The sequence below is a fragment of the Primulina tabacum genome, unplaced genomic scaffold (assembly GCF_025594145.1).
Source record: "Primulina tabacum isolate GXHZ01 unplaced genomic scaffold, ASM2559414v2 Contig429, whole genome shotgun sequence".
Lineage (NCBI taxonomy): Eukaryota > Viridiplantae > Streptophyta > Magnoliopsida > Lamiales > Gesneriaceae > Primulina > Primulina tabacum.
In genome coordinates, this window is record NW_027459746.1 from 1 (window position 1) to 66,550 (window position 66,550).

The 66,550-nt window shown below is 35.8% G+C and overlaps 7 protein-coding genes and 2 pseudogenes across 8 annotated transcripts in view; 3 read left to right on the plus strand and 6 right to left on the minus strand.

The window, feature by feature from the left end:
• Positions 1 to 2,306: 2,306 nt before the first annotated feature.
• LOC142534217 (uncharacterized) lies at positions 2,307 to 4,911 on the minus strand. The gene is made up of 2 exons (XM_075641150.1): positions 4,133 to 4,911; positions 2,307 to 2,771 (listed from the first exon to the last, which is right to left on the minus strand). Exons 1-2 carry the CDS (start codon positions 4,886 to 4,888, stop codon positions 2,460 to 2,462), a joined length of 1,068 nt encoding a protein of 355 aa, XP_075497265.1. The 5' UTR covers positions 4,889 to 4,911; the 3' UTR covers positions 2,307 to 2,459.
• Positions 4,912 to 10,320: 5,409 nt separating this feature from the next.
• On the minus strand, positions 10,321 to 13,032 carry LOC142534212 (zinc finger CCCH domain-containing protein 29-like; annotated as a pseudogene).
• A 7,329-nt stretch (positions 13,033 to 20,361) lies between these two features.
• Positions 20,362 to 22,898, plus strand: LOC142534218 (putative serine/threonine-protein kinase-like protein CCR3). The gene has a single exon (XM_075641151.1). The coding sequence runs from the start codon at positions 20,470 to 20,472 to the stop codon at positions 22,834 to 22,836; it is 2,367 nt and encodes a 788-aa protein (XP_075497266.1). The 5' UTR covers positions 20,362 to 20,469; the 3' UTR covers positions 22,837 to 22,898.
• Positions 22,899 to 25,321: 2,423 nt separating this feature from the next.
• On the minus strand, positions 25,322 to 28,860 carry LOC142534215 (phosphoinositide phospholipase C 4-like). The gene is made up of 4 exons (XM_075641147.1): positions 28,806 to 28,860; positions 28,398 to 28,642; positions 28,139 to 28,255; positions 25,322 to 25,342 (listed from the first exon to the last, which is right to left on the minus strand). Exons 1-4 carry the CDS (start codon positions 28,858 to 28,860, stop codon positions 25,322 to 25,324), a joined length of 438 nt encoding a protein of 145 aa, XP_075497262.1.
• A 543-nt stretch (positions 28,861 to 29,403) lies between these two features.
• On the minus strand, positions 29,404 to 33,451 carry LOC142534211 (phosphoinositide phospholipase C 6-like; annotated as a pseudogene).
• Positions 33,452 to 36,043: 2,592 nt separating this feature from the next.
• LOC142534209 (uncharacterized) lies at positions 36,044 to 42,523 on the minus strand. The gene is made up of 4 exons (XM_075641143.1): positions 42,442 to 42,523; positions 41,814 to 41,841; positions 39,248 to 41,730; positions 36,044 to 39,144 (listed from the first exon to the last, which is right to left on the minus strand). The coding sequence occupies exons 2-4, from the start codon at positions 41,835 to 41,837 to the stop codon at positions 37,785 to 37,787; spliced, it is 3,867 nt and encodes a 1,288-aa protein (XP_075497258.1). The 5' UTR covers positions 41,838 to 41,841; positions 42,442 to 42,523; the 3' UTR covers positions 36,044 to 37,784.
• An 18,937-nt stretch (positions 42,524 to 61,460) lies between these two features.
• LOC142534216 (protein yippee-like) lies at positions 61,461 to 63,530 on the plus strand. Of its 2 annotated transcripts, XM_075641149.1 has the most exons (6): positions 61,461 to 61,604; positions 61,808 to 61,909; positions 62,488 to 62,531; positions 62,837 to 62,945; positions 63,034 to 63,089; positions 63,258 to 63,530. In XM_075641149.1, exons 2-6 carry the CDS (start codon positions 61,814 to 61,816, stop codon positions 63,340 to 63,342), a joined length of 390 nt encoding a protein of 129 aa, XP_075497264.1. In that variant the 5' UTR covers positions 61,461 to 61,604; positions 61,808 to 61,813; the 3' UTR covers positions 63,343 to 63,530. The 2 variants fall into 2 exon arrangements, with proteins under 2 accessions (XP_075497264.1, XP_075497263.1); XM_075641148.1 differs by lacking the exon at positions 61,461 to 61,604 and having other exon boundaries at positions 61,620 to 61,909.
• A 382-nt stretch (positions 63,531 to 63,912) lies between these two features.
• On the plus strand, positions 63,913 to 66,115 carry LOC142534214 (thioredoxin-like protein HCF164, chloroplastic). Its single transcript, XM_075641146.1, has 4 exons — positions 63,913 to 64,179; positions 64,401 to 64,640; positions 65,282 to 65,385; positions 65,633 to 66,115. Exons 1-4 carry the CDS (start codon positions 63,994 to 63,996, stop codon positions 65,913 to 65,915), a joined length of 813 nt encoding a protein of 270 aa, XP_075497261.1. The 5' UTR covers positions 63,913 to 63,993; the 3' UTR covers positions 65,916 to 66,115.
• A 265-nt stretch (positions 66,116 to 66,380) lies between these two features.
• The window catches only part of LOC142534213 (pentatricopeptide repeat-containing protein At5g13270, chloroplastic-like), a 2,661-nt gene continuing 2,491 nt past the window's right edge, over positions 66,381 to 66,550 (minus strand). Inside the window, exon 1 of the mRNA XM_075641144.1 lies at positions 66,381 to 66,550. This exon is cut by the window's right edge and continues 2,491 nt beyond it. The gene's annotated coding sequence lies outside the window, so the exon portion shown is untranslated.

Genomic DNA, 66,550 nt, shown 5'->3' on the forward strand with positions numbered 1-66,550 from the left:
ATAAATGACAATATTTTGGGTCGTATGAATTGTAGGGTGATTATAAAGTTTAGTTCATTGTTATGGTGTCCTAGAATGGTCTCATAGTGATGAATCTTGATGCCTTATGTGATAATTGGGAGAATAGAATGGTCGCAAAATTTTCATAAAATAATTCGTCGAACAGAGCGGACACGGACCCGGACACGGAGGTAGGCACGGTGTCCGTGCCTTCTTATTTCATCACAACAATTTTTAAGCGCACGGACACGGACCATGATACGAACCTAGGGACGGGGTCCGTGTACCTTCAGATTTTAGGTTATTCTTTTATTATTTAGGTAAGGTTGATTTGAGGTTTTATACCATGGTTTAATATGATGTTTTACAGGGTTATGTCATGGGAAATTATAGAATGTTCTAAGAATTTATTAGCTTGAGTATTGCATGACATTACGTTTAAGTTGTACAGTTAAGTTTAGTATTCATATTAGTATGTTGCAGACCCGATTGACATCCAACGTATCCCTCAATGCAAAGTAAGTATGTATGACGTGCAAAGAAATATTTGAAATTTTTGAGGTATGCTAAATGTCTTGTGACCAAACGTGAATGGGTTTGGAAGTCGCTGAATGTGGCCGAGGACCTCTCCACCCCGTTAAATTATGAACGGGTTTGAAGTTAAGATTGGAAAGCGTTAAATTATGAACGGGGACCAATCCGCCCGTTAAATTATGAACGGGTTAGATCGTGGTTGTGAAGCGTTAAATTATGAACGTGGATCAACTGGCCTGTTAAATTATGAACATGGATCTCATGTAGTGGCAGTGGATACGTCCATGTCAGCCCAGTACTGTGGTTTGTCTGATCAGACATTTATTATGTTATGGGTCACTTGCTTTGAAACATCCTCTACGCAAAATGATGAAGTTAAGTATGTTGAAGTATGAAAGCATGTTTAAAGAAAAGTTTATGTGATGGCACGTCATTATGTATGCATGTATGTTCAAAGTTTATGCAAAGCTCAAGTTTATGAAAGTTCAAGTTATGCAAGTTCAAGTTTCAAAGTATGTATGTTCAAGTTCAAAGAAGTTTATGAGAGTTCAAAGTTATTATGAAAGTTTAAGTTTCAAGTATATATGTTATATTTTGAAGTTGTATGTGGTTTTATTATGTAATACTCGTTATTCCCAGTTTATACGTGTTGAGTCTTTAGACTCACTAGACTTGAACGATGCAGGTGAGTACGTTGAGGAGGAGACAGGAGGTGGCGACCAAGGGACAGGCTTGGACTGAGCGGAAGGCTAAACCCGAGGACCACTATGTTTATGTTTTATGAAAACTTTAAAATATTATGTTTTTATGTTGGATGTGAGATGATTTGAAATAAGTACTTTGTTGGAAAATATTAGTTGGGAATGTTGATTTTAATTATTAAGTTAAATGACAAGTGACGACCGTATGAAATTTTATGTTTAAGAAAATTTTTAATTTTTCCGCAAATTTTGAAGTAGTAAAAGTACGGTACGTTACAATAATAGCACCTCACTCAAATGCACAAGTATGTGATACCTTAGTTTGGTAATCATTACTGTCAAAATCGCATAGATTTGTCAAAGCGAAAGGGATAGTTTGACGTGTCAGAAAAACAGAGTATGAGCAACCATCTTACCATAATTAGTTAGTGGGCATTGAAAACAAGGTCATCATTGACTTTCTTTTTATAAATATCAGGTTTGTTTTAGCATTAAGGGATTCATTCACTTACATGTTGCCTGCAACACTTATTACAAATTCTCTCTATAACTGTTGATTAACTTGAGCGTCAGAGTGGTCACGCCGGAAAAATCTTCCGGCACCTATTAACGTTCTTTCTCCCTCGAAAGTTCAGGTCCAGGTGCTCGAGCAACCATCTCCAGCTCATCAACTCGACCCAATGAAATCGCCCACTAAGCTTTGACCCGATTCACCGGTCTTCATCACATACTATTCTTCGCTCCGACCATCAATGATTCGTAGATTGTGGATGCAAAGAGATGCCCCAAAGCAGAGTCCACTAATTTTGTCTACTTTTGTTTTTTTAATAAAATTTTCAGATTTTATTTTTGTTACATTAATATGGATTTTTTTTTGTTTCAACCATGTTCGTCACAGTACTACCAAAAAATGTTGATATGTTATCGATATTTGTCTTATGTTACATTAATAATTTAACCAAAATAGCTAAAATAATAAAAGTTAATGAACCGAAATCAAATTTGAAAATTTAATGGACCAAAACTATACAAGAGAAGTTAATAGACCAAATAATTCATTTCCCTCTCTTTTAATCACACCGCGCTTGCGCTCCTGCATGTTTTCGCCGAAACAGAGAAATATGAACCAAAAATTGTACTGAAAAAATAATCCATCCAGCACCAAATTTTTTCAACAAGGCCACACCACACGACATGCACACCAACATCGATATTGGCACTCAGTCAAATTCTATATCTGAGGAGTGGGTCTTTCAGGAGAAGACGTTCGTGATAAACTCTCCAAGCGTAATCTTCAAAAGGAAAAGAATGGAACACTTCTGGTTCAGTCGTGTTCGAGTCTTTGACATCGTCGCCACTTTCTTCATCAACGTCGGTGTTAATGGCTACTTTGGGAGCTGGTTGAGGGAAGACCATGCTTTCGACGGGGAGGGTAATCAGGAGAGACATTGTTACGTATCGAGAATCCTCATGGCCGTCATCCGAACAAGGCATTGGTCTTCCTCTCACTTTCTTCAATCTCCCATTGCTCCAAACCTGTCATGCTACAAAACCATTATTCTTTTGGAGAGAATATATATATGGAGGTTTCAATTATTATTTTGCTGGAATTTACAGACCAATACATATATAATACGCTGCTTAAAAACTTAATTTCAAACGAAGAACCCAATCCTACCGTCTAGAGAAATTAATTTTGGAGAATAATTTTCGCCAAACTTTGTTTTTTGAAAAATAATACACTTGATATGATCATTTTCCAAAAAATAATTTGATCAAAATTATTTTACAAACTACAAATTTAAATGGGTATCCAAGTTTCTGTAGCACAACATTTGGAATTTTTTCATAATTAAATCTAAAGCACTTTCAGATCATCACGAATTTATACACGTGAGATGGATCGACCTGATATGGTCGGAGATCCGTCTCACAAAATTAACATATGAGGCGGTCTCACGATAGTTTTTGTGATCTATCTAGCTCATTATTTGACGACGACAGAAAAAAAATACGAACAAAAAACTTCGATTTTTCAAAGTATAAAAAATTCAAACTCATATACAGCTGTGAAATTGGAAACCCAAAAAAAAAAAGTTAAAACAATTACACAATTAAATTTGATTAATAGATTACACAAATTGTGTCTACCAATGCTGACAAATCACTAATCCAAAACCATTATTAATTTGATAACATTAGTCAGAATTTCGAGTGTTTGACATACAAAATGCATGAGCCGCCGCATTCCCATTTAATTTCCGACTAGTCAATTAATGAAATGCAAATTCATTCTAATTTCGTGTTAAACTAAAATATCAATCAAGATGTCAATATCCCATTAATTAAATAAATTTTTTTTCCTCAAATGGCGTTTGAAATTTTAAATTTGTGATAGACAATTAATCTAATGTGAAAGAAGTATCCTTAATTTTGCAAATAAGTGAACATTCAATAATGGCGGGCTGTATATTCATATGATATGAATATAGGAGCAGATCTTTTGTGAGACGGTCTCAAATCTTTATCTGTGAGACGGTCAACCCTACCGATATTCACAATAAAAACTAATACTTTTAGCATCATAGTAAAACTTTTTTATAGATTACCCAAATAAAAGATCCATCTCACAAAATACGACACATGAGACCGTCTCATACAAGTTTTTGCGTTAATATAATATATAATCTAAACAATATGATTACTTAAATTGCATTAATCATCATTAAGATAAATAAAAATATTGTTTTTTTAAAAAAAAAATATAACGATATATTGTATTATGTCAGCACCCATTGTTAATTCCTGGGTTTTCAAAATTTTTCCTAATTAAATTACGTAATAATATTAAATAAATAGTGAATAAATATTTATTTGAAAGTTGGTAAAATTATCACCTGAGCGATGTCTCCAAGCGTGATCAGCGCATAATCCTCCTGACCCGACACATTGACCCAACCCGAATCCGAGCACAAAGAAGATTTCTGACAGCTGGGTACATAATGCAACCCGATTACATATGGGTAAACCCGACCCGGTTTACTAGTCCCGTTGTCAGCTATCCACAACAGAGAGCACAGCTCCTTTGGGGTTGGATTCTCAAACCCGATAACAGAAGCCAATTCTCGAATCAACTTCAAGCCTAGAGTCTCCATTTCACGTGTAAATTCACGCAAAGAATCCAAATCCAAATCATCTATTTTGTTTGTAAAACTCGAGAAGTCGAGGCAGAATGATTCGCCGTGATCATCATCGTCCTCGTCGTAGCCGAGAGGCCAGTTGTTCGGGAATAGGAGTTGCTTCTTATGGTTGGGGAGTTTGAAAAGGGAGTCGGTCGCGGGATAGGTGGCTTGGTGTTTGAGGTGGAAGAAGCCGAGTTTTGTGGATGCTGACAGGAGGTTTGTGTGGAGAATAGGGTTAGGATCGGAGAGAGATAGTAGAGGAGGGTGGTGTGGTGGAGGAGGTCGGGAAGGTAGGGAGAGGGATAGCGTGGGCGGGAGGCGATGGAGTAGAACTGAAAGAGCTTCGGAGGTGGAGATGGACGAATCGACGTTGGTGTGGATGGACGGGGTTGGCGGTGGCGCCGCGGTCGTGGCGTATGGATTGGATTCATGGCGGTGGTTGTGGGGTTCCTCGGCGGAGGATGATGCCATGATGATTTTTGTGTGCAAGCGCTTGCGTGGGTTTGTCATATTGATATCTTTACGGTGATTATATCGCGAGTTTTTTACGCTATATCACAGAATTTTGTATTCGATATACCGTGAGATTTTTACGAATTGAATTTTTGCGTTGAATTTTGTGTGTACATGTTGACAATGTAACATCACTTTATATAAATATATATACATACATACACGTGAGAATCGATTAAAATGTGTCTTGTAAATCCAACAAGTTAACTTTAACGGGAATTGTTCAAGATTTTGCAAGAGAATTTTTTGGATCTATTTGGACAAAAATTCTTTAAAGGAAATTTTCTTGTGTTAATGTATTACCAACTAAATTTAACATTGTAATAATTTTTGGTAATCATTTAGATAGATTTGGACTATTTATATTTCGATTTTTATATATTGTTTTAAAATTTAGTCATAAAATAGTAACTGAAATCATATGTTTTAATTTATGGCATACATTGCATGTAGTAGGCTAAGAAATTATTTGATTAAGATATTATAGGAATAAAAATTAGCAAGTTTCTATTATACATTTATTTTTATATTATTATATATATTTAAGCCAGATTACACAATCAGTAATATTATTTCCATAACAAGTTCTTTTGTTCCTATGCACTTCCTAGTTTAGCAAATAAATTCAATGAATTATATATAATAAATTATTGATTTATGGAGTTTATAACTAGAATTGAAGAAATAGGTTTTTTATTTGGGTGAAACTTGAAAAGATTATTTTCAACAAAGTAAAATGTTTTTTAAAAAAAGGAGGAAGGAAAACTTTCAATCAACGAAAGTCGAACAAAAGAGAAAATAATTTGTCAACTCCAACTGTCTATTATTGTATTTTTGCTCCAAAAAACAAAGACAAAAAACTTAAGTTCAATAATTGCTGTGTTTCATGGATGGCCAAAGTTTAATTATTGAAAATTGTGCTTATTCTCTCACTCAGGATATATAAAAAAAAAAAAATATGTGAAACAGTTTCATGAATCAATTTTACGAGACAGATCTCTTATTCGGTAACTCAAAAAAATAATTTTTATGTAAAAAATATTAATTATTATCGCAAATATTAGCATGATTGACCCGTTTTACGGTTAAAATTTGTGTGATCTATATATAAATTAATTAACTTTTTTAGGGGGGAAATTTTGATTTAATTTTTGCTTATATAATTAATGGCAGGCTGTTCCCATGCTTGCGGGAAATTGTGCTCTCAGTGCTAGTGGGTATCTTGTTTTCGGGGTTGTACATTACACACAGTTCTAGATGAAAAGGCCTTATCATCGTTTAAACTCTTAATCAAATCATAAAAATATGTATCCACAATAAATATAGTTATAGGTAAGTTCGAACTATAAGTTAATCTAATAATATTTGAGGGAGAGTTGTTTTTTTACAAAATTACTATGAAATTATTAAATATTGATGATGTATTGAAGTTAATCAAAGATAAATATTTGAGTTCTTAAAAAATGTAAGCCTTTTCTTAGGTAGACTCGCGGAGTTTTATTCGTGAGAAGAACTACTCGGTCCACAATTATTATGAAAAGTAATATTTTTAACATAAAAGTTAAGTTTTTTTATGAATTAGATCGAGTTGGAGATTTATATCAGAAAATAGCATGTGAGAGGATCACAAGAGTTTTTACGAAGAAAAAATAAATATCTCTGAGAATATATAGATCATTATTTCTATCGTACACTAAATCAGGGAGTAGAGTAGGTTTTCGGTGAAATAATATCACATATATGTATTTGAGAAATGAACTACAATGAAAAGTAATAAGTTTAACATAAAAAAATAATTTTTTTATATAAAAATTAATATTTTTACTCAAATCAACATATATTACACGATATCTTTTGACATAAAAATTAATATTTTACGCTCAGATCAACACATGTTCATAATATTTTTCGTCACATAACTACAAAAAATAATATTTTTGCATTGTAAATAATATTTTGGACAAAAAAATAATTTTTTTCATTAATCGAATCAAATCGAAAATACATCTCACAAAATTAAATTTTAACCGTATCTCACAAAGTAGTCCTCTTATTCGATTTTCTGCAAGGTGTGATTGTGAGTGATGAATAAACATTGAAAGTAAAAAAAAAAAAAAAAAAAAAAACAGCTATTGGGCTTTCAGGTAAAGTCCAAACATATGTTGTATAATTAGGCCCGGATATATTAAAAAATCAAAGAGTATGAAATTCCAGCCCGATCGATGCTAACTTCATTTGTACAAACGGGTTGGCCCAACACGATATATTTCGGTTATTATTGTAATTGCAACGTGGATTTGAAACGTACTTGAATTTTGTAATTTAAAAAATTTAAAATAAAATGATTTGAAATATATCATCTCAAATTTATCAATCACAATATTTTAGAATAATGTGGGAAATTTTCTTATGGCAAAGTTGTGTGAGATGGTCTCACATGTTGTATTTTGTGATACAGATATCTTATTTGGGTCATCCATGAAAAATATTATTTTTATGCTAATAATATTACTTTTTATTGTGAATTTTGGTATGGTTGATCCGTCTCACAAATAAAGTTTCATGAGACATTCTCACAATACACCAACTTTTTCTTATATAAATGACAAAATAAAATAAATCCACATAGATTTAGATAAAAGGCTTGTGGATAATAACGATGAAATTTTGAAAAAAAATATGAGCACGTTCTACTTTAAAAACATAACATGTTAAACTTTAAAACGTTGAGGAGGTTTCTTCTGAGACAGTTTCACGAATCTTTATTTGTGAGACGTGTCAACCATACTGATATTCACAATAAAAAATAATATTCTTAGCATAAAAAGTAATTTTCATGGATGACCCAAACAAGAGATGTCCCACAAAATACGACTCATGATACCGTATTACACAAGTTTTTGCCTAAAACTTTTGTACTTGGACTAATGATCCCTCAATTATGTTCATGACTTTTCATTCTTCTTTTTTTTGCCTTCCATGATAAAATTACTAAAGAAATTTATATCTGAATAGACAACCTTGTGTTGGATTCGGGTGCCAAATTTGATTCGAGAAACCATCTCAGATATGAAATATATCACAATTATTATTAAAAACTCTCAACTTAAATGATTCTGACTTGAAATTCGCACGAATCTTGTTCATTGGTACAAGTTTAAACGATCCATTAATCCACACACAATCTTCGTTTCCATTTAGTTATATCTATTATTTCAATATATTATAGATCTGCAAACAAGGTGGCTCATAGTCTAGCACAGTATGCCATTAATCATCCATCTATTAATTACTGGTATGAGGGTTTGTACCCATCATGGTTGATGGATGTAGCTAACTTTGATTTATGTGAATGATTACGTGTTTTCCTATAAAAAAAAATATTATAACTTATCCTAAAGTTGGTTTCTCCAATTTCGATTCTGATTCCGATTCCGATAAAAGGTTAATATTTTTAACAAGTTGGGATTTTTCAAAGTATTTATTGTTATGTTCATTTGTAAATATAAAATATTGATGTAAAGCATGGATCCTCCACTATATGTAGTGAGTAAATTGATTATTTGATTGTTGGGTAAGCAGATAATGGAGAATCCATAAATATTAATTTTGTGGAGGAGAGGAAAGAATGAAATTCTTAGGTCGGCTATCCCCAATAAAGTAAGCAATAAATAAAATGAATTATTGAATTATGAAAATGGGCCTCACAAGTTTGAAAGTTGAAACCAATAATATGTTGAATTAGCGATCACGCATTTTCGGACTCTCCAAGTCAAAAATACACGCCTATCAAACTGTCCTTTTAGGGGATTTATTTAATTTAGAAATCCAAATAAGTAAGGAGAGCTAAGTATTATTAATTATTTTTACATCAAAATCTTTGTGGAATTATTTAATTTTATCTTTTACATATGAAATTTGCACGATATTCTCAAATTTTGTTATTGGATAATGGGTTTGAGAGGATGTAATTCAAATCAATTGGTTTTACTCTTTTGATCTGCTTTGATTGATATGTTCAAGTGAGTTCAACTTCATTTCATATCAACTTATACGATTTCAATAATAATTGAAATTGTATTAGAATGTTAATTGAAAACATTTCTCAAATCAAATGGTTCCATCAAAATCAAATCAATAAATTCAAGGGAAACCATAAAGAAATTCCATTTGATTATATGAGTTGGATCAGATTACTACATGTCTATTTCTTCGGGGTAAAAACTAGTGTGAGACGGTTTTACGGGTCGTATTTTGTGAGACAAATCTTTTATATGGGTCATCTATGAATAAGTATTACTTTTTTATGCTAAGAGTATTATTCTTTATTGTGAATATCGGTAAGGTTTTGACCAGTCTAACAGATAAGATTCGTGAGACCGTATCACAAAAGACCTCATCTTCCTTCGGCCAAATTCGACATCTTCCTTTTTTAGACAGGTTCAACTACAAGCACATGACCTAATGTAATTGGTTTTTTTTAAATAACAAAAAATCGAGAGAGTGATAATTATAATCGAGTTTAAAATTTGAGACACTTTGATAAATTTGAAACATTCGTGTCAGATGGATATCGACTAACATAATGAATTTATATACATGCATAACGTAATAAAAAATATATTTACATTACTTAATTCAAACAACACGACCACCGCAATTAAATATGCATTTGAATCGAATACCTTGGATTCGTTCTAAAAATATCCAGCACAAATGCTTTTATAAGGTTTCTTTCAATTCCATACCACAAAATTTAAGTAGGATAGTGAACAAACAGCGATTTTACAGATAAGAAAACGACTACCACAAATACAAAGTCTGCTTTCGGCAGGCATGTTTTCCAAATCATAAAGTTGATGAAATTCTTGATGCCATTTACCCCAAGTGGCCAACTCACAAAATCTAAAGTTGAATGTGTCTTTCACCATTGAGAGCCACTAAATTAATTATTATCTTCTATAAAGATCATGGAGTAGGTAGCTATATGAAACAGTATCACAAAATACGACCCAGGAAACCGTTAACACAAGTTTTTGACAAGTTTATAACATGCCAGAGAGATACAGATTCAAACGATAATAATTAAAAAAAACCCCAAATTCCCAATAATATGAAAATAACAATAATTTCAATTTATTATGCTCATTGCAACAAGTTCCTAAGAATTATTCCTTGTTTCCTCGGAAAGCAAGGATCTTTACATATACCATCATCTCCACAGAGGAAAATGCTAAAATTTTTAGGAAAAAAATTAAAAAATTCCGACTGAACTCTAATCTTTTAACTCGTGAAGCAACATATGTGCCACCAGTCATTCTGTTCCAAAATGCTGCTAAAAAATAAAAACGTATCAATAAAAATCATAAAAGAATAATCTCAACTAAGTTGTGACGATAATCTGATCAATCCACCACCTGCTCCTGCTCTATGTACATTTGATCGACCCAGTCGGTATGGCATCGTGAAATCTGCCGTTGAGCTGAGGTGAAGGTGTAGCCCAAACAGTACCAGAAGGAACGTCTTTAACCAATGAACCGACCCAAGAAACATCCGGTCATCTGCATAAGATGGAGTCAGAGCTGCTGATGCTTGACGTTGTTGTTATGGAAACCAAAGGAGGCAGACCTCCTAAATTTGTTCGCCTCGTCGACATTGAATCCCCAGTCTAACTTCCCATCTGGCGAGCTCCAATCCAAATGTTTAGATGGCGTATGGCCTACGAAATTGGCAGAACCTGAATGGCTGGATTGATAGCTGCGGTCAATAAAGCTTTGACTGCGTTTTGTGAAGGCAGCTGATCGTGAATTCATCATTGCAGCAGCCACTGCAGCAGAAGAGTCGAACCCAAAAGAAGAGGGCTTTCTTGCTGGTGATGATGAGAAGTTCAACGGGTAGCTGGCTCGGAGTTGGCTAGTGTTTTGGCGAATTTGGTGACTGCTAGGCGATTGCAGCAGTTGGGAGCCGCTGCTGGTGTTGTTGATATTAGGTGGGAGAGCCTGCAGCTGAGATAATAACATAGACTCGTGTGATCCAAAAACGTCGTCAAGGTTAGTAGGCTTTAGATCACCCATTCTTGGATATGCGGACGACAAGCTAGCCATCTCCTCGACTAACTGCTGCCGCTGCTGCTTCTGAGTACGGATTTGCTCCAAGCTAGCCATCTCCTCGACTAACTGCTGCCGCTGCTGCTTCTGAGTACGGATTTGCTCCAATCCTAGAATTCCATTTCCAAGTCCACGTCTCGTGCACTGAAAGTTGTCTTGAGCCGGCTTCCGGGAAGCTGCAGAACAGGAGGTGTTAAAAGATTCATCTTGTTCTGCCACGCGCCCCCACCCATAGGAGATGAACAAGTCAGGGAAGGCGACAAGGAGCTCAAGGTTGTCACATCCATTGGATTAACAGAACCAGACTTGGGAGAAGGCATTGCTGAACCAGTAGAAGGATACACAGGCGCAACTCTTCAGGTCTGTGGGCAAAGAAGCACACTTTCCTCGCGCAAGCCACCTCTTCCTTGCAAAGGCGAGTCTTATATTGAGCAGGATGCAGCCAAGATTCAAAACTCCATGAAGCATATTCACATGCATCGCCATTCAAGCAGCTTCCTTTCTTGAACTCAGGGCATGGGACACAACTGTAGTTAAACTTCGTCAGATCACGCCGCCTCGCATTCTCACCCGGGTGGACAAAAGGGCACTCCGTCCAGTCATGAGAATACGCCCTTGAGCATGGTTTACCTTGAAACTATACATCCTAAACTCATCACTCCCATAAATCCCGTTGTTTATATCTGGTAATGGCACATCGATTGGATACTCCTTCTTTTCAACACTTTCTTTAGCCCCTAGAGCCATTTTGCTCCCTTCTTGCGGCTCATCGTCGCTCGCCTCAACTCTGAATCCTTTCAACAACATCTCCAACGTCTTCCTTTTCGAATTGCTGGAAGACCTTAACACAAGGAGCAATCAAATCATATGGCTTCTTCTCTCCGACATCCACAACATTAATATCTCCTGAGGCGTCTATCAAAATCTCGACAACCTCGACCGAGGCCCATGAACCCCCAGCAGCGGCACAATGAAGAGCCGTGGCGCCATCAAGTCCACATGCTCTATTGACATCAACTTTTCCAGTCGCGATAATATACTTCAAAACCTCTATGCTTCCATACAAAGAAGCAATCATAATCGGTGTTCTCTCCTCGAACCCATCTTCTTTGAACCAAAGCTTCTACCATACCAAAAGCTAGCCTCATCAATATCACAACCCATCTCTTCTACCACATGAATAAAACCAGCCAAATCATCTGTAGCAGCTAGTTCAAGCAACTTTGAGCAATTTTTAAGACCGACCCCTCCGTTATTTTCTTGAAACTTGGGCTCCATTTTCAGATCAAAAGGGCAAAGCTTATTCTTTGAACCACTGCACATAATACCCTAAAACATAAGCAAAGAACAGAGAAAATTAAGACCCGGGAATCGATGATATGCCCCAAACATCAATAGATACATGTAAAACATCAATCAAGTATTCAGAATAATTTATTTCTATTCCACCGATAGTACACTAGTCTTTGCCGGAATCTCCAAAACAAAAATCTTATAATCAGAAATCGATGAAACATTCCACCATATAGATAGGGTATCATCAAAAATTACAATTTTAACAAAGTCAAGAAGCAACATTAAAACAAGAAATCTAAATGACCAATCAAAAGTAGTTAAAAATCCCCGCGTTATAAAAGCTCTTTGACATCTGAAACATCCAGACAACCAGTTAAGCTTGTCAAACCACCTCAAATACCGACAGATATAGCCAAAAGAAGTCGATAGCACATCCAAAAAATTGTGTTTAATACAAGATATCGTAGAAAACGGCTCATTCCTCACAAATCACGAGCCACTCTTAAAAAAAATGAATCTTCGAGATGTGAAACATAAAAAAAAAAACCAACAAAAGCATAAAACCTCTCAAACACCACCTAGAGAGCTACAGACAAAAGTGGAGAAAACCCTCTCAAATTATCCTTTCATTGACAAAAGAAGGCTCACAAATCCGCCCACAATATAAAATCAAATCTTCGACACACAAAACATCTCATCCCCACAAATCTTTGCCAAAAGAAAACCATCCACGATAAAGCCTCTAGCCATCAAACAAGAAAATAAGCATACCTGCAATTAAAAAGATAAGCGCTTTTTGAATTCGCGAAGACCTAAATTAATAGAAATGATTTATAACGATTTGTTATGTTGATATATTTCTTGGAAAGGCCGAGTCTATTGAGGTGTATATATATAGTTTGATTGAGTACCAAAGGTATGAGTGTGATGAGGAAGGGAGGAGGAAAGTGTGACTTTTCTTCTTGATCCTTTCTTTATTTCTCTTCAACTTTTCATTTTCTTTCTATATTTTTTTGTATGAGCATTATCTTTCTTTTTTCCCCCCCAATAATTATTAATTTTTCAACCAAGTCAAAGTCGATATCCATGGCTGGGGACCAGCTACACTAACACGCCCCTTTTGTTTCTTTACTGGTTCCATTCTCAAATGCAAATGCAAATGCAAATGCAAATGCAGATTTTTCATGAACTGTGGGGTTAAGTGGGGCGGCGCGTGGCCTTATCTCTCTTTCTCTCCCTTTTCTGTCTCTTTTCCAACGTGTATGTTATATTGAGGTTGTTTGGTCTTTTTTATTTATTTATTTAAATCAATCACTTTTGTTAAATTTAAACAAAGTTCAAATACACATATTTGTTAATAAACAAGGACAGAAATTATTATATAAGATGTTTTCACCTTTCACTAAATAATTCAAAGCTAAGATATGAGTTACTCCTTTTAAGTTAGGCAAAAATTTGTGTGAGACGGTATCACGGGTCGTATTTTTGTGATAGATATATTTTATTTGAGTCATCCATGAAAAATATTATTTTTTACGCTAAAAGTATTACTTTTTATTATGAATATCGATATGATTGAACCGTCTCACAGATAAATATTCTCTCAAGAGACATACTCCTTCCGCGGTGAGTCGACACTGTTAAACTTGGAAACTCGAGAGTGTTGAACCAATATATTGAGACTGTTTGTTATGATACTGAATGTCAGTTATTTGTTCAAAATTAACTCATTGATTCATTTATATATATATATATATATATATATATTCATTCGTTAATTAATTGGTGAAAATTAAAAAAAAAAAACATAATCAATCAAACAAAAGATACTATTATTTATTAAATATTATTCAATCACATCAACTCAATTAAGCAAAGACAAAATGTATAGAAGACATATGTATTTGTATAAATGAAATTTAATTTACTATATGTTATTAGAACTAGATATTTTTTTAATTCAAAATGAAAATATATCATAGATCGATATTTAACAGAGTAAAAAAAAAAGGGGGTAATGTTTTCATATAATTGCTGGAGAGGCTTTTTGTGTAAAAACATCGGTTCACTACTATAATGTAAAGAGATATATTTTTTTAAAGAACCCGTAAGACGGTCTCACGAATCTTTATCTGTGAGACGGGTCAATCCTATCGATATTAACAATAAAAAGTAATACTATTAGCATAAAAAGTAATATTTTTCATGGACGACCCAAATAAAATATTCGACCCACGAAATTGATATGTGAGACCGTTTCACAGGAGTTTTTGTGCTTTTTTAAAAATAAAAAGGAATCACGCCAAAAATATAATTACATCTAGTCATTCTTAATTAATTTTTACAATATTAAATATCTAGATATACTCCCATCAATATAATATTACAATGATATATTCCGACCGCCAAGAAAAATAGAATTCTGTTATTGAAAAGAAATAAATAATGAATTTAGAATTCTAAATTTAAATTTGTTATTTACTGAATATTGATGACATTTAAAAAAATAAAACGTCATTCACGTTTAGAATTCGATAAAAAAAAAAAAAAAAGAAAAGGATTTGTCGTGGTAGCCAGCCGCCTAGCCAAGATATATTTCAATGGTGAGAAATATTTCATTGGCACTACATATATAAACATAATATGTAAATATATTCAAGGTAAGTATATAATAAAAATAAATTAGCATATCTCTTGTGAGACAATCTCACGGATCTTATCTGTGAGACGGGTCAATCCTACCGATATTTACAATAAAAAGTAATACTCTTAGCGTAAAAAATAATACTTTTTCATGCACGACAGAAATAAGATATTCGTCTCATAAAATACGACCCGTAAGACAGTCTCACACAAATTTTTATCAAAATAAAATATAATTTTGATGATTAGTAAATTTTCATTCTTCGAAATATCAAATTTGTCGATTAACAAATCTTTGTATCAATATCAAGAGTAACCTATATTTTAATATAAATAATTATGATATCGATTAGATAACTTATATAATAGAGGATGGTGAAATATTAAACACTAGTGTAATTAATGATTGTGGGCTGTAGTGATAAAAGTAATGACGAATATTTTTTTAACCACAAGTCAATTATAGTTCAATCAAGTGAACACATATATTTTCAAACTCCATATCTCCCAAATTTACAATATCAGAAGTCAAATTCTGATTTATTAAACGTAGACTCGGACAGCCTTGCTCGTCTTTAAAGGCTGTTGGATTTATTATATATATATTTTGAGTTATATGTTAATGATCTTTCCATTTGTTTGAACGAAAATTAAGGAATCTTGAGTTTGTCTATCAGGACAAAAACTTGTGTGAAACTGTCTCACATGTCGTATTTTGTGAAACAGATCTCTTATTTGGGTCATCATGAAAAAGTATTACTGTTTATGCTAAGAGTATTATTTTTTATCGTGAATATCTGTAGGGTTGACTCGTCTCACAGATAAAGATTCGTGAGACCGTATCACAAAAGACCTACTCTTGTCTCACATAAGAAAATAAAGGTGATAAACATGAGTGTAAACGTGTACGAGCGTGACCTGAGTGCGTCGAATGTCGGACCGATCAAAATCGTCAAGCTATGCCACCTTTTCCATTTTTTCTTTTTTTTTCATGGAAGAGACTTCTACATGCCTGACTGTTGGTGCTCCATATGGTTGGATGTTGGTGCTTCGTATGGCTGCTTATTGATGGCGATCTTTAGCCTTCGGAGAGGATGTGCCAAGCTCGAAAACACAACAGAAACATAAATCCACTTTCTCCCTTGTTCTTGTTTACTCTCAGCGCAAGCTGTTGTGGTTCTGTGTTTTTATGTTGATAAAGTTTATGTACTATTTCGTTCGTCATTGCGATGGTTTGTACAATATCGTTGCAAGTTTGTCCGTTGTATCATAGGAAATTGTTGTCTGGTTAAATCCTCGAAGCACATATCAGATGGGACAAATATATTTTAAGTAGATTATACTTTTTACAGACCTCAATTTGATTTTGTTATTATTTAAATGATATTCATACTTTCAGTATTATATATATTTCGTTTGGTGTTTTTTCCTAATGAGATTGTTCATGTTCATATTTTCACTTTTAGCAATTTGGCTAACAAAGGAACCCTCGAATTGTTATGATGTCTCGTGAAAAATAACGAAGGATGTTTTTTTTCATTGAATACTCGAGGAAACTAAATTGGACTTGTATGAAATTGGTAATGTGAGATTATTAATTTTTATTTTTTTAAAAAATAGTATTGGAATGATATTTGGAGAATCTTGGGAAAATGAGTTTGTCGAACTTGAAATATCATCTAAAATTTAAATAGAAAATTTGAGATATTGATATCAAATGTCGCTAGCTCTAGACTATATCCTTTAATTGTGAGAATAGTAAGTGCCAAAATAGAGATGGGAACTCGTGTAGTTGGTTTGGGTCATTTCTCAATGATATTGGACCCAAACAATTGCAGGTCACAAGGCCCAAATATTTTATGGTTCGGAAATGAAGCCCAACCGGCTATTTCAGGAGCCCGACATATTACACGCACATATATGAGGATGGTGATAATAGCATCTAGGCAAAAAATTTGTGCGAGACAATTTCACATGTCGTATTTTGTGAAACAGATCTCTTATTTGGGTCATCCATGATAAAATATTACTTTTTATTGTGAATATCGGTAGGTTTGACCCGTCTCACAGATAAAGATTCGTGAGACCGTCTCACAAGAGACATTCTCGATAAAATATAATAGAATAGAGTTTTATGATAAACTAAACACGTGCTTCAAATGCCACGATAGACGAACATGTCCGGATTTAAAATTTTAATCGAATTATATTTTAGGTTGTTAAGTTTATATTTCGTAAGAAATTGTAATTAAAAATTTGCAGATCAATTAATCAAATTGTATAGTTGATCTCGAGACGACAATTGAAATCACACGCACACTGCGTTAACAATTTCTTCCCTTAAAAACTTTCCCAAATCTATCATTTCACACATTTAAATCTGATAAATATTTAATTTTGTAAAGTAAACTTAAATTTTTTAGTATTTTATAATTATATAAAAAAACAAGTTTGTTAAATCTCATCTCATATTTAATTTTATTGAATATCGTTATATCAGAACTTTCAAAACAAAATGTGTTCGTTACCCAGACAACATGTGTGTTCGATTATTTGTATAAATTATTTGTCATCTACGCTTTATTTTTTCCCCATGTTTTAATCCATATTTTGTAGTTAAATTAAGGGAAAATGATTAGTATTTTTTCATTACCATTGATTATCGGAAGATTGGTGTCTAAATCAAAAAAATTAATAAAAAAGTAGACGTCAAAATATGATCTAATCTAGAAAAACTTGTTGGCTGTTGCTACAAATTAGTTGTCATTTGAATAAAGAAAAGGGAGCCATTTCTCCCGGTCAAAAAGCAAATCATGACTGGAATAGGAAATAAAGTTTATGTATATATATTAACTAAAAAAATCAAATATATTATATTTTAAACATAAAAACTTGTGTGAGACAGTCTCCTATTTTGTGAGACAGATCTCTTATTTGGGTCATCCATGAAAAAATATTACTTTTTATACTAAGAGTATTACTTTTTATTGTGAATATCGATGGGTTGATCCGTCTCACAGATAAAGATTTGTGAGACTGTTTCACAAAACCTATTCTATTTTAAAACATAAAAATATGGTGAGGAAAAATCAAAATTGTCAAAAGTCCAAATAATCATGCGGCTACTTCAATTGAATTTGTCAAACGCTTCTTTACGAAAACTTCTTTCCAATTCACTACTTCACATATCTCCATGAAATCGTTTCACGAGTTAATTTTATGAGATGAATCTTTGATACAACTTATTACATAAAAAAAGTATTAATTTTATACTAAAAAATAGTAATTTCACTTTACAATGGATCAAAACGATCCGGCTCACATAAATAAATACCACCGTCTCACAAAATATCAAACTATATATTTTTTTTGAAAAGAAGATAATTTTATTAATTGGAAGAGTTATTACCATCCTCATGCATAGCATCAACAATAAAGTGTGGTATTGAGGTCCAGACTATGGGACGAGCATGAAAACAAGATTCCCTAGCTAGATTGTGGGCAACTTTGTTTGCTTGTCTACGGATGAAGTTGACCTTATAAGATGGTCTTTGACTGAGAATTCGTGGCAAGCAAATATAATGTTACCAAATTCCGAGTCGTCTTCTCTATGAGAATCAATTGCGTCAGACTACTAAAATATCTAACTATTTAAACAACAGATAACATAACACATGACTTTGGAATGGTTTCATGTGTTCGATAAATGTATCACTTTTTCTTGACCATTTGGTACTCTACAGTCTACATAATGTCTCTCCCCTTTGTCCTTTTTTCTCTCTCATACAATAATTTTTTATTTTTTTATTTTTTTAATTCTCTTTTTATGAAAACTCCTTAAAATTTTTGGAGACTCTTTTTTGCTTTTTTTTATACTAACAAAATAATATGTTATTCTTGCTTGTAAATTCTATAACAAATTTTGGATTAGATAACATGCAAAATAAATATTTATAGCCAGTATAACTTTAAGGTAAAAAATTGTGTGAGACGATCTCATGGGTCGTATTTGTAAGACGGATCTCTTATTTGGGTCATCCATGAAAAATATTACTTTTTATGCTAAGAATATTACTTTTTATTGTGAATATCGCTAGCGTTGACCCATCTCACAGATAATAATCCCATAATTTTAATATTTAATAATAATAATAATAATAATAATAATAATAATAATAAAGCTTAATCCGTGATATTCAACGGTGGCGACCTTCGATATTCATGGCTATGGATACGTAGCTCTCTATAATTATTATTAATTCACGTGTTTTTTGTGTAGATTTGTGCCCATTCTATTTCCAAATTAATTAATATTAATAAATACTCTGATTTATCCTTACAATTTCGCATACATACCGGTATATTAGGCACATATGATATAGATAGATTATGATATTTTAAAATATTTCAACATTAAATTTGATTTTGTTGTCGATCAATTAAAATAAAAGACAAAAGCGTGGAACGAATTCATTAAAAATATGTTAGGTATTTATCAAAATCCTCAAATATACTATCACATATATCAGAATTTAGAACTAACGACCAAAATAGTATCCACTCTCCACTTAACGAATTTTATAAGGCAAAAACTTGTGTGAGACGGTCTTACGGTCGTATTTTGTGAGACAGATCTCTTATTTGGTCATCCATGAAAAAATATTACTTTTTATGCTAAAAGTATTACTTTTTATTGTGAATATCGGTAGTATTAACACATCTCATTTATAAAGATTCGTGAGACTGTCTCATAAGAGATCTACTCATTTTGTAACGAGGATTTAGATGCATCCGAGCTCGATTATATCTAATCTCATGAGTCAATCTCGAGCTTTATTGTCTCAAAACTTGAGTAATGTAAACATTACTACATATATAATACTTATTAAACACACCATACTTATTTATATACATTAGTTTTGATATGGTGAAAACTTGTTATAAGTATTATGTGAGCATCGGTTGAACTGACGTTTACTTTTTGAATGTATAGGACGACATAATCTCAACGAATGTTTATATAGGTGTTAATTATAGTTGCTCTCCTAATCGAAAATATTAATTGCTAGTAAAAGACGCACACGCGTTGCATATGTTATTATTATTTTTAATTTGATCAAATAATATTAAACAATTAAAATGAAATTATTTTCGATTTACAATATTTGTTCGATTTTAAAAAGAAGTTTTGTTTAGATTTTTTTATGTAAATATGAATTGATTTGAGGAGATTTTAGTAAAATAAAAAAAATAATTATGAAATTAAATATTTTGATGTTTTTGAGAGAATTATTTTAAAAATTTTAAATTTAATAATACAGTATAAATATGTTGTCAATTATTACAAAATAAAATTGAAAAGAAAACTTTAGGTGATGTTGGAAGCGTACACTGTCCGCTTATCTACAAATCACATAGTCTCTCTGTACGACATTTTCCTCTCTCTCAACAAATGAGGGGGCAACCGCACCCTCAGATAACAACGCCCCTTTCATGACGACACCCTTTGCAGCCGTCACCGCCGCCGCTGCCATAATTATCCTTCTCGCCGCCGTGTCCCCATCTCTGCGATCAGCTCATGCACTCGGGGGCTCTGGCTCCACACTCGCTGTGGTATACGGCTCCGCCACCACTATCTGCAGCATAGTGGCGTCGCAACCCATCCAGAGAGTCCAATGCTGGCGGGATGGCCAGATTCTTCCGCCGATCCTACCCACCACCTCATTCGACGCCGTCGCCGGTGGCAGAGACACCCTTTGTGGCGTTCGCTCCGGCGGCTTTAGTCTTCTATGCTGGAACACCACCTTCAGTCCCAAGAGAATTTATAACAGCACCACGGCTTTATTGACTTCTCTCACCATTGGTGACACTCAAATTTGCGCGTTAACAAATGTTACTGCATCAAAAAACGCAGTTTGCTGGCGAGGAGATATCGTTTCTTCATCTGAGAATTTACAATTTGGTGTAATTTCGTCTGGGCTTGGATTTTCATGTGGAGTTTTGAAGAGTAACAATCGGGTTCTTTGCTGGGGGATTAATGATATTTCTTCTTCAATACAATCCCAATTTGCAAATTTCTCAATGGTGAACATTCAGGTTGGTGGAAGGCATGCTTGTGGAATAGATGTTTCAGGATTCGTTATCTGTAAAGGGGATAATAATAATGGTCAATTGAATGTGCCCTCGAATTCGGCATACCAGTACAGAGGCCTGGCTTTGGGGGCAAATCACAGCTGTGCAATCAGAAGATTGAATAGAACAGTTATTTGTTGGGGTGGGAATGGTGAATATTCAAGCAATATCACTGATGGGGTTTCATTTGAATTCATAGTTGCAGGGTTGAATTTTACATGTGGGCTAACAACTAGCAATTTTTCAGTGATTTGTTGGGGTGCCGGTTGGCCTAACCAGTTTCAATCTTCAGGGGTTGAACTACCTTTGCTAAAGACACTTCCAGGGCCATGTGTGGATACTTCTTGTACATGTAATGTATATCCCGAATCTCAAACACTTTGTTCCGAAAATGGTAATATTTGTAGGCCGTGTGATATTCCTCTTTTGATTCCGCCAGTTTCATCACCAGAACCACCAGTGACTATTATTAGATATTCTCGTTCTAGAGGGCTTACAAAGGGCTTACTGGTTCTGGTTATTGTTGGATCCGTGGGGGGTCTTGGGGCCATTTGCTCCGTGATTTATTGTTTGTGGACTGGAGTCTGTTTCGGCAAGAAAAAGATTCATAATTCTGTGCAGCCAACCATTGGTGTAGCTAATGGCGCTCAACAATCTAGTAGCAGTCCACCTTCGAGATCATCCACTCTTAGGCGCCAGGCCTCGATCCTTATGAAGCGCCAGAGGAGTGGACCTTCTTCGAAACACACGGATAGGGGGGAGGTGTTCTTATTTTCCGACCTTGTCTCTGCTACTAACAACTTTGCGTTGGAGAACAAGATTGGTGAAGGGAGTTTTGGGGTTGTTTACAAAGGGAAATTGCATGATGGCCGTGAAGTTGCTATAAAAAGAAGCGAAACAGGGCCAAAAACAAAGAAATTTCAAGAAAAAGAGAGCGCGTTTGAGTCGGAAATAGCATTCTTATCAAGGCTACACCACAAGCATTTGGTTAGGTTGGTTGGTTATTGTAATGAAAGGGATGAAAGGTTGTTGGTTTATGAGTATATGAAGAACGGGGCGCTTCACGATCATTTGCATGGAAAGAACAACTCTGAAAAGAGTAGTAGCATCGTGAATTCTTGGAAAATGAGGATCAAGATCGCACTAGATGCCTCTCGTGGGATTGAGTACCTCCACAACTACGCCGTGCCACCCATTATTCATCGAGACATCAAGTCTTCAAACATATTACTTGACTTAAATTGGACAGCAAGAGTTTCTGATTTCGGATTATCTTTAATGGGGCCGGAAAATGACCGTGATTATAGGCCGATGAAGGCTGCAGGCACAGTTGGATACATTGACCCCGAATATTATGGATTAAATGTCTTGACAACAAAGAGTGATGTTTACGGTCTCGGGGTCGTGTTGTTGGAACTTTTGACAGGGAAGAGGGCTATATTCAAGAATGAAGAAGGTTCACCTATTAGCGTGGTGGATTATACTGTGCCGGCGATTATGGCCGGAGAATTGACTAAGATTTTGGATTCAAGAGTTGGTCCACCGGAGACGAAAGAATCCGAGGCTGTGGAGCTAATGGCTTACACGGCTATGCATTGTGTGCATCTGGAAGGAAAAGATAGGCCTACCATGACTGACATTGTTGTCAACTTGGAACGAGCATTGGTTCTGTGTGATGATAGCCACGGCAGCATTTCCAGTGGTCAGATCTCCATTGCTTCCGATTGAAATTAGACCCGACTAATTGTAGAATCTTATTCTTTTTTTCATTTGGTATTAATTTCCATTAATTTCATGACATTTTTCAGCTAAATTTAGACATATTTGTGGTGTAAAGGTCTGTTCAAGCTGTGTAGTACGATGATTACCTTGGAAGAATGTTCAACACGAAACACAAGGCAATGAAATGCATTGCCTCCTTCAAAATCAAAAAAATGTCTTGAAAATGGATCATATTTGCATTTGATCATACAAGCTTCAATCGGTCTCGGGTGGTCCATACCCGAGACATATCTAAAATGCTTTTATGTGAAACAAGCTAATCGAGCCAGTTCGATATTAAAATATAGAACTTGAGTCGAACGTTGAAATGTTTATTAGAGTAAGTTCAATATTAAAATATAAAATTTGAGTCGAAAGTTGAAATGTTTTGTATTTATTCCGAGCTTGTGTTGTTTTGAAATGTTTAGTATGGGACCAGCAAAAAGGATGTTCCAAAATCAAGTTTTGGTCCAATTTTAGACGTTGTCTCAATTGACTCTCATTACACGAATTCAATTGAGACAGCACTGGACAATGGTTTAACTTTCAACAAGTTTGAATTTTTCTTGTTAGTTAGGTGGCAAAACTATTTAAGAACAAAAAATTCATAATATTAAAAAAATTATTTAATAATTTTATTAAAATTTTAAGCGAAAGTATATACATATACAGGCTTTTTTAAATATGACTTGATTATTTCTTGAGAATTTAAATTTCTTCAAGATATTTTTTTTAACCTTAATCAACTATTTTTTTTTAAGAAAACGAAATAGTTCTTCCTAATCAAATAATTGAAAATTTTGATTTAAATATTTTGTTATGACGAGGATGTATTGGGCCCTGGTTATTGGGTAACAGTTTCTTGTCCTAAAATAGTTATATTAATCAATTTCTTAATATAAATACAGCACATAAATAAATTGTATTATTGAAATCTTAATAAAAATAAATAAATTATATTTAATGACATTTATCAAGTGGGAAATGGAAAACGTGTTTGGACAACCAACCTAACCTAATTTAAGGAATTTCTCACCCATCAAAACTTAAATTCCGAACTAAATGAAATATTGAAAGAAAAAAACATAGGAACGCATTTAATTTAATTTGTATAAGTCAATTATATTCTCAATAAAATTGAATTTCTTCCGTTGCAAAATTTATTGCACAAACATCAATATTAACAAATATAAGAATTTTGCTTCTTGAGGCTTACAATTCTTGATCTTTAAAAAAAATATATTGAAGAAAACGTCACTCAGAATTTAGAGTAGGTCTCTTGTGAGACGGTCTCACGAATTTGTATCTGTGAGACGGGTCAACCTTACCGATATTCACAATAAAAAGTAATACTCTTAGCATAAAAAATGATATTTTTTCATGGATGATCCAAATAAGAGATCCGTCTCACAAAATACGACTAATGAGACCGTCTTACACAAGTTTTTGTCCAGAATTTAATTGTGAAAAATATATTGATCGAGGAGAATCCGAATCTCCATTTGTAACTGATAGATTTAGATATTATTGATATGAATGAATGAAATAAGACATGGATGAAATAAATCTTGAAACTAAATTGAGATTAAAATAGAATGATAATTATATTTCATTCCAATTATTCATGCATAAAGAAATGGAAAAAAATGAATGAAATTATTTTTAATAATCAAATATTTTTTAACTAAAATTCAAAATAATAATTTACTCAAGATATGTTATTATTATTATTATTATTATTATTATAACAAAAATGCTAATTATTGATGTCTATTAATTATTTTAAATTTAATGTTATCATATAATTATATTATTATTATTTTATTTGATAAAATAACTATCATTCAATAAAATATTATAATAATTAATATCAACTAAATATTTATTTTATGTTTTTTATTTTTATTATATGTTTATATATTAATATTATTATCATGACTATTGAATTATTATTTTATTATTTTAATTATCAATATTAACATTATCATTTTATTATCATCATTTTATTTATTTATAATTAATGTAATATTATATTATTTTGTTATTTTTAGTCTGATATATAATGTTTTATTTATTATTATAATTATCATAAAAATAAAAATGCCTAAAATGATAATCATATTATATATTATTTATTATTATCAATTTATTATTATTATTATTATTATGAAAATATATATTTAGTTAGATTAAATAAAGTAAATTTTTTATAAAATATGTCAGAATTGAAAATGATCATCACATCCAGAATATATGGAATGATCCTTTCCATGAATATGAGAATTGTCATTCTTATTTGAATGAGCATTTCCATTGTAATGTCTTACCAAACATTAATATAGAGAGTTAGACAAGAATGCTAATTTAATTATCATTTTATTTTCTCCTGTCAGACATAGTTTGGAGTTCGATTAGGCTTCTTTTTGGTTTATCACTTAGCAATTATTCAACATTATTCACCATTTAGTTTTGCCTGTGAATATGAGAACAGTACAGAAAAAATGATCCATTCTTTATGTAAAATAATACCCTCATTTCCCCTGATTTCACTTAACTTGTGTCAGTTCCATCAAATGTCATGAATTCCCATTATTTTAGCACGATTTTCACTCAAGTTGATATTCATGCAGTTAAATCTTGTACACAAGGCTAAGCCTTGTAATTGAACATGGAGCTTGTGAGCTTTTTTCACAGTTTAATCCTATTTATATTTCTATAATTAAAAATCATGAATTGTTTAATGGGACTAGGAGTTTATGAGCTTTTTCACAGTTTGTTTAATCCCATCTAGGAAAAAATATAAACATTTACACAGAGAAAAATGGGGTAAAAGAATATGGAGAATATCAATGAAACTGAAACCTGATAAGAAGCCTCACATACTTAAGTTTCTGACCCTTTTTGTCATACAGTGTGATACTCACGGGAAATTTAGGGTCCGATCCACGCAAGCGTCACTAATCCAGACACGGGCTTCAAAATTACCCTGGGCCTGAAATCACAAATAAGACCGTTAGGAGGGGGCCAGGAGGGTGTCCCGGCGTAGCCCCTCCGATGCTCAAGTCAGAGACTGAGGATGTATGGGGTGAGCAGCTAAGGGCGCTGCTGAAAACAATATAGTGAATCCAATAATCATACGCTCCAACCTGGTATTTATAGGAGAATACCTGGGCTTGTCATGACCCATTCACCTGTGGGCCTTAATGATGGGCCGGGAATTTGGGCCGGATCTTGATGGGTTCATCCCTGAGTACAGTGCTAGATTGTCTTCACGGGATAGACGAGAAGGATCCTCATTAAGGAGTCGACAAAGGTCTCGCTCGCCCCCTAGGCGTGGTCAAGACCCTCCATGGATAAATCAGAGGATGGGTGAGCAGAGAGGGGAAGGTGGATGTCAAGATGTCCCTCAGGAGCTCGTGGAACCGAGGAGGTGTTGAATTTTATTTTCCTGCTAAGGCATCGCCTAGCAGAAGAGTTAGAGGGTGGAGGTGTTGAATTTTATTTTCCTGCTAAGGCCCGGTTTAGCAGTGGAGTTATGAGATGATGAGGTGAGAGTTTGATTTTTCCTGCTAAGGCCCGGCTTAGCAGAGGAGTTAGAGGGTAGGGGTGTTGATTTTATTTTCCTGCTAAGGCATCGCCTAGCAGAGGAGAAGAGTGGATGAGGAGAATTAAATTTATTTTTCCTGCTAAGGTGTCACCTAGCAGAGGAGTTAGAGGGTAAAGATGTTGAGTTTTTATTTTCCTGCTAAGGCATCGCCTAGCAGAGGAGCAGAGTTTGGGAAGAGAAAAATTTATTTGGTTAGTCGATAACAAAAGATGTTTACGGGGAGCAGAGTTTACGGGGATCGACCTGCCCGGTCAGGTCGCGGGGATCGACCTGCCCGTTCAGGTCGTGGGGGTGTAGGGGCAACGCCCCCATAATTTTTTCAGAAATCACACAATCATTCGCAAGGGAATATATCAAATTTCTCAACGTATCGGACGAGGCGAAGGCGTGGCCGAGGGCGAGCCTGTGGCGCGAGGGCAAGCGAGTGGCGGGCAGGCAGGCTCTCGGCGAGCTGGCGTGGTGAGGGCGAGCTGGCGTGGCGTGGCGGGGGCGAGCAGGCGCTCGGGCGAGCCGGAGTGGCGGGCGAGCTAGCGTGTGGAGCTCGGGCGCGCGGCGAGCAGACGCTCGGCGGGTGAGGGCGAGAGCGGCAGGCGAGGGGCTAGGGGCGAGCTGGAGTGGCGGGCGAGCTGCGGGGTGCGGGCGAGCTGGCGTGGCGTGGCGCTGGCGAGCAGGCGCTAGGGCGAAGGCATGGAAGAGGGCTTGAGGGCGAGCCTGTGGCACGCGGGCGAGCCGGCGCCCGGGCGAGCAGGCAAGCATGGTGCGCGAGGGGGCGAGTGCTTCGGCAGGGCACCGGACGAGCTCGGTGAGGGCGTGGCGCGCGGGAGCTGTGCGGCCGCGCGGGGCGAGCGCGCGAGGGGGCGAGGCGCGCAAGGGCGGACGCACGTTGTTGGGGCTGGCGTGCAGGCGGCGAGGTGATGATGAAGCGGTGCTAGGATTGACATTTGATTTGTTTCCAACTTTTTGGAGACTGACGGAGGGGTGGAAGAAAATGCACAACTCACATGTTGTAAACCGAGAACAACGCAATCAATCGAACTTTGAACCTACAGTTCAGTTCGACTCGGGATGGGGAGACTGGTGATACCCAGGGATGAACCCATCAAGATCCGGCCCAAATTCCCGGCCCATCATTAAGGCCCAGGGGTGAATGGCCCATGACAAGCCCAGGTATTCTCCTATAAATACCAGGTTGGAGCGTATGATTATTGGATTCACTATATTGTTTTCAGCAGCGCCCTTAGCTGCTCCCCCCATACATCCTCAGTCTCTGACTTGAGCGTCGGAGGGGCTACGCCGGGACACCCTCCTGGCCCCCTCCTAACGGTCTTATTTGTGATTTCAGGCCCAGGGTAATTTTGAAGCCCGTGTCTGGATTAGTGACGCTTGCGTGGATCGGACCCTAAATTTCCCGTGAGTATCATGGAGTATTCAGAAAATAGATTTTCACGTGACCTCCAAAGGTCATAAATTTTTTTATCCTTGATGTCATGTTGTCTGTTGTACATCTTCATTCCACGGCAACCAACCGACAAAAATTCCTCGTGCTCAAGGCGATTTTATGTACCACGGTCATGTTTTCCTTATTCTTGATCATCAGAATATAATTTCGATTTTTCTATACTAATCTAGTAAAATTCACCTCAAGCTCGATACAGAACTAACCTGCATATTAAAAGCAATCATCTGAGCTCCGTGCATCCATCCAATAGTCGGGTCAAAATTTGATGATGTTACTCGTGTTCTCTTCGGAAATACCCTCAAAATATTTTTTGAGAGAACCTGAAAAAGGTAAAAAATAATAAAAGAAAACTGACAGTTCGACCAAAGTTATTTTTTAAAATTTTCATAAAAAACTAACAGGTAACAAGTTTTACGAATTAACTCAAGCGTATCTATGAGCGAAAAAAATAGCGTACCTGACATCATCCATTGGATAAGATGCTGCAGCCCTTTCAAGTGTTTGTTCACTCAAACTAAGTCGATTAACTTTACCACTACCATTTCTAAGTGCATGCTTCAAGCCTTTTTTTACCTTCCCGGCATGAATGGCGATCAACCGCTTATATTCTGGTGCCGACATATTTCCTGATTTTTGTCGATGAAAACCGATATCTTCATCGTCTTGATCACTGTCGCTCTGATTTTCATAAGAAAGCATACGATCAACTAAAAAGTAGAATGTTATAAAACAAAAGATTTGGCATTTACGATCATTGGATAGTGTGTGTGTCATATAGGACCCTCTAGGTCAACTGTAAAAATGCTTCTGGTGTCTATCATCAGGTGTAATAGAGAAATAGAATGCCGGTGCAAACCAATACCCCTTAACCTAATATCTCAGCCAAGACTGGAAATCCTGGCCCATAAAGCTCGACCTGATTCATGTTTATTATCCACGCCAGGCATATAATCAAGAGTTTAATTCCGGGTAACATGAAAAATGATTAGGTAATTAAAAGATATCCAAATTTTTTCTATTTCAGATTTTGCATATTTAAGAAATGTTGCATAGTTAATTGTTTCTACCTTATCATAAGCTTCGGGCTCATTACTTCAACTTCAAATGTAATATCTTGATGATACTTGGTACTCTTGGGGATTAACTAGGTAACTATCATTGCTCCGTGCGTGCCTCAATCCTTTCTGCGACTTCCCAGTATGAATAGCAGTCAAACGCCTAAATTCCGGCACGACCATAATGCCTGACTTATGTTGCATGGAATCGATGTTGCCTTGATCACTCTCGCTCTGACATTTCAGAAAAGTATGAGTGTATTAGCACCTAAATAGATGAAAATTTGCCTTTACCTTGTTCTTACACAATAGAACAAGAATTTGAACTAGGTGGGGCATAGAATAAACCCCCGTCTTACATTGACATAGGCTTCAAGTTCAGCTGATGGATTTGACGTCTCTCTCATTGTTAATTAATCTTCGTATGATTCCTTTTTCATTGGCGATGAAAAATGTTGATCCTTGGTATTCTTTGTTTCAAGATACTCTTCTGGATCATCAAAACTAAAATCATTTCTCAACATATGTCTCAGGTCTTTTTTCGCCTTTTCAGTATTAGAAGCAGTTAAACGTTTAAATTCTGGTGCAGCCATGTTGCCTGGCTTCTGTTGAATTGAATCGACGTCATCTTGATTACTGTCACTCTGATATTTCAGAAAAAATACAAGCACATGAACACTTAAAAAGTAGAATGACATAGAGATGACTTTTATATTTTTTTAAATGACACATCAACATGCTGTGCCATGTAGGTTCCACATGTTAGTGGTTTAAATGCTCCTGTTGTCTTTCGTCAAGACTCAAGTGTAATATACAAGGAGCCTTCAGTTTACCTTGTTACTGGCTAAAAGTTCAGATGTAGGGGATAATGTCTCCCTGAGCGACAGTTCATCTTCCAAGGAATCTTTTCCCCTTGGTAATGAAATATCTTGATCCTGGGTATTTTTTGTATCCAAGTATTCTTTGGGATTAACAATATTGCAATCGGTACTTGGTGTGTGCCTCAAGCCTTTTTGAACATTCCCAGAATTAATAGCAATCAGACGCTTGAATTCTGGCGTGGACATATTGCATGATTTTTGTTGAATGTGATCCATATCATCTTGATAACTGTCACCCTGATTTTCAGATCGATGGTGTAAGCACATTAGCACCAATAGTAAAATATATATAGAAAACATTTTTTTCATTCCTTGTTTTGTTCCAAATAATGCACCAAGAACATTAATTAGATCATGTGGTGCCATGTAGGTCCCACATGTAAATGTTATAAATGTTCCTAGACTTTCATAGCATAGAAGAAGCCCTTTTACCTTGACCTCAGCTTCAAGATCAGCCGAAGGATCTAACATCTCCTTAAATGATAATTTATCTTCGGAGAAATCTTTGTCAATTGGAGATGGAATGTCATGATGATTGATACTATCTGATTCATTACCATGATCGCTGCCATTTCGTATTGCAGGCATCAGACCAAGTTTCGCTTTCTCGGTATCAATAGCTGTTAGGCGCTTAAATTCTGGTGTTGTAATATTGCCTGATTTTTTTCTCAATGAATTTGATATCTTCATCATCTTTACCGCTATCACTCTAATGGTCAAAAGAAGTACAATATTAGCACCTGGTGTTGAATATGATAGACATACCTCAATGTCATTCTCTATTCATTAATTCTCTATTCATTACAGGATGTCAGGATAAGACAGCATTAATTATAACTAGGTCATACGGATAACATATTATCAAGTGCAATAAAGGAGCCTTCACGTTACCTTGTCATCGGCTTCAGGTTCGGCTGTAGGTTCTGACATCCCCCGTCCCCTCGTCAACAATTCATCGTCAGATGAATCTTTCTCCCTTGGTGACAAGACATCTTGATCCTTGATAATCTTTGATTCTAGGTACTCTTTGGGTGGTTTGGTTGAAAGTATAATTTTATGCTTCAATACCTCGGGTGATGGAAATTCGTCCGAGCATGCTCACTCAGGGTAATAGAGCAAGTCTCCAAAAATTTGTAGAACCATCTAAGAATGAAATGTAACTCTGATCACAATCAGAACACAATCAAAAAATTCAAAAAAAACACAGACAGTCAATGTCGAAGAAATGTTACCTCTGCAACTTTAGCTTGAAGTTCCGGTGTTAGATGATCCTCTAAAGTGATTATTACTGGGTACGGAGATTTAACAAAAGCATGCTCTTTAATAGACTTCAAGCATTTCATGAGTGGTATAGGAGTTGTTAGGGTTCTGCGGATCAATTCAGAGTCGAAATTATTTGATAATAAGAAACAACAAAAATTAACAACGAGAAGATTCCGTAAGTTTCCACAGAGGGGAGAAGAAACCAAATGGCTTGAATAGTAATTAAATTTGAGTCGGAAAAATAGGAACTTGAATTGAACTTAAGCCTGTTCAAAAAACTTTTGAGCCAAAATTGAGCAAGGTTCGAAGACGAGACATTGGAATTATGAAAAACTATTTTCAAGTATTTGTGACAGAAACCTCTTGCCTATGCCAGGTGTACAACCAACTTCTAACGGGCTTTCAGGCACATCGCCTGTTTGAACACCCATTGTAGTAACGAATTTCACAGTAAAAGTATTGCATATAAAGATGCTTACAGAAGTACGTGTGACTTGATTTGGTTACTCAAATTTCTCTTTAATAACAATGTTCATGGGGTTGTGCCTCTTTCTTGTGAATGACAAGTGAAATTGAAATATCAGAATTACAAGAATATAGGATCTTACCATACCTTCCATGAAGAACATGAATTTTAGCTTTTGCAGAATTTGGCCATAAGTCGAGTTATATTCCCCTCGCACCATTTTCCAGAGATTTAATGATTGGGATTTCACTACAGTCACTGCTTAACTGGTTTCCAGTTAAATAGGAATTGTGACCTGTATATATGAAATAATGTTGCAATGGCGCAGTCATATCTTGGTATACCTGGAGTTGTATAAAATGTCAAGGTAATTGTGAGATGATTCCACTTCAAATGTCTGTAGTGTTAGTCATTGAATCGATGCTTATCAAGGCATCACATCTCAACATCTATTGGTTTGATTCGAATACTGTGTATGATTTTTCTCAGAAAACTGCCTGTTTGATGAACCAAATTTTCCATCTTCTCTATTTTTTTTCCAGAAAAATAATTACTGATAAATCCTTATGCCTGAACCCTTTACAAACCGTCTATTTCACAAACAGTAGCAGTTCTTTGATTTTCAAAGAAGATAGCATGCCATACAATATGCACAAGTTACTGATTTGAATCTTATTGCAGTTAAAAATATGATATTGAATAATTCACTTACCATCAGCTAGAATACTTCGTCAGAAAAACCGTTCACTCCAACAATCAAAAGATCTTAGGCAATGACCGGATCATTATTACTCTGAATCTCAATACCTCTTAATGCTAATTGAGTAAAAACACTTTTCCAAAAGTTCGACGCAGAAGTAAATGTGGCATTATAATCTTTTCTCACCACTTAACAAACCTCAACGAAAGAGCGTAAGTGTACTTCATACACATACTCACACAACGAAAACCATGAGTCGTAGTAACTTACAAAACTTAAGCATGTATTCTTAAAATCTAACACATTCTTACAACTCAAAAGCAACACTGAATATGAAGTCAACCACTAAACTTTTGTCCAAAATCATAAAAGCTTCTGCAATTTCAAACATTATCCATAATAAGATATGTATTATCCCGGATAAGATTCCAAATTCCGTTCAAAGCTCTTGTTTGAATGGATTTTTACTAGAATTGTCACGATTCACGACTAAGAATGTGTTTACAGTTCCATTCAGAGTGGATAAATACATACACTCAGTATACACTATACATTCAACAAAATAAGAGAAATGAAGAAGATTAACCTGATAGATAATCGGATTGTTAAGATCATCTTGGAATAGAAAATGGAAGAAGTCGTCAAGGGTAAGGCCTGGGCGCGGGCGCTTAGCCGAATGGTGGCGGTGGCGGAACACTCCCTGTATTATCGCCTCCGCATCCGCGGCCGTGCAGTCCACCTCCTGCTGATACTCAACCAAAAACTTCAAAAGCTGATCAGCCCTCATGTGGGCCCCGTCCCCCACGTACCGGACAAACGCTGCCCTCACGTCCGGCGGTGGCTCGGCCTCGCTGATCTTGAACTTCCGATTGAAACACCCAAACATTTTGTAATAATTGTAACTACCCATTATGATTCCCGCCAAATCTGGATGTATTGTATGCGAAAATCGATGCTCGCGGGCCATCAAGTGATCTGATCGTGATGGTTCGAAAAGCTGGTCGTTCGAAGCATCGTTAATGGCGTCGGTTGGACGAATCCATTAGCTGCGTGGATGAAAAATGGGGAAGAAAATGATCGAAAGCATCTGCATGCAACATGAAATTCAAAGGGGGGAAGAGAGAATTGGGAATTGAAGAGGGGAAGGAAGAAAGCTACGTTTAAGGAGTTTTTGAAGCTTGATCGTTGCTGACGCAGGCGCGAATCTATTTCTCGGGCTTTATTCCATTTCCTAATATATAATTAATATTTCAATAAGATTTTTTATTTACTATTTTTCAGAATTTTATATTTCTTTGGTAATTATTATCATTGTTATTTTATTTATTTATTATATTACTATCACTTAGTGATAGTTATTATTTTTAACTTATTAATATAAATTTTATTATAATTTTTTATATTTTAAAATTTTGAAATTATTAAATTTTTATTAATTTTATTTATTATAAAAAATAAATTATAAATATTTATTATCAAATAATTTTAAAAATTAAAAATGAGAAAAAATATATAAATAAATAAAAAGTTGAGAAAATCGGAATGATAAAATCCAACCAACTAAAATATTTTTTTCACTCTCACCTCATTTACCCTAAGCTTTTAAAATTTTATAAATTGTTTCAAAAACATTAGTAAAAAAATCTCAATTATAAATTAGAAATAATTTTAGACGTTTATATTTTTAATTAAAATATGAAAGCGTCAATTTTTTTGACATCTAATTTTGAAACAATTAAATTATTATATTGTAAATAATAAAAATAAATAAATTTAGTTTGCTCGATTAAAAAAAAATATATAGTTGCCGTTTGTTAGCATTCCAGTTTGTTTTCTTTCTTTTCAAAATGTATCATTGGGTAAATAATAGAAAACATAACACCGCTAGAGAAATTTATGACAAATAGAAAATAATTTTGTCTTTTTTTAAGTGAAAGTTTGTAAACAAAGTTACAAGAATAATTTAAAATTAAAAAAAAATTGAGTATCTACATAGTAACGAAAAACCCACAAAGATATAAATCATATAAAGATATTGAAAACCACCAATTTTATTGAGTTGGATTTAAGCGGATCACATGTATTTTGGTTTTATAAATAATATTACACAAAAACTTGTGTGAAACGATCCTAACGGTCGTATTTTGTGAGACAGATCTCGTAATTGGGTCCTCTATGAAAAATTATTATTTTTTATGCTAAGAATATTACTTTTACTTGTAAATATCGGTAGGAATGATCCGTTTCACAGATAAAAATTCGTGAGATCGTCTCACAAGAGACTTACTCATAATATTATTCTATGAAAGATGTTTTTTTAATTAAAAAAAAATCATATATTATTCGTGAAAACGATCAATCAGTTTGTACAACAGAGCGAATCCAGGAGGGTTGTGTGGTCCTCCCAAACAAAACTATGTTGTACATTTAGAACATGTTAGAAAGCAAGATGATTTGTTCATCTTGGTGAGAATTGGATGATATTGCCAGGAAGAACATTGCGCAATCTGGTAAAGGATGGTAGGGCCAAAAGATGAAAGTGCATCCACGATCCAATTCTGCATAGATAAACGAGAGGCGGCTACTTCGCACCTCTCAAGGACAACATAAAGCTTATGCTAAATGTTGTCAAACTGGCCTGACAGAAGCTTCCCAAAAGCAAAAACAACCATACCATCGCCATCTCTCCCAACAATTCCCACACCAAATAAAATATATTTATTTATTTTTGTGCTTAGATATTTTGGTTTTATAAATTTTAATACACGATCTTCCTCCTAGTTTTATTTTAATAAACGATCTCCCTCGTGATTTTCATATATCGAGTCAAGTAAGAAATTTGACTCACACAATTGACTCGTGAGACGGTAGAGCTTTTGTGATTTTACTAATATTGGGGGATTTTTACTCCATTCCATGTTGACTGTAAATCTAATGAATCTCACTCAAAACCCATGCATGCTTTGATACATCCTATGAACATGCACGAAATAAATCTTCCACTGTAATTTGGGCAAAATCATGTGAAACGTTTATGGACAAGCAAAAGATCGGATAAAAGTATACCAATTTCCACTATGCACCAATCTTGACTTGGCACACTTCAAAACTTTCACAAAACCCATGCATGTTCTAATTACCATCCGTTAAAATCCCTGTCGCTCTATATGATCAAAGACTGTTTTTTAAAAAATATTTAATGAAGGTTTTGATAAATATGGCTAGCAGTCCTGACAATAACAATAACTCAGAACCAGGTTGGTAAACGAGAGGATCTTGTCCCGTAACAGGGCCGGAAGGGGTACATAACTACAAATAAAACCGATCCGGCTATAAGTCGAGATAGGTTACACCCGGATAACATAGAGCCCAATTAATTAAATTGATTGTCAACATATTAGACTGATTTCCAGCCTTCCTAGTATTTTTTGTTTCCATCCTGCCGGTGGGTCAATCCTATCCTACCCATAAAGGTTCCTTTCCTTTACACAGAGCTAGCTTTCGCAGGAAAACAAGGTTGTCTTCTCCTTGAGACCACAATTATCTAAGCACAAAGGTGCAAAAGCACATTTACCGTCCAACTTTTGGTTTTTGGGACCATTTGGTAAGATGAGACCATTTTAATCTAAATGGGGCATCCCATTCTTTGTATCAAACTCCAACCAACCTGAACGACAAACTGCCCTATCGAATAATAGGGGAGGGGAGGGGAGGGTCCTATAAGATTATATATTCAGAAGAGATCATCCAATTTGTTTACTTCTGGAGAAAGAATTTGTAAGTTTTACACTCAGATTGCAAAACAGAGTCCAATCACTTCCTTCTCCAAGAGGATCACAATTGGTGCAGTAGAGCTGCAGCTCAAATTCCTTCACAGACAATTACCCTAAAAAATATCCCAACAGCGAAGGTAGGGAAGAAATCCTAGTTCTTTATCAAGGGACCTTTCCATTTCCGTTTCGATCTATTTCAAAAAAGGTCAACATCCGGAATACCTCTAAATATTTTTCGAACCGGGCCCATAACACAGGTGAATCAAAACATATCTGTTTAGTTGTGTGTACCAAATCAGGACCTGTCGGTTTAAACACAAGAGTTTGATTCAGGGGTAGCCAAAGCTACCAATCTCAAAGTTTAGCACCTAATTTAGACTCTTGTGCGCAAAATTTCTTGAGAATAAATAGAAATAACTTTCATCTTAATTCCAGGAATTCATATTTTCAACATTGTCAACTATCTTCTTGACTGAGAGGATTCACCTGTCATCGAAATCGGTCAAGTCCAGAAACAGCAGCAGTAGCTCAACCAATAAGTGGTCGCCGCCAGCAAAGTTGTTTTAACTTCTATATAAATACTTCCATGTCACAGTAAAAAGGTGAAAAGAATGGCAGTCTATAGGCCAAACACTATCATCCTTAATGTCAAAATTAAAAGAGACAAAAATAAATTGAATCCTTTACACTGCTGGCAATGGTATCTGAGATGAGAGTTGGAACTTAAATTCACCCCCCGAGGGTATCTGAGATGAGAGTTCGAACTTAAATTCACCCCTTGAGTTCAAGTCTATGATATCACATCATCTAAACTCCAAGCTGAACATGATGAGATCATCTACCATGAGGGCTGAAAATGGAACACAATGCACAAGTGATCAAATTAGCAGGTGTTTGATGGAGCAAACCACATTCCACATGTAATAATCACCTGAAAGGAATGGTTTGGTGATGAGGTTATGTTATGACGTGGTGTAGCTCACTAAACACCATTAGATAGTCTTCAGGCCAAAGCACTGGACAAGAGTACAATTCACAAATAAAAGACCACAGCAACTTTTTAAATAATGTTCCTTCAAAGAGACTATCCTCTGACTACGTAATTATTTCCAGAAAAGGGACGGCTGAATCATTGTAATAATTGCATGCATTCAACCAGGTGAAAAACTAAACAGCTGGCACCAATCATCGTAGCACTAGCATCTTTGCCAGAATCAAGTAAGGAGCAACTATGAAGATATCTTGGGTACTGAATAAGAACTCCATCTCACTTGTCACCGAAGATGAATATGTGAAACAAGTCATTTAAGTATTCCATCAGGTAATTACCACAAAGATATTCATAACGACCAATATTGGCAAATTAAATTTCTAATGCTGCATCCATGGCTGGTCTTTAGTCCAATGAGCTTGAACAATCCAAATTTTTCCCGGGAACAACCATCACAAGATGAAGAGCCAAGTTTTGATTAAAATACCACGCCCATGTTTAATCAGGAACAATTTTAGAAGTCCATACCTCAAATCTATCACGAGCATCCAGTAATCTCATACAAGAAATGTTAATACTCGTGGTATTACCAATTCACTTAATCTCAAAAAATAAGATATATAACTGGATCTTTGCTGAAAATTTGGTGCCATGCGACTGGAAGAAAGTAGCTGATTTCCAGCCAAGTTGTGGTCCACTGCATAGTTTTTTGGTAGCAAGTCAAAATCTTCTTCTTTTCACTCCAGATACATCAGAGAACCCATCATCATGCCAGCCCCGCCCACCAGGTCTGTGACTTCCATCTTGCTGCTCTTCTATATCCCTCATTCGCCTGGGTACACTAAGAGGTGGAGGATGCTTTATGCGCCCATCAAACTCCCTCTCTCTAATGTCACTTCTCTCAACAAACTCGGTATCTGTGTCCTGATAGAATCTGCAAGGCTTGGGACGATCATTCAAATGTAAATGGTAGTTTCCATTATCAGTGTCATAAGTAGATCGAAATGGACGAACAAAACCTCGTCTCTCACTTAAGTTTCTTCTCTCAGCCATACTTCCATCATTACAAAGCTCTTGAAACCTATCAGAATGCCCTGGTCTATTGGAATACTCATCACCATCAGTCCTCTCTCGAGAATCCAACACATCAGATCTGCCAGTTCCACAGGGATACAATCGCCGAGGGGGGCTTCTCCTATTTGAATTGATAGGCCTTCGATGAACTTGCTCCCGCCCGAAATCAAAATCTTTCAAGTCATTCGTATGCTGGGAAATGTATGGAGGAGATACCCGTCTTCTAGGGACCATCTCATCGCGACAAGCGTGTTCAGGAGATCTCATCCTTCCCATCCTAAATAGAGGTGGACATCTCTGCTGTGTTGAGTCAGGATGTCCATCGGGTGACCATTGACGAGGAGATGACCAAGGGCCTGGTGAGCGTGTACGGGATCTAACTGGAGATTTTGAAAAATTTTGAGGATAATCTTTCCTATGCACAGCAGAAAAATTCCTATTCCTTCGAAGCTGACCATCAAGTTCGTCATACCTAGTTTGCTGACGAGGGAAAACAGAATCTCTGATATCATCAGACAAATGCCGCATTAACTTTTCCTCGTGTCGATGCCCCATAAAGTCCGATCCATCTTCAACATTGTATCTACTTGGGCTGATGTTTCTAGGAAATCTACGAGGCATTTGAGTGTTCCTCGTTACCTGGCCATCTATATCTCCAGGAGATAGCCTTCTTAAGGATGGACGGCGTAATGAAGGTAACTCATCGATCATTGTCTTTTCCCTACCATTACAAGAGGTGCCATCAGGTGTGATATCATAGTCATTAAATTCAAATTCGCCAGCAACGGAAGAAGATTGTTTATGTCTGAAGACCCGGTAATCAGCTCGACCATTATAAGTTTCTGATTCACGATCACGATCAGAGTCCCACTCATTATGTAGGCGGCCAAACCTACCAAACACCCTCCCTTTTCCAAGCACGAAACTGTGTCTTGAATTCCTAAATGACTGACCATGCACTCTATCTTTCACACGTTTGTTGGGATCATCAATATAAAGTTGCTCTCTGAAAATTGAAAAACAGGTGCAGAATTATCATAATTTATTTTGATCAAAAAATAAGTACTATACAAGTAAGAAGAAAATCAATTAGTGTCACAAATGATCACCTATTCCAGCGTGGGCGTATATCCCCTTCGAGATTAGAATATTTTTCTTTTCCAGTTTGTGGTGTTAACACCCTGCCCGACAGTGATCTTGTTTTACATGGAGAGCTGGCAGTGGTAGCACAAGGTAAACTTATGATCCGGCTTTTATTGGCAACACTACTGGAATCTTTAACAATGTTGTTGCCATCTGCAGATACTTTCACCTCAGACAAAGCTGAATTATGATTTACTGGACAGATATCAACGACTTTATCAATAGCATCACCACCAAGGGTAGCACCCATTGAATGACTATCATTGGTCGCTGTGTACAACTCATTATCGTCACTTTTGTTAACATCTTCTGACAGTAGATCAAGCGGCTTATCCGGAGTGACAACACAGACCGATTTCTTTCCAAAAGAATCAACTTCTTTCAAAATGTCTGATACTGGTTTCTGCAAGATTTTATCCACACTTTTAAGCTCATCAAAACAAACGGCACCCTCTTCAGTTTTACTACAGATAGCTTCATCATTATTTTCTTTTACAGTGACTTTTTTATCAGAAACAGGTGTGTTAGCGTTTTGTTCATTAATGTTATAATCACATTTAACAAGTACTACATTTTCTGAGTTCGGTTCAACTACCCTCACATCTTCTTCAACTGAATCTTTTAGCTGTTCTCGAACCTCACCATCCTCATAATCATCATCTTCCTTGTCATGCATCTTCTCTTCTATATCCATGCAGGTAATATGGTTTCTTTCTTCGGGCATTTTAGTTGATACATTCATCTTTTCCTCATTGTCTACAGTAAGCTCATTGTTTCCACGCAAATCGTTAGATTTCTCAATAACCAAAGCCAACCGGCAGTTACCAGCATTGAGAACACTTGACTCCTCTGTCATGCACAACTTTAACTGTTTGCCATTCTGACTCGCAAATTTAGAAACCAGGCTGTCACTCTGTTCATCCGTTATATAGCTGTGGCCAAGTACTTCTTCAGACGGTAAAGAATGTTCAGACTGATTTAGCAGTAAAAAACTCGAAGGGCGTGAATTCTGAGGTGTCAAAGGAATTGATAAAGCGGAAGAAGATGCTGAGCTATCTTGATGCTGCATAACCGTTCCATTCTTTGCAACAGATGGTGATAGCATAGCACCTTTAGACTTGAAGCTTTCCTTATTACCCTCCTGAACCAGTTCAGATTTCACTGATTTCTGGGGAAAAACAGATCCAGTGCTGTGGTTTTCAAAACATTCTTTTTTCACAGAAGCAAGTTTAGATAAAACCATATTACTGCTATTACTAGTGCTACAATCAAGTTTTGAATTCTCATCGACAGGTTCTGATTTGACACTTTCAACATTAGTAAATGTCAAATTCGTATTTGGCAACTGCGGCCGTCCCAAGTTCACTCTCGAATCAACACTTTCAGAGCCCATATTATCTGATAACGAATAATGCTCACCACACAAATCCAACTCTCTACAAGGAATAGAAAGACTAAGACTAAGGATATCTTCAGGTTTGTACAGGCTACGCTGTACAGATGTATTAGAAGAGTTAAGGATATCTTCAGGTTTGTACAGGCTACGCTGTACAGATGTATTAGAAGAGTTAGAGCTATGTTCTTCCAAAATTTGATTCCCCTTGTTCAATGTGTTCAAAGAAGCTTTCGCGCCATGCTCAACATCGGACTTGGTAAATCCATCAATGCCAGAAGCCTTGTGCACATCTGCTTGATTAGCAACAGAACCCTCCCACACATCCATAGTCGTGTTCAGATCCCAGTTAGATCGTTTAACACATGCTAGACTGCTAACATCACTAATTGTACTATTATTGCTATCATGTGAAACTAGCATTTCCCGTTTTGAAAGCAAACTCAGGGATGAGAGATCTGACTTGCCAGGTATTTGGCTGATACCTTCACTGATTTTCTGCTCCAAAGCAGGAATAGATGGTTTATTTGCTCCTAAAAACAATCCAACATTATTCAGACAAGTAGATAATTCGAGCTGACTAGCTCCTTCAATTTTTCCACCAACTAGTTCCTGTTTGACATTCAAAATCTCGGCACCAACCCTGCTTCCCGAAACTTCTGGCTCTGCAGATTTTTCATTCAAAAGAAAACCCAAACCGATATCCGGATTTACTTCCTGCGGCTTCAAGGAAGAAGTATCCACTTTATCTTGTGCCAATTCAACACGAGTGTCAGTAACTTGTTCTTTTATAACTATCAGTTCCAAAAAAAATTTCTCTTCAACTTTACACGGATGACACATATCTTTAGACGTACCAATTGACGACCCTCCACCTGGGATATTATTAATATCATTCTTGTCCTTCGACTCATTTTCCTCCGAAAAACAGGTCTTTTCTTCGGGGGAAGGAGATGGAGACCGAACCACAGGAAATCTCCTTTTCTTGATAGGAATCGCCCCAGAGAAATTAATAAACTGCTGTTGCTGCTCCAGCTGCGGGGAAAGTACCCCAGGCTGCAGATAAATTTTGACTAAATAAAAATTTTCAAAAATAAACTAATTAAGCACTATCTATGCTTTAAAATCAGACGACAAACCTCTTCATTTCCTGGAATCGGCATGAACCTAGAAAAGAATTCCCAGAAATCAGGGCAGCCGTAGAATAAAAAGAAGTGCGCAATACAGAAAACAGCAGAATTAATTTAAACAAAGTTCAAAACAGTGAAAACATCTAAACGGCAAGCTATTTCATACTCCAAATCTTTCAATGGAAACTACAACCAAATTCATCCAACAGAGAAACAAACCACGTATGAGAAATACAAAAAATTCTAACCTAATCTAGCAAACATAGCAAAAAAAAAATCAACTAACAAAAAAAAACCACCAACAACGATCGCCCTGTTTCTGAAGGAGAAAAATTGAACAACAAGTTAATTTTTTTTTAAAAAAAACAAACAAACACAAACATACCCCTATAATCGATTATACACAGAAAGTTTTGCCGATTCTACAGCAAAGCAGCATAAATAGGGGAAAATGTTCAAGGAACTACTCTCCAAATAATCACCATGAAAGCAAGAACAAAAAAGAAAAATAAACACAGAACAATAAAATTCAGATCCGGTCCTAATAACACGCAGTCGGTGATTGTCGTCGGTAACAAATCAACAAAACAATCTGGTGATGTACAAGATCTTTCTGTTAAGCCTCGAGGAAATTTACCCACAGAAATTCAGCTGAATGAGAGAGAGAGAGAGAGATGAACGGAAGGAGATAACGACGACTTGACTAAAAGGCCAATGAATTTGTCTATTGCGCCCTCCACCTTATCGCGGGTCCCACCGTGATAATTATATGTGTCGTGTCAGCTTGCTATTTATTAAAATATTGGATATTGAATCGATTATATATATATATATATATATGATAATAAATAATATTTTTGTCGTAATAAATTTTTTTTTTCTTATTGAATTATTTTATAAAAGTTTTAATGATTAAAATATTTTAAATAAAATACATAATTTATTTATTTACACATTAATTAACAAAATATATTTTTTATTATTGGACGAATTAACAAATATAAAACTTTATATAAATATATAATTAGTGAATTTGAAGTTTAAAATCTTAATTCTCTAAAACTACGAAAATAAATTTGAATATGTTTGTAATATATATAACAAAAATACAAAAAATATATTAGAAAAATAATTTAAATATTTTTAAAATAAAATTTATACACATAGAGTAATAGTTTAAATGTTATAGTACCAGCATGTTTCAAATTTTTACAAGATAAAAACTTGTGTGAGATGGTCTCAGTTGATCCGTCTCACATATAAACAAATCATACATGTTAATGCCCGAGATTTTGATTATTGTAATCTGAAATGATTTGTTGATAATTGAAATGATTATAGACGGAACGGATCAGACCGAAAAAGCCGGAATGAAGATTGAAGTTATGTGCGAGGATGAGCCCTCGCGCATATGCGCGACCCCGCCGGGCGCATATTCGCGCATATGCGCGAGGTAGGATATGCGCGACTAGGCCTCGCGCATGTGCTCGAGTATGGCAGAGAGTTGCAAAGAACCTCGCGCATATGCGACGGGCGAGGGCGCGCATATGTGCGGGCTGCCAGGAGGTTACGCGCCGAGACATAGTGTCTCGCGCATATGCGCCGAGGGTCGCGCATATACGCGAGACGTGCAGACTAAAGATGAAGCCATGTTTCTTTACCATGCAATAAATTGGTAAATCTTCTTCATTTCCTTCGAAAGTTGGCAGAGAAAGAACGAAAATTGTTGGGAGAAAGCTTAAGTTCTTCAAACGAGAAATTTCAAGATTTCGCAAGATCCGACCGTCTGAATTTTAATTCGACTTCAGTACCGTGTTCCTAGCGATAAGAGCTTCAACTGGACGTAAGTTTCTTATGTTTTTGATATGATTTAAAATTATGATATCGCCAGAATCAGATATGATTGATATATGGTGTTCTTGACATAGTAAACATCGTATCATCGAAACCGGATTGAAGAACAGATACCGTATGAAATTGTTATTGTTAAAGATTGTTTTCTTTCTTATACACCGGAATCAACAAACCAATAACACCAATATCAAATCAAGTACTCAAACAACCAAGCCACTATCGAATTTAGATTACTCACGCTTCAAGCATGTACACCAGAAAATCAACTTCACACCACAAGAAACAACACAACAACGATTACGTGGTTCGGTCCTTTTAGAGACCTACATCCACGGAGAAACACTACCAATCTTTATTGAATTTCCAGAAGAGTTTGTAATACAACAAGTTTACCAATTCAACAAGAAAGAAGTATTACAAGATTCGATCAAGCTTACTTCCCTTGATTCTCCTTCTTTCTTATATTGGCTCAGTATTCTTCTACCTTCTGACTTGATAGTTCACCGGGTTTCCTCCTTTCTTGTTTTGTTCTCTGGAAGCTTGTTCTCTGTTTTTCCTTTTTTTTTCCTTCTCGACGAAGCCCCTCCTCCCTCTCTTTTATCAGTTTTGAACCGTAATACCTGTCCTCAACTGATATGGGCTTGTTTATCCTCCAAGCTAGTTGGGCTTCATCCTTGAGTAGCCCATTCCCTTCCAGCTCAAGCTTTTTGAGAAACCCGATTAACAATCTCCACCTTTTTTCTAAAGGTTGGCTGCTTCTTTTCCTTAGACGAACTTTACTTGTCTTCCACTACATTTACTAAGTTCAAGCAATGTTTGAACTTAGTATAAAGCAGTGTTTTTGTTAACATATCGGCGGGATTATCCTCTGATGCAATTTTCTTCAGGGACACTTCCTTTCTATTCAAAATGTCTCTGACAAAATGCATCTTTACATCAATATGTTTAGACCGTTCGTGATATACCTGATGCTTTGACAAATGTATTGCACTTTGGTTGTCACAATGTACAATTACTTCATCTTGTCTTATTCCAAGTTCACCAATGAAACCTTTTAGCCATAAAGCTTCCTTGATGGCTTCGGTGGCAGCTATAAACTCTGCCTCAGTTGAAACGTCTACTCGTTTTAAAAGTGAGGAAATATATATTTTTTTTGCTTGCAATTATAAAATTGCATTTAAAATAATCGTATTTATTTGCCAACAAGAATGACGCAATTTAAAAAAAATACTAACGTCATCCAAAATCAACATAAACGTAAACGTATAAAAATTCTTAAAATCATCAACGTATAAAAATGTTTATATCATCTCATATCTCATAAATCATAAAGCGGAAAACATGTGGTCCTCGAGTCGTGTCACTGCACCAGGTTTGCCTACTCAGAGTTCAGCACCTCCTGTCTCCTACCCAAAATGCTCACCTGCATCACACACGCCTAGTGAGTCTAATGACTCAACACACCTGTACCAGTAATAACAAGTACATATACGTAGCACACAGCAGTGAAAAATAGCATAATCAAAATACGTTTCATGAGCTTAAAAACATGACCATAAGCGTGTCGTGTAAAATCGTAACGTGTCAAAACATGTCTCATCATGTTATCATATCATATGCGTAACTGTGACCTGTCAAAACATGGTAATAGCATGTATCATCGTATCAGCATATACGTGTTAAAATCTTAATTTGAATTCCGTTCATTAGCTGTGACTTTCGTATCATCATGTCAGTCGATGGATCCATCTACGTGTAACCGCGGTACCCGGCGGCGGGGGACATCAGCGACACTCTCACCCGTCAACTGAGCCCGAGCCTATCATGTCATCATATCATGTCAATGGAAATACGATCGTCGGGCTCCCTCTGGGGCTTTCTCCCGTAAACGGGCTCCCTCTGGGGCCTTTTCTCTCACGATATCTCCAATCATATCATCGTGTCATCGTGTTAGTCACAACTAAATCACTTCCTTCAAAACGTGTCATCATATTCATCACTTAATAAAAGTATGCATATACATAATTTTTCTTTTAAACCAAGCATGCACCGTATTTATCATAATTTCGTAAAAATCATAAACGTGATGCATGAACATTTAAAAATATCATAATTTGTGCTCAGGGCGCTGCCATGACCAAAACCTCACCCCGGATGCAAAATGACCATTTTGCCCATGTCAACCCAAAAATTATCGTTTCATCCCTGGACCTCTAAAATTGACCCGAAGCTTACCAAACTCCTTACAATATCCCAATACATATTTAAAAGTATTCCTAGACGTAATACCCGAGCCAAAATCAGAACTTAACCGATTCGTTTTAAAGCTTGGACTGGGGTCCCGGTTTTAACCTGAATCGACTCGAAATTAAACCAAAACTTTCTCAAATTTTTACCACACCTACTAGGCACTTAAGAGTCCTAAACCCCAGCAATTCCAGCCCCTAAACTCACGAGACAAACCTCTAACAGTTGCTGGAAACTTGCTGAAAAATCGCAACTTCCCTACTCCAAACCCGAAATGACCCCATCGCATCTTAGCGCTTCCCCGCTCGCACCAGCTCGCACCAGCCACAACCCAACCTAGTAGGGACCAAGACAAGACCCTAATGGACCTACCAGACCCACGCCCCAGGCCCCATGCAAGCCGCTAACCTCTATGAACCGTGAATCACCAAGGATCTCCTACCGCGGCTAACCCATCTCGCCCTTGCTCGGTTGTTCGTTCCCTCCTTTCCAGCGTGGCTCGAGCCATTTCAGACCCTGATTCAGACCCACCAGGGTCTGGTCCAGGGCTGGAGAAGGCCCTCGCTCAGCTGGCGTGGCAGAAAGAAGGACCGAACCCCTGCACTAACCTCCCGATCTGCACAGCCCTTAACGCTTCCAACCAAACCCGATCACTTCCCATTTCCAGCGCCTACGCCTCACACTCCCGCTCTGTACAGAATCTTGACAGCCTCATACAACAGCCCCTTGCACCACATAACAGAAATCGTGAGTAGCAATTAAGAGAAATGCATGGCAAAAGATGAAAAACTGAAAAGAATTCTTCCTACTCAAGGACCGATCAAATAGTTTCACACATCAGGTATATATATACGTGAATGATGCAGCAAAGGGGATACAAAGCATGCCTTAAATGATGCACACACGCGAGGGACCCGAGATGATGGCTGGAGGAAATTCTTTGCAAGAACAAGTGGAAAACCGATGGGGCCTCTAGCTATAATTGATGAAAACGAGAGGGAGATGGTGCTCTGAATGGGGTGTCGGCTGGTACAAAGTTTAGGTTTAGGGTAAATGGTTTTTAAGGGTTAATTATATAGATAAAATATTAGTTAATGAGCCTAAATTGTTTAATTAAAGATTAAAAAGATAATTAAGCCCTATAAACTCAAAAGTAGGCCCATTAAGCTCAAACTCACTCCCAAAAAAATATTTCGTGTTGAAAATATTAGCCGAACCCTTAAAAAGTCTCCCGAATCGATAAAGTTTGCATACTGTTGAAACTAAAGTCACGCGGGTAAAAATACCCAATAAAATCTCATTTTCGAAAAATACACTTAAAAACGCTTTAAATTAATTTATAAAAATAATTCGTGTAATAAAATAATTTCTCTGAAAATTCTCCCGTCTCCGATCCTCGTTCAAACGTGAAATGCACCTAGAAACCCTAATGCGTGAACTTTTAAAATTTCATGAATTAAATCATATCATGCATGAATTATGCATAGAATGCATAAAATAATTTAAATCCATAATTTAAATAAAAATCCTAGATTGCATGAAGTTTAAATAAACAATGTGTTAAAACACAATTAACGAAATAAACATGCATTTAAATCTTTAAAACAATTTAATAAAATAACAAAGAAATTTAATAACTTGCATGCATGTGGTTTACGTGGACCATCAAATTTTCGGGACGTTACATCAGTGGTTGATAGTGCCACGACTGACTGGAGTGTTGCTTTCCAAGTAATGGCTGTCCCAAACACGGTGAAAACATATCCAGTTGTGGATTTTCGAGTGTCCATATTTCCAGCAAAGTCTGAATCCACATAGCCCACTAATGGTTGTTCTTTCTCACTTCTGTGTTTGAATTTTAGTCACATATCTGCAGCTCCTTTCACATATCTCAATAACCACTTTAATCCTTCCCAATGAGCTGGTCTAGGATTAGCCATGCATCTTGATACCACACTTATGGCAAACGCTAAATCAGGTCTGCTACAAACCATTCCATACATTAGGCTCCCCACACCACTTGCATATGGAATGTGTTTCATTCTTTCAGTTTCTTCTTCATCATGTGGAGTTTGATCTTTTGAGAGTTTGAACTGTTGTCCAAGTGGTGATAATACTGTCTTAGCCTTGTGCATGTTGTACTTTATCAATACCTTCCTTAAGTATTGTCCTTGACTTAGAAACAAGCTTTTTTCTGTTCTATGTCTTTGAATATCCATGCCCAGAATTTTCCTTGCTTCTCCCAAATCTTTCATTTCGAATTTTATGTTCAGTTGTTGTTTCATCATCCTTATTTCTTCCATGTTGTCACTGGCAATGAGTATGTTATCTACATATATCAAAAGATACAACATGATTCTTCCTCCTTCCTTCTTCAGATAGACACAACTGTCAAAATCGCTCATGTGCATTCCTATCTCTTTCATATAAACATCAAACTTCTTATTCCATTGCCTAGGACTTTGTTTTAAACCGTAAAGAGACTTCTGTAAGAGGCAGACTTTTTCTTGATTTTCAGTTGTGACATAACCTTTTGGTTGTTCCATGAAGATTGTTTCTTCAAGTTCTCCATGTAAGAAAGCGGTTTTGACATCTAACTGATGTAGCTCTAAATCCAGCTGAGTGACCAAGGCAAGAATTAATCTTATTGAGCTGTATTTTACTACTGGTGAGTAAATTTCATTGAAGTCTATCCCTTCACGTTGAGTGTAGCCCTTTGCAACCAATCTTGCCTTGTATTTCATATCCTTAGTTGCTGGATTTGATTCTTTGAGTTTATAAATCCATTTGCATCCTAATACCTTTTTATCCTTGGGTTTATCAACAAGTTTCCATGTTTCATTCTTAACGAATCCATCTCCTCATCCATTGCTTTTATCCATTTCTTACTGCAGTTGCTCGTCACCGCTTCTTTGTAGGATGAAGGTTCCATGGTTTCCAATTTTTCAGCTATCGTTAATGCATACCATGTCAGATCAAGTTGACCATATTTCTTGGGAGGCTTAATTTGTCTTCTTGCCTGTCCCTGACCAAAGAGTATGTGTTTGTTTCTTCATTTGTTTCCCCTTCTTGAGTTTGTCGTGTTGAATCATCCTCTAAGTCTATTCGAGTTTCTGGTTCCTTCATTTGAGTCTCCTCATCAGGCTCCACCTCAACTTGAGATTCCTTGAACTCAGAGATCTCACTGGTTGAGTTTTTAGCTTTTAAGTCATATCCCATTTTTGATTCATGAAACACAACATTCCTCGTGTTAAAGCATCTTGGTCCTGTTGGCTCTAAGTTCCATACTTTATAGCCTTTTATTCCTTCGGGGTAACCAATGAATATGCATCTCAGGGCTCTAGCATCCAGCTTATCTTGCTTTATATGCGCGTAAGCAAGGCATCCAAACACGTTTAAATCTTTGTAGTCTACTGGAGTATCACTCCAAACCTCCATGGGTGTCTTAAATCCCAGAGAGCTTGTTGGACTTCGATTGATCAGATAGCAGGCTGTGGTAAGAGCTTCATCCCAGAATGTCTTAGGGACCCTTGCACTCAATATCATGCACCTCACCTTTTCCAGTAGAGTTCTGTTCATTCTTTCTGCAATTCCATTCTGTTGTGGAGTGCCTGCCACTGTCCTATGCCTTGAGATGCCTCTTTCTGTGCATAATCTGTTAAACTGTTTGGACAGGTATTCAAGTCCATTATCTGTCCTTATATGTTTTACTCTTCGATCAGTTTTGTTTTCCACCATTAACAGCCATTCTTTGAACTTGCCTGCCACTTCATCTTTTGTTTTCAGTATATAAGTCCATACCCTTCTCGAGAAGTCATCTATTAGTGTCATAAAATACCTTCCTCCCCCGTGTGTGGGTGTTCTTGAAGGTCCCCATACATCAGAATGTATGTATTCAAGGGGTCTTGAGGTGGTGTGTTTGGCCTCAGGGAAGCTTACTCGTTTTGATTTTCCCAAAACACAATACTCACAGAGCTCCATTGTTTGAATTGATCCTTCACCTAACAGCTTCCTCTTCATCAGCTCATGGAGACCTTTTTCACTTAGATGTCCCAGTCTTTCGTGCCACAGTTTTGTGTTGAGTTCCAGTCTTTGTGTCACTGCAGCTTTGCCTATCACTGTACTTCCTATCATTAGGTACAATGAGTTTTTCATCATAGCTTTCATAACTACCAATGATCCTTTCATTACCTTCATTGTCCCCCTTTCTGATCTGAATGTATATCCCCCAGAATCCAGTGTTCCTAAGGATATAAAATTTTTTTTTAATTCGGGTACAAATCTTACATTCTTCAACAACCTGTCCACTCCATCATGCATTCTAATTCTTATTGTGCCTTCTCCTTTGATTCTACAAGCTTTATTATTACATAGCAGAACCATTCCCTCATCAGCTTCGGTTAGTTCCTCAAACCAGGACCTATTTGGGCACATATGGAACGAGCAACCAGAGTCTAGTATCCATTGAGTGTTTGAATCTTCAGTGGTGATGACAAGAGCATCTGCAGATTCATAACCATCTGTCACCACTGATGCTTCAATGTGATCTGCTGGTTTATGTTGTTTCCATTTATTTTGTCGGGGCAGTTTCTTTTGAAATGGCCTTCCTTATGACATATGAAACACTTGAGTCTCATTTGGCTTTTGGACCTTGATCTATTTCTTTTAAATTTTGGTGTTCTCTTTTATGGCCTTCCCCTTGTCACTAGAACTTCACCCGAGGGTTCTGAATTCGATGTGGTCTTTCTTTGTAATTGTTTAGACCTTATTGCTGACAAGACTTCTTCAAGTGTTATTGTTTGTTCTCTCCCGTACAAAATTGCGTCCTTGAAGTGTTCATAGGTTCTTGGTAATGCATTTAGGAGTATGAGAGCCTTATCCTCTTCTTCCAATTTGATTTCAATATTTTCCAAGTCATCCAGGATCTTGATGAATTCTTCAATTTGGTCCTCAAGGCTCTGTTCTTCCTTGATCTTGAAGGAGTACAGTCTCTGTTTCAGGTACAACCTGTTCGCCAGGGACTTCGTCATATAAAGGGATTCCAGTTTACTCCACACAGCAGCTGCATTCACTTCCCTTGCTACTTCCCGCAGAGGTTTATCACCAAGGCATAGGATGATTGCACTGTGTGCTTTTTCAATGAGTTCTTCCTTATCTTTAATTGAACTAGACATCTCCTTCTTCTTCTTTAAAGCTTCTAACAGACCTTGTTGAATGAGTATGACCCTCATTTTTATTCTCCATAGTGAGAAATCGTTTTTCCCTGTAAACTTCTCAATATCACACTTCATCGTTCCCATTGTTTGGGTTCGCTTCCCATAGACGGCGCCACTTGTTAAAGATCGTCTTCTTTCTTATACACCGGAATCAACAAACCAATAACACCAATATCAAATCAAGTACTCAAACAACCAAGCCACTATCGAATTTAGATTACTCACGCTTCAAGCATGTACACCAGAAAATCAACTTCACACCACAAGAAACAACACAACAACGATTACGTTGTTCGGTCCTTTTAGAGACCTACATCCACGGAGAAACACCACCAATCTTTATTGAATTTCCAGAAGAGTTTGTAATACAACAAGTTTACCAATTCAACAAGAAAGAAGTATTACAAGATTCGATCAAGCTTACTTCCCTTGATTCTCCTTCTTTCTTATATTGGCTCAGTATTCTTCTACCTTCTGACTTGATAGTTCACCGGGTTTCCTCCTTTCTTGTTTTGTTCTCTGGAAGCTTGTTCTCTGTTTTTCCTTTTTTTTTCCTTCTCGACGAAGCCCCTCCTCCCTCTCTTTTATCAGTTTTGAACCGTAATACCTGTCCTCAACTGATATGGGCTTGTTTATCCTCCAAGCTAGTTGGGCTTCATCCTTGAGTAGCCCATTCCCTTCCAGCCCAAGCTTTTTGAGAAACCCGATTAACAGTTATGATTTTCAGAATGGATTTGATTGAGATTTGATATCAGATTTGTATTGTTATCGATTATGAGTTGTGGGAATTGATATCTGATTGATTTGTATCGCAGGGTATATTGAGATTGTACCGTTATGCCGTTGAAACAGAATTAGATTGAGTTCTGATTATATTCAGTATTGATTTGAATGGTGTATTGATATTGTACTCCTCGATATTGTCATTACCAGATTGAGTATAGACAGATTTGAATTCGAGACTTCTACTTCGTCAGACCGAGAAGAGAAAGGTATAAATCAATGTTGATCCGGGATTGCACAACTCGAGTTTGATTTAACTTGAGTTTCCCAAAATCACATACTTGATTGTCATTGCCTCGATATGTTGCAATGTTTGAGATTGATATGCTTATTCTATTGATTTATAGTTAAGCATATGTTATGTTTGGAGTCATGGGCGGATGTGCCTAGTCCTTGGGCTGATGTGCCTGATATTTGGCGGAGATGCCAATTTGGCGGAGAGGCCAAGTCTTGGGCAGAGGTGCCAAGACACCGGACGTTTGGTCATATCGATGTTGCCTAGAAGTAGAGCGACTTCTATCGCCGAGATTCGATATGGACAGGACCAAAGTCCGTAAATAAGAACGTACCGTCATCACGATCGGGAGAGTAGGTGAGAGATTGTTACGTTCTTATTCAGATTGGGATCCCTAGATTAGGAAAGAGTCGAGTTAGAGATTATGAGTCAGAGTTGATTTACAGTTTTACATTGATTCATGTCTTTCAGATTTGATACATGTTATTGATATTTGCTTCATGCTTTTATATCTGTTTATATGACTGCATGTATACATGATTTATACTGGGAATGTATTTATCACCGGAGTTATCCGGCTGTTGTTGTGTTTGTATGTGTGCATGACAACATGTGGGACAGGATCAGGGTCAAGAAGAGGATGAGAGATGACAAGTTAGCGTGGAGATCCGGATCAGAAATAGATAAGATTCAGCACTTGATATATAGTAGTTGAACCCTAATTTGATTTTAATGTAATGGTACCAGACTTGTACTTTTACTTAAATGTTTATATTAGATAGGTTATCATGTGTTACTCATTTAATTAATACAGGTTCCGCATTTAAAAAAAATTAGACCCAGTTTATTAATTGATCTAATTATTCCCAAAGATGATTAAGAAATGAATTAGCGTCCCGGTCCCACAATACATGACATTGAGATGGTTTATATTTTATTAAATTTATTGTGATTTATATTTTGGTCAATATTAAATATTTTATAAAAATATGGAGAGTGAACATTTTGAAAGCTGCCTAAGACTGCATGTTTAATTGTACATAATAAAATATAATATTATTTTAAAAAATCAAGTTTAGGATAAAAAAAATACCGTCAATAGAGAATATATTAGTTATATATTTGAAGTAGGTTCGATAATTTAAAATAATAATATAAATTAAATATATGTCAACCAATATAAAAGATATTTAAAAAACTTGATAAAAGTGAAAGTATGCGGAATAGTTTCAAATGTTATTACAATATCCTAAATATAAATATTTCATTTTTATGTGTTTCAAATATATGGTTATGTTTTTGGTAAAAATTTGCATGAGACTGTTTTACGATTCGTATTTTGTAAAACAGATCTCTTATTTGGGTCATCCATGAAAAAATATTATTTTTTATGGTAAGAGTATTACTTTTTATTGTGAATATCGGTAGGTTGACTCGTCTCACAGATAAAGATTCATGATAACATCTCACAAGAGACATACTCTCTAATTTTTATGTGTTTCAAATATATAGTTATGTTTTTGGCAAAAATTTGTAGGAGATGGTCTCACGAATCGTATTTTGTGATACAGATCTCTTATTTGGGTCATTCATGAAAAATTATTGTGAATATCGGTATGGTTAAATCGTCTCACAGATAAAGATTCGTGAAATAATCTCACAAGAGACCTACTTTATGTTTTTATATTTAATATTATTTTTAATACTTTTTTATCAATTTATACATCATTAATATATTAACTACTTATAAAAAATAACTTTAACTATTTTTAATAATTTTTTATCTTATTAAAACACTCTTTAAATAAAAATTAAAATAATTTCTTTTAAAATAATCGTCCACTTGCTTTTTTTATACGTGGAGTAGTTGATGACTTTTTCTCCAGCATGTAATCATTTATATATGTTACATTATGATATGATTCGAGAATAACATTTTCCATATATTTATATAAAATTATCTAAATTCGAACAAAAAAATATTGCGAAAATCGTTTTATATATTTTTAAAATTTAGATGTTTAATATTTTGTATAAAAAATAAACCTAAATAATCACTTCCGATTTGTTATATCTGGTATAATAATTGAAAAAAAATAACTATCGAACTTGGAATTAAAAATTATCGAACAGAACTATTTTTAAAAGTCTTTTTTTTTTCTTTTAGATATTCTGCAATAATTTATATGATTTTTTTAAAGAAAATGATTGATGGTTGGCGAGATTGCAAGGCAGCCGACTACATCGATTTAAGTGCCAACTATTTTTAATAATTTCCAGTATATAATTAATTGCTTCCAAGTTGCATCCATGACAGACGTGGCCAATATATACATATACATATACATATACATATATAATATGTCTCATGTGAGACGATCTCATAAATTTTTATTGGTGAGATATTTCAACCATGCTTATTTTTACAATAATAAATAATATTTTGACATAAAAAATAATATTTTTATGGATGATCAAAATAAGATCTATGTCTCACAAAATTAACTAGTGAGATATCTAAAAAAAATTGTGTTGTGATTTTCTATACATGGTCAATGTAATTTGGATATCATTACATTAGGACATCCAAAATGGTGGGTTGTTATAATACCGACAAACTCATCAAAAATCGTGGGGGTCTACTATCATATACTTATTATAACAACATATTTTTTTTCACTCACGTTCCTTTGAACATTAAAATTCATTATTTATGGGTCACACTGTTCACTCAATCATCTAAATTTTTTAATATTAAATAAATATGTTTTACAATATTTAAATCATTATTATTCTAATTTTTAAAAATAATCTTACATTTTAATAAAATATTTTTATCAATTTTAAAAATTAATATTATTGTTATTCAAATATTTTTATTAAATAAAATAGATGTTCGAAAGAAATACCATGACAGAAGAATTATTTAAACAAGACATGAATACGATTTATTTAAAATTATAATATAATTAAAAAGTTAAAAAAGTTACAAAACATAAAAATAACAAATCCAAAAAAAATGATTAAGTTAAAAAAAAATTTTAAAAATAAAAAATTCAAAAGAACCCTAAAAAAATTTTTACAAAAAATAAAAAAATAAGAGCGAAGGGCCTCTCTCACAATGAAAAAAGCGTGTTAAATGGACATTATAATGTCTATTTAATACTCTATTGTGTATGTCCTTACGACATACATATTTAATTATATTATGTCATACCAATAGTTATAAAGTTATCGGGTTTTTTTTTTAATGTAATTTTTTTAAAAAAAATTCAAAAATAATGTAAAAAAAAAAACCTTTTCAAAACTACGGCAATCCGCGTTTACGGAGCGTGGACGTTGCTCACGTGGAGCAGCGTCCGTGCTTACGAAACGCGCACGCTGCTCACGTACGCGGATTGCCGTAGTTTTGAAAAGTTTTTTTTTTTTACATTATTTTTGAATTTTTTTAAAAAAATTACATTATTTTTAAAAAACCCCAAAGTTATCATGTTATTTCATTTATCTGCGGATTGCCGTAGTTTTGAAAAGTTTTTTTTTTTTACATTATTTTTGAATTTTTTTAAAAAAATTACATTATTTTTAAAAAACCCCAAAGTTATCATGTTATTTCATTTATCTCTATCTATCATATTTTTTTAATCATTATCCATCATATTTTTATTCTTTGTATTGCATATTCTTCTTCATCACATATCATGAATCAAACTAAACATGTTTGTATGTCAATCATACTTTGTAAAAAAACATACCAACCGACAAAATCAAATCGCAACGCTATATCTTATTTGTTAATATAAATTGCAGTTTTCGAAAAATTATCAAATCGCATCGTGATTTTTGATATGTTGGAAATTTGAAGTAAAAAGAGAGTTTTTGAACGATTTTGTTTATATATATATATATTTTTTAAAAAGCTAACATATGTCATATTTGCAATTTACATTGTACTATTTAATTTTATGTCAAAATGAATTCATTATTCTTTTTTTTTTCGGAGTACAAATATGATATTGTTACAAACTACAAAAATATATTATAACTATATGCACTACTGAAGAGATTTGAGCACGGACCCGATACTTGCTTATCTGGGGCAAAGAAAGTTCAAATAAACAACTAAATCTACTTAAATAAATTAAGAAAACTATTCGCAATCAGTCGAACTCGAACCAGAGACTAATAATCTCAATGTCTCAACCTTGACTATTTTGGTCAATGCCTCTTCCACGGATTCATTATTCTTGATTCCATTTCTCATTCTATTTTTAAAAAGTAAAATCGCATACATGCCTGATACCGCTTGAAATATTAAAAATTAAATGTTACTTAAAAATCACAATCTAAAAAAATCTTTCAAACCAAACTTTATCTAGCAATTTGAGTTTGAATTTTAGCAAAGACAAAAACTTGTGTGAGATAAGCTCACGAGTCATATTTTGTGATATTTACTCTTTAGCAAAAAATAATCCAGACTGCACGGTGATCACCTATATAAAGAAGAGGTATATTGGAGACAACGAAGTCGAGTTAATTGGCTAGCACACGGAGATCGCAATTCCAAGTTCTTTCATGCCCGAGCATCGAACCGCCGAACAACGAACCACATCAAGGGCTTGGTTTCATCACATGGTGACTGGTGTACTGAGCAAAGTGGTATGGCTGAAATTATTGATCAATATTTTCGTAATCTATTCTCGACAAATAATCCTTCAGCGGATGCAAGGAGGCTTGTTCTAGATTGCGTGTTGCCAAAAATCGATGGTCATCTTAATTCTACTTTATGTGGGCCTTTCTCAGCTCTTGAAGTCCGGAAGACGCTTTTTGACATGCATCCAGACAAAGCCCCAGGCCCAGATGAGATGTCGGTCTTCTTCTTTAAGAAATTTTGGGATGTGATTGAAGGCGAGGTAACAGCAGCTGTCCTTAGTGTTCTAAATGACGAGGGTTGTCTTGATGATTGGAATGATACTATTGTTACACTTATTTCGAAAATAAAAAACCTAATGACTTTGAAAGATTTCAGGCCTATCAGTCTTTGTAATGTCTGCTACAAAATAATTACCAGAGCATTGACGAACAGATTCAGTCCTATTCTTCATCAGACCGTGAATGAGTTCCAAAGTGCGTTCATACCAGGACGCCTCATCTCTGATAATATTATCCTGAGTTTTGAGACTTTGCACTGGATCAAAAATCGAAGAAAAGGACAGAAAGGTTATGCAGCGTTAAAGCTTGACAGGAGTAAAGCTTATGATAGAGTTGAATGGTGCTTTCTTGAAGAAATGATGATTCGACTGGGATTTGCTCCGGCTTGGGTTGAGAAGATTATGCGGTGTGTGACCTCTGTTCGATATTCTTTCTCCTTAAATGGACAGTTGGTTGGGAATATTTCTCCTAGTAGAGGGTTGAAACAAGGAGACCCGCTATCTCCCTACCTTTTTGTCTTATGTGCTCATGGCCTGTCCTCGGCTCTCATATCTCTGGAAAACCGTCGACTTTTATCTGGGGTGCGGATTGCTCCTTCTTGCCCGTCTATCTCACACTTGTTTTTTGCTGATGACAGTATTCTGTTCTTCAGAGCGACACTGGAGGAATGCATGGTGGTTCGTAATTGTCTTGATTTATATGAAAGGGCCTCGGGTCAACTTATCAATTTTGAGAAATCCTCATTGTCATTCAGTCCTAACACTAATGAACATGTGTGTGATCAAATTAAATCTGCTCTGACTATTCCAGTGGTATAGGGACATGATGTGTATTTAGGCCTTCCTGTCGCCTCTTGTAGAAGTAAAAAGCTACAATTTCGTTATTTGGTTGAAAAGGTTGTGCATAGAATTCAAGGATGGGGAAATAAGTTCTTTTCTGTCGGAGGCAAGGAAACCATGATTAAATCTGTTCTTCAGGCCATTCCCACTTATGCTATGTCATGTTTTCGAATCCCTAAATCAATTTGCAAGGAGATTGAGCGTGAATGTGCTAACTTCTGGTGGGGTAAGGAGGATGGGAGGAGGCGCCTGCACTGGAAAAAATGGAGAGATCTTTGCAAGCCAAAGTGCCAGGGCGGGTTGGGCTTTCGACATCTTGAGACTTTCAATAGAGCGTTGATGGCTAAGAAGGTTTGGCGCATTATTACTAAGCTAGGTTCTTTGGTTGCACGAGTCCTGAAAGCAAGGTATTTTCGTCACCAAGATATTATGAATGCCTTCATTGAAAGTAATCCTTCTTACATTTGGAGATCGATATTATGGAGTAGACCACTTCTGGAAAAGGGGTTGTGTTGGAAAGTGGGAGATGGATCGAAAATATCAACTTTTGGACAGCGCTGGATTCCATGGACACGAGATTGTGTGACCCCTCCTCCTGATTCAGAACATTTTGCTACAGTTAGTACCCTCCTCGAGGGGGAGTCTTGGAATGAACCTCTCATCCATAGTCTCTTCCCTCCACATCTTGTCAAGGACATTTTGGCCATCCCTCTTTCCCAAACTCAAAAGGAGGATTTCAGGTTTTGGGAATACGATTCGAAGGGTAAATATTCAGTCCGTGACGGTTATAAAGCGGCGATTGGCTTTTTTGATTCTCCTCCATCGTGCTCGGGTAATCATACCATTGAATGGTGGCGATTTATCTGGTCTCTTAGTATTCCTCCGAAGGTTCGTATTTTTTGGTGGCGGGTTATTCATAACATTATTCCGACGGGGAAGAATTTATTGGCACACCATGTACCGGTTCTTGGAGAGTGTCCATTATGTCGTCAACTTTGTGATTCTACTGTGCATGCTTTCTTCACTTGCCCGGTTATTAAACGCTGCTGGAAAAGAACGTTTTATTGGCCGATTCTAAAGTTATCATGTCATCTGAATGTGGTGGATATTTCCCTCTGGTTGAAAGAAAAGCTAAGTATTTATGATTTTGAGTCATTTGTGATGCGTGCTTGGGCGATTTGGAGTGAGAGACTTCGAATCACTCACATCCGTGGAGACAGTCATTCTGCTATCAATATAGAGTGGTGTGAGAGTCTTCTTCAAGACTTCAGGGAAGCTCGGCGTGCTTTGAGGATTTCTCCTGCCCGTAACCTATTGTGTGCTCCGACAGCCTGGATGGCCCCGCCTATGCACTCTCTTCGGATAAATGTTGACGCTTGTTATAATGAGCACACTCATAGATATTCAATTGGTGGCGTAATCCGTAATCATGAGGGACAACCGGTACTAGTTTTTGGAAACATAATTGAGAAGCCATCCTCTGTCTTGTATGCTGAGCTTCTCGCTATATTAAAAGGACTCACCATTTCTATCACACATAATATCCGGCTTCATCATATCTCATCGGACTCTCTTCTCGCGGTGCAAGCAGTCTTGGGGGAAGAAGAGAACTTCAGTTATGCCGGAGCTCTAGCACTTGATATCAGACGTCTTCTGGATCTTCAGGGTAGCCCCATTCTTAGTCATGTTCGGCGTTCTGCGAATTGTGTTGCTCATGCCATTGCATCTTTTGCTTGTTCGTCTCATTCCCCTTTTGTTTGGGAGTGTGGTAATTTTCCATTTTGGTTGATTGATCTTGTAATAAAAGACATTTTCCAATTACAATAAATTACAAGAGTTTTCACCGTCAAAAAAAAAAAATACTAGTTCATCCACACACTTCATATTATTTGTATATTATTTTTATATAAAAAATATGATATAATAATTGTAAAAATTAATTAAAGTCTAAATATAATTTGAAATTATTATTTTTTATAATTTTGAAATCATGAACTAAAAAATATAAACCATGACAGTATAGTTTTGTATTTATTATAGATATTTTTAATAATATAGTGGAGATTATTATATTGTGCTTGTGATATGACTCCTCTAACGTAAGAAAAGCAAACACGATTAATTGCAATCGCGCCCTCAATTCAACGACGATTTAGGATTCGTGTTGTGTTGACCTGACATTGTGAATCAAGTAATTGCTCGACCTTCACCCCTAAACTACGGGGTTTAGTAATAAATGATCACAAATAAACAATCGACACTCGAACGAACTTTCAAAGAAATTGTCTTTGACAATCCATGCCAGAACTATCGAGAACCGCCACAAAGTATAAAATTTGATAAGTTTGATTTTGAAGAAAATCAAAAGCTTTTATTGTTTGAGAGAAAAACTCAAGAACAATGTATTCTATCAATGAATAATCCGAATAATGTTCAAAATTTCGTGTATATCATGTTTACATAACCAAAAGATATCAATATCTAGTTACCAAAATAATTAAGACTTTAAACTAGGAAACAATGAATTTTCCCGCAGGTCTTCGCGCTCGGGCAGTAAGATTTGACCGCTCGGACTCCAAGGCTTCTGGACTCCTCATCATTTATCACTTGAATAATATTTCTATGATTACCAAACTTACTCTCATGCATCACGAACCCTTCACCACTTTACACCTTGCTTGTAAGCCCTTGTTGATTGCTCATGATTCTATGTAGTGCCTCCTTGAATTTTTTTAGCCGTCCTCTTGTGATTGGTCCCTCTGACAATTCTAAAATATCCCACTCTTTCCTTGGAGTTTGACTATCCATGATTGCATCAGCTTGGCTCAACCCGATTAATCAACAACACTTAATTTGAGCTTACACGAGTCATGAACTTATCCCTCAAACAAGCGAGAAAAAATATTTAATTTTTTAGATATCAATGTTTAATGTTCTTGATTTTTGAATAAAAAAATAATGAAAAACAAAGCTGAGCGTCGGGTGTATGAAATGGGAGGACTAATTGAATTGAACTTGTGCAAATATCAAGATTTGCTAAAAGTCATGACACTTCACATGAAATTTTTATTTATTTTTATCATGATGCAATCCATAATTATTTTCAGTGTGTATCAAATAAACTAAATTTTTGGGCTAGTATTATAGTTTTTAAATTATATTAGTCAGATAAATCGTAATAAACAAATCATGTGTAACATGTTCGTTCGAAAAAAAACATTACTAATGAAAACTGAATTCATGATCAACTAATCTTAATAAGTTACAAATGTAATGTACTATAAAGATTCACATTTCATCGCATTTGAATTCATGATCAACTAATCTTAATAAGTTACAAATGTAATGTACTATAAAGATTCACATTTCATCGCATTTTCCCAAGTATAGGTTAGAACACGCTATAAATGTATTTTACTCGCAAATATTTATCTTCAAAATATATATTTTAACAAATCGATATAAAAGCGATAGATGTGCATCGTGCGGCTCATCTTCCTCCGACAGAAGCAAATACAAATGGCGTAAAATTGGAGATCCACCTAGGAAAAAAGCGTCAGGCATATGGATGCGCATATACTGCCGCTGCCTCTATATTTCCATTCTATCAGATAAATTTTCTTGAAATCCGATAATTTAAAATTTCTCCCACCCGCATTTCTTGCACTTTCGGTTGTCCCATTACCCAATACCCAAGGTAAAATCTCACACTACTTTGAAGTTTTCTAGTGTCTTCAACCAACAAAGTGTTTCTTTTCTTTATTCATATGTTGTCCTGGTCCCTTTTATCAATTTATTATTAAATCAATTCTCGAAACTTTAAACTGTACCCATTTTGCAAGTGGGTTGATTTTTGTTGTTCTTGATTTCCCTGACAAATTTATTTTCTCAATCGGAAAAAGAGAGATGGGTAGGATATTTGCGGTGACTCTTGAAGGCAAGATCTACAGTTGCAAGCACTGCGGGACTCACCTGGCTCTGAGTGAAGACATCGTCTCAAAGGTGAAAGGTCTATCATTTTTTCTTTCAAGATCGAATTTTTTCCCCCTTGTTTTGTGAGTTGATGTACACTCTTGAAGTGGCACTTTACTTTTGGTCTTGAGCATATTTATGGAATCTGTTGTTGGAATTGGATTATATTATACAGTATCTGACTTTCTTTTTTCTTGGTTAAAATGAGGCACTGTGAAATCATGCGGAAAGTGAAGCGATACTTGATATTTACTCTATGCATTCCTTTTTGAACAAATGAGTGAAGATCAAGGAAATAAATAATGGTGGCAGTTGGAGTTTTAACTGGGAAGTGTTGCCTTCATGCTATAATCATATGGTGCACATTTAGCTACACGTTGGTTTATTTCAATGAATGAATGATGCAGCTTATTATACAAATCTTGCACTGTGATTAGGCCTTTTATGGATACAGATTTCCATTTTTTGTTTGTCAATTTTGATTTCAGTGTGTGATAAAGTCCCATCTTTGGTTGTTCAATCTAATGGTGAAACGAGTTTTTAAGCATTGCATGTTTAGTTCGTTGGTCTTTTAACCCTGTTCTTCCTTTTTTGATTCTTGGATCCAGTCTTTCCAATGCAAGCATGGGAAGGCTTATCTCTTCAGTAAGGCGTAAGTGTTTCTTGATCGGCTGTTGATGCTAATTAGACATGGAGCATATAGTTTTTCTTGGCGTCAAATGTACAAATTGGTAGATACCCTTTCATAAATGATTATAGATATGGCATTCATATTAAGCAGTAAAGGCGAGCCGATAGCCGTAAATTTGTTAACACTTAATTTAAACAGGAGCAAACTTACGAAATGTTTAGCATTGGCTTTCTAGTGGAGAAATGCTCCAAAAGCAAAGGAATGTGAAGAATTTTACATTTGAACTTCGTTGTACATACGAACATTTGGATTGTTTCCTCGTGCAGTGTGAACGTTACGCTTGGGGAGAAAGTAGAGCGGATGATGATGACTGGAGGGCATGTGGTTGTTGACATCTTCTGTGTTTGCTGTGGGTCAATCGTTGGATGGAAATACGTAAGATTTATTGTCTCACAACAATGTAGCCTGTAGATCACATGTTAAGGCATGGTTGTCAAATGAATATTTGTGTGATTATTCTCAGGAAATGGCTTATGAGAATAACCAAAAGTACAAGGAAGGCAAATCAGTTCTTGAGCGGTCTGTTCCATGTCACTCACATTCGTAAAAAGCATCCCACATTACTACTTAATGTTTTTTTTCCCCTTAAAAAAAGAGCCATTTAACTCCCTTCTTGATAAGAAATTCAATCATTTACTAGCATGGAACAGCTGCATGATTTTGAGATGAGTATTTTCAATTGAACAGTTTCAAGATTTCGGGGCCGGATGGAAGTCATTATTGTGTTAGCCATGAAGCATACACCGGAGGAAGCGACGCTGATGATATTTGAATGAATTCGTAACATATCAAAATGTATCTTCAACTGTACATTCTCTGCCTTTCTTCTTGAAACCCCTCCTGGATTCCTTTGTCGGAATTTATATCTACAATGTACATAGTCCTTAAAATGACCCGTGAATGAAACATCAGTGGACCTTCAATATGCGTTATTTATGTGCAAAAAGGCTTTAATTTTTTATGATTGCCTAGATATAAAATTTTGTAAATATTCAAGTTTTACCTTACAACAAAAAAGGTTTATCAGCCATGATTGTGGAAGCTTGGTCTGGGGCGCCTTTAGAGTTTGGATACATAAAATTTATGTTGATTAAATAATGACAAAAACTTATGTAAGACGGTCTCACGGATCGTATTTTGTGAGACGATTATCTTATTTGGGTCATTAATGAAAAAATATTACTTGTTATGCTAAGAGTATTATTTTTTATTATGAATATCGGCAGGGTTGATCGTCTCACAGATAAAGATTCGTGAGACCATCTCATAAAACCTAATCATAAATAATATCGATGAACAAATTTATATAGCACAAAAATAGGTGGAGCCCACTACATAGTCATTTGTTGGATATCTGATTTCTTTGAGGACTCCAACACGCCAAAAAATAACGAAGCAAACCAACGGCCAAGCTTCTGCTGCCATGGCTCGTGTTGCTTCAACTTCGACGGCAACTTTCTTTCCCAGACTCCATCCCCATTCTTTTCATAGGCAGCATCAATCGCCCGCTCCTGTGAATTTCTCATTCCATTTGCAGAATAGAAATAACCGATTTCCCAAGCTTTTATGTCAAACAAATCCCGATGCAGCTGAATCTGCTACCTCAGAGGTTCGCCGACTCAGTATTTGCCTTCAGTTGATTCCCAGATTTCCATTTACTTGTTTTTTTGTACTTAGTTTTTTTTTTTATAAAAAAAAACTATGAAGGTCGACGACAAATAAGCTGTTATTGAACTCGAAATTGGGCTGTTATTTGAAATGTTGATATGTTTTGTTCCGATTGTGTGGCGGCTGAAGCTTTTTTTATTAAATGGTAACTTATTAGTGCAGGAAAAGCAGGTAGTAGAGCCTGGATCTGAAATCGACTCAAAAACAGCTGATACTGCTGTTTCGGAGAAAGCTCCAGCTCCACCCACTAGTCCAGGATTTCCCCAGTATCCAGACAAAAAATTTAATAGGGTGATTGCTGCAGTTTCAACTCTTGCAGCAGTTGGGCTTTTCCTATCGGCACGGCTCGACTTTGGGGTATCTTTGAAAGACCTCACCGCTGCAGCTTTGCCGTATGAAGAGGTTTTTTCGGTTTATATTTAAATGGAATATGCATTAGAACTTGATCTTGCTTTAAATGAAGTAGTTTAAATTTTAAAAATTTGGTTCTTAAAGAGTGAAGGTTTTGGATCTCAACTTGGTTATTTAACATGATGTAGAGTTATGTTTATCAATACCACGAGGAACGAATGTATGGGAGCTACTTTGAATTATGTAGATAGAAAGCTACATGTCACATTCCTCTATTGGGGAAAATTTGAAAATTGCATATTGTGTTAATTATCATCTGATGAAGGTTTTGTTTAGATTGAATAATTTGAAAACAAGATCCCAAATTCATTTTAGTTTTATGGGTGCTTCCGAGATGAGATTTCATATTTATCCCTACTCAATTTATGCTTTTGCATAAACAATTATAATGTATTTTATATGCACCTAATATCGGTAGCATCAAATGAAATCCGAGTTTCAAACCATTTCCTCAAATCAAATTCTTTCACCTAAATTCAGTCTTTCAATTAAATGCGGCGTAAGAGTTGAGCATCTGTTGTTTATTCTGCAGTGTGAATGTTGCGGCTTTCTTGAAATGCTACATCATATTATGCCTGCTTTATCCATCCATTTGCATCCCTTTTGTTTTTTATTCGGCTTTGTCTTTGTAGGCTCTATCAAATGGCAAACCTACAGTTGTGGAGTTCTATGCAGATTGGTGTGAAGTGTGTAGAGAATTAGCTCCAGAAGTGTACAAAGTGGAACAGCAGTACAAGTAAATGATCTTTATACCTTTAAATGTCTTAATCTATAATCCCTCCTGTCATTTTGTTAGGGAATGACGGCATTTAAAGTCGAACCACATAAATAATTTGTTATATTGTAATATCTTGTCGCTATATGTGCGCTATGTTATAATTTGACGGTTTTAGCATGATAGACTTTATTATGGCGGACAAATATTCTGTAACATATCGGATCACATGGTTTGTATTCTAAAAGGACTGTGATTTGGCATTCAGGGACCGAGTTAATTTTGTGATGCTGAATGTTGATAACACAAAGTGGGAACAAGAGCTTGACGAGTTCGGTGTTGAGGGTATTCCCCATTTTGCATTCCTGGATAGAAATGGCAACGAAGAGGGTAATGTCGTAGGCCGTCTTCCGAGAAAATACCTTTTCGAGAATGTCGATGCACTTGCTCGAGGTGAAGCAACGGTACCTCATGCTCGTGTTGTGGGACAATATTCGAGTACTGAAGCCAGAAAAGTTCGTCAAGTTGGAGATCCTAGAAGTCATGGTTAGTATCAGCTGGTGATCAGATCAGTAGCTACGAATTATCAAATTACATTTACACGTAATTTTCTTCTCAAATTGCAAAAATAAATGGTAATTTCAGTTTAAGCACACTGTAGGAAGTTGTAATTTACAAATGATAATTTCTTTGTAATCATACTATTTGAAGTTATAATTTATAAAGAACAAGATGAATAAACGTGTGATAATCGAGGTTAATCTCCAATTCACAAATACATTACTCGGGCTTGTTAAATAGCTCGATACCTAAACTGCACGATCCCTTTTTCTAGGTGTGTTGCATCTTTCTTGCACCACTATTTGTCCGTTCCTTCCTGCCATTTGGGAATGTGAAGAGTTCGTTTTCCAAGTTCAAAACCATGTTAAACGAGCGTTTTATCAAGCTCTATCTTGCTTCTCATTCAAGTGTGCCTCAAATTTCACTAGAAAAAATTCAGGTTTTGGTTATTGTTGAGTTGGATAGCTAATAAATAGATATCTTGTAAAAAACTATGAACTTGGAAAAAGCCAAAACGAGGAAGCGACTAAATTTACATCTATATTGATCCCATAGGAGCTATCAGCTTCTCCAAGGCATCCAGGCTCAACTACATCAGAGGGTTTTGGGACGTAGTCTCCGGTTT

What these genes read in the sequence shown, in the direction of transcription:
- LOC142534217 (XM_075641150.1), bottom strand. Translation starts at nt 4,888, where the DNA reads ATGGCATCATCCTCCGCCGAGGAACCCCACAACCACCGCCATGAATCC. An exon ending in CGCTTGGAGACATCGCTCAG is followed by an intron (nt 2,772 to 4,132) that starts GTGATAATTTTA and finishes GTAGCATGACAG; the next exon opens with GTTTGGAGCAATGGGAGATT.
- LOC142534218 (XM_075641151.1), top strand. Translation starts at nt 20,470, where the DNA reads ATGACGACACCCTTTGCAGCCGTCACCGCCGCCGCTGCCATAATTATC.
- LOC142534215 (XM_075641147.1), bottom strand. Translation starts at nt 28,860, where the DNA reads ATGAATCAGGTCGAGCTTTATGGGCCAGGATTTCCAGTCTTGGCTGAG. An exon ending in AGTCTTGGCTGAGATATTAG is followed by an intron (nt 28,643 to 28,805) that starts GTTAAGGGGTAT and finishes TCTACTTTTTAG; the next exon opens with TTGATCGTATGCTTTCTTAT. An exon ending in CATCTTATCCAATGGATGAT is followed by an intron (nt 28,256 to 28,397) that starts GTCAGGTACGCT and finishes TACCTTTTTCAG; the next exon opens with GTTCTCTCAAAAAATATTTT.
- LOC142534209 (XM_075641143.1), bottom strand. Translation starts at nt 41,837, where the DNA reads ATGCCGATTCCAGGAAATGAAGAG. An exon ending in CGATTCCAGGAAATGAAGAG is followed by an intron (nt 41,731 to 41,813) that starts GTTTGTCGTCTG and finishes ATTTATCTGCAG; the next exon opens with CCTGGGGTACTTTCCCCGCA. An exon ending in ATACGCCCACGCTGGAATAG is followed by an intron (nt 39,145 to 39,247) that starts GTGATCATTTGT and finishes TTCAATTTTCAG; the next exon opens with AGAGCAACTTTATATTGATG.
- LOC142534216 (XM_075641149.1), top strand. Translation starts at nt 61,814, where the DNA reads ATGGGTAGGATATTTGCGGTGACTCTTGAAGGCAAGATCTACAGTTGC. An exon ending in CAATCGTTGGATGGAAATAC is followed by an intron (nt 62,946 to 63,033) that starts GTAAGATTTATT and finishes GATTATTCTCAG; the next exon opens with GAAATGGCTTATGAGAATAA. An exon ending in GGCAAATCAGTTCTTGAGCG is followed by an intron (nt 63,090 to 63,257) that starts GTCTGTTCCATG and finishes TCAATTGAACAG; the next exon opens with TTTCAAGATTTCGGGGCCGG.
- LOC142534214 (XM_075641146.1), top strand. Translation starts at nt 63,994, where the DNA reads ATGGCTCGTGTTGCTTCAACTTCGACGGCAACTTTCTTTCCCAGACTC. An exon ending in CTGAATCTGCTACCTCAGAG is followed by an intron (nt 64,180 to 64,400) that starts GTTCGCCGACTC and finishes TTATTAGTGCAG; the next exon opens with GAAAAGCAGGTAGTAGAGCC. An exon ending in AAAGTGGAACAGCAGTACAA is followed by an intron (nt 65,386 to 65,632) that starts GTAAATGATCTT and finishes TTTGGCATTCAG; the next exon opens with GGACCGAGTTAATTTTGTGA.